Source organism: Anas acuta, chromosome 3 (genome assembly GCF_963932015.1).
Source record: "Anas acuta chromosome 3, bAnaAcu1.1, whole genome shotgun sequence".
Lineage (NCBI taxonomy): Eukaryota > Metazoa > Chordata > Aves > Anseriformes > Anatidae > Anas > Anas acuta.
Window position 1 is genome coordinate 80,652,241 of NC_088981.1, and position 72,089 is coordinate 80,724,329.

Genomic DNA, 72,089 nt, shown 5'->3' on the forward strand with positions numbered 1-72,089 from the left:
GCAGTCAATGAATTTAAGAGCATGACAGAAAATCCTATGTGCAGTAGTGAAGATATCAGCCCTCCTGATCCCTGTCCTGCCTGCCATGGTTATAGTTTGCTATCTCACATTAAACTCTTTGTAGAGCTGGACTTGTCATCCTCTTTTTAATTCTAGACGAGTAGCAAATTGGCTTAAAAATGTAGAAGCTGTCCTAATGTGCATGCATGCTTGCTCCTGCCTTTAGCTTTGAAACATCTGAAGGCATCCATTAGATTAGTTATCGTGTTAATAAGTAGATTTAGGAAATGCAGCATGTTCTCAGCTCGCACTCAGACAGAAACTCAAGTGATTACAGGCTTCTGTCTAGATATATCTGGGAACTGACCTACACCCCTGAAAGTGTAACTCAGAGCTATTTTATCTGCCACAGAGATAGAGGGGAATCATAGTGCCCTTGTGGCAAGCAGATTGGAAGGTACTTGAGAGATGAGAGATGGCTCTGTCTGATACTGAGTTCCCATGCCTGATGAAGAAAGGTGAGGGTGTTTTTTCAGAGAAGCAGAATGCAGAACTAAAAAAAAAAAAAAAAAAAAAAAGCCCTTTCTGGATGCATCGCAAGGTAGCAGAGAATTCCCATCACTCTGACTTTCATACTCCCAGCCCATTTTATGAGCAAGGTTGGCTGCACACCACTTGGAGTCAAAGAGGGCTGTCAGTCCATCATGTATGGGGGGGCCTATTGTGGTGCTACGGGGAGCCCCTGTTAAAAAAAACAGCCATCATGCTGAAGGAGTGGTGATTTCCCTGCTTTGGTGTGGAGTCAGCCCCTCTTTGCATCCTGTTAAATCTCCTCTGCCAGAGATGACTCATCCCCTAGGTTCATAAAAATACTTCTGAAGAGCTCTTTCCCTTTTTCCTTTTTTTTTTTTTTTTTTTACCTTTGAAGTAGACTAACAGCACTGAATACATATTTGCAAAATAATTCTGTGAGGATATTCCTGAATTCTGCCCTTTAATTCCATCATACTTTTAGCAGAAATATAAATATCCCTGTGATAGAGGGGACACCATGCCAGCAATGTGGGGAAAGAACACACTTGGAAAACCTGGAAGCTGCTCTGGTATCTTGCTAGACAGTAGTTTACCTAAGATGCTTGCTCATTGCCAAAGAGAAATCTCAGAGAAAGGTCTCAAGACTGACCAGTTAACCACTGGATCTTGTATTTTGAGATTATACCACGTGAAGAGAGGTCTGCAGCATCGCCTGATGTTTTAGCTCTTGGAATCTTTACTGATTTAAGCAAGGGGGAGATGGTTTAAGTAAAAATAATACCACAAAACACAGCTTCAGTAAGTACTGGTATTTTTCCTCATATGTAGAAATAAGCTTGAAGACGATATTTATAAAGGTTATTAATACTGAGAGGTTTTTGAGACAAAAGAAGCAGAAGGTATGTGTAACATTATTGCAAGAAGTGCTGCATAGTTTGTGGTGCCCATCCACTGCCTTGATTTTCACTGTCATGCTGCAGTGTTAGGAGGATGCTGAAGTCTTCTGGACCTTTTTTTTTTTTTTTTTTTAATTTGGATATGAGATAAGCCAGAGTAGAGACATGGACAGGTGCTGCTGCCATTTCCCAGGCCCTGTGACCCAACCAGCCTGCTGGGCTGCCCTCATTTTCTGCAGACACGAGGATAAGGTGACCAGGTAGCTGATTGCCTATTCAAGCTTCCTGCCTGATCACAGCAACAGAGAAAGTGGGCTCTTGCTTTTTCAGGTTTCTCCTGTGCTCATCTTCAGCTGGGATTGAGCAACAATTTTTATCTCCCTGTGCCCAGGAAAAGGAGGGGGAGAAGGAAGGAAGAAACAGAGAAAAGAAGGGAAAGGGTGAGGAGGAGGGAAAGTTTGTCTGGCTTGACTTTTTTTTGAAAAAGAGACCAACCAGAAGTTTATGTAATGCTGTCACTTCAGTGGAAAAAGGAAAAGTGAGCAGACACAAGGAACAGAGGGGAGGCAGATTGCCATTTTGTGGTGTAAGCATGGAGCTCTTCAGCGCCCTGTGGCAGACGTGACACCCTCCTGACAGACTAAGCTAGCTAGAGACACCTCCCAGGTGCCTTTTTCTTGAGCATCTGAGAAAGCTTTGCAGCCTGGCATGTGGCAGGCAGGGCAGAAGACAGGAGAGAGGCCACTGCTGAGGGGTAAGGTCTACTGAAGGTGGGGAGCATCTTCCCTTTGAGTATGGGGTCTTGTCAGGGGGGCTTTCTCCTGGTGCAGCCCATCTGGGTGGGCACATTCCCTGTGCTTTGGGATCATCTGTCTGTCAGTGACAGAGATGTTGTACATCACGCGTACACCAGGGACCGAGAGGTTTGCTCCCTCGGTGTTTACTGCATTATCCAGTGGGGTTGTGGAACAGGAACTGCCTGAGAGTTTGGAGTCACAGCAGCCTCAGCCTGCTGCAGACGGGGGTACACAAGCAGCCCCCGACCCTAAGGGGCTCTACCTGATGTGCAGGTGATGACCTTAACTGTTTTCTTCCCTGTAAGAAATGAACAGCAGCGAGCCAAGTGGCATCTTAGGAATGAGTCATCTCTGTACCAAGCAGCATTGTTATTTTGGGAATTAAGCAAGGGAGCACGTGTCTGTGTATTGTAAAGGGCATGACAATAAAATCTACACCAAAGCATTCCTTACACACATTAAAACCAAGCTGCACAGGGCTTGGCAGAGGTCAGGCAAACTGGGAAGTTTCTATTTGCAGATGCCTTACTGGTGTTATTCCAGTGGTACTACCATTATATCTTGTACACTCTATCTATCCTTCCTAGCCACACATTTAGGAATTAAATAAGCTCATCAGACACATGTTCCATTTTATGAGAGCAAAGATGCGTACAAGCGCGTGAATGAATATGAATAGCCCATTTTTGGCATTACTCAAGTTTTGGAGCTGATTTGTGTGAGTCAGAAATAAGTACTGTGCGAAAAGGGCTCCCATTGAAATGTGGATGGTGAAAGAAAGGGGGAGAGGAGGAAACTTTTCCTCTCAGAAGATGGCTGCTCCCTGAGACAGCTCCCCAAGACACGTGGCAAGTCTTCATGCAGAGCCTGGTTTGTACAGCAGCTCGTTGGGTTTGCTGACACCTCCCCACCCAGGGAGCCATGTCACTGCTTCGCATCGAACAAATGTCTTCAAAACACAGCAAAAATAGACTCGTCTTTGAAAGGGAAAGAAGATGAAAGAGAGTCTAAAAAATCCTCAGCAACTCAGGGGAAAAAAAAAAAAGTCACACAGAGCTTTAATTTTGCCTGTATTTTTTTGTTGTTGTTGTTTTCTTTTGTTTTCTTTTGTTTTTCTCAGCGCTTTCACACATTTCAAACTCTCAGTTGTAAATAAGAACATGGCTTTGAACACGGCACTTTTCCAGTTGACAATGAAAATTGTTGTACTAGCTAGCAATATATATATGAGCTGGGAATGACCATGCGCCTAACAAGGCTAGGAACAGGCCCGGTATTTAGGACTTTGCCTCGGTCTGGCCTTTTAGAAAGCAGATCTTGCTACTTGTCCTAGTATCTAGTCAACTGTGGAGATCAGCCTGTTTTTGCCTGTGCTTGGAGCCCCCTGAAGAGTGAAGGAATAAGGCAGTCCGTTCGTGACAGAGTGGAGATATTGCTCTGTCAGACAGTGAATGCAAATTTTTTGAGAACACTGTTCAGGCCTGCAAGGCCTAGGTGTTACACCACCAGTTGTACCATTGGTTTATTCTGTCCTTTGTTTACTCAAACTGAGGTATGGGATGTCCCAAAGAGATCTCTGAGCAAGCATGAGATCACAAGTCATTGCCTTTGAATGTCTGCTAGGGGCCTTGCCAGGCCTGTGGCAGAGTAGATCCAAGCGTGCCAATGGAAGGGAGCCTGGAGGAAAGGTAAAACCATCTTTCTCAGGTCCTGCCTGTCAAAATTGGGTTTTCAGAAACTGCCAGCTAAGCAGTTGGTTGGTATTAAGTGGATTCAACCAGAGTCTCCTAGGGGTTTAGAGAGCCTTTGCTCCGTGGAGGAAAATAATTACACAAAGGGACTACAATATCTCTGCGTGACCCTGTGGCCAAAAGGGTAAGACACAGACTGCTGTTTCCCTTAGCAAACAGTATGGATTTGGTGTACTTGTTACAAGCCACTGCTGCCCTTTAAACACAGGATTTATTTAGGAAGTAATTCTCTTTCACACAGGGGTATCTATAGATGCACAGAGGAAAGGCGTTATATATCTTTAGACGTCTGTGTGTGCATGGTAAAACTTTTTTTTGGTGCATGATTTAGGCACACTGGGCTTGAACTAGTATGGCACCAGAGTGGCCACATCTCAGTTTCATCTGGAGCTGTATGATACTGAATCACTTTTGTCTCCCCCCCTACAGCTTCAGGCGCTGGGAGTGCGGGGGTGTACGGAGAATCGTTCCTCGTCATTGCAGTTACAGAAAACCCTGGAAGTGGAACTGTGAGTGCCTCGTCTAGCTTCAGAAATCAGGAACCAAAACAAACAAAAATCTGCGACATTTATTAATAATTTTAATTAAGCTGCCCTGGTTTCATGCCCAATTGCACAATTTCTCATGGGGGGAAGCAGGAGGGAAGTGAATTTATGACTGTTGAATGTTCGAGCCTGTCAGAATTGTATTGGGCACTACCAAAATGGATGGCTGGAAAAAAATTGGGGTGTGAATAAGCTGTTTCCTCCACAGGTCTGTTTTACACTGGCAGGGTGCACTTAATGGTTGACTGGAGAAAAAAATGTGACAGACAGGATGGTTTCTTACATGGTCATCAGGGAATATAAACATGAGCACTGTTCTTCCCTTTAACTCGCCCTCTGGTCACTGGCAAAATAATTTAGATTCAAGTTTCAGGTTTAGAGAAATTGCTGGTAGGAGGGGAAGGGTTAATTTGTTTATTTGGGGGCGTTGTTCTGTTTATATTGTTTTACTTTTTTTTTAAGCCCTGATGTGAATTATCCATTTTGGCAAGTGAATGGGAGCAGTTGCATGTACTTGGTATTTTCTGTCACATGCACTATTATTAGTAAGAAACACATTTCCTTTTGGGGTGAACGCTAAGGACAAAAATAAGGCTGTTCAGATTACCACCCCCCTTATTAATTCTGCTAAAGCAATTGTGCTGGCATTTAAGAGAACTGGCAAATGCGTTTCATCAGCAGCAAATGTGATGCATTCAACGCTCTTTTCACACGAAGAAGAAAACAGGGTCTTTTAAGCACAGGGAATGTAATAGCCAAGCTTTGGTAATGATTTCTAATATTTCCAAGAGAGAAGAGGGGGAACGGATTCCATTCAGTTGTTTCAGTGTGAAGGAGGGGGAATAGCTCTATTATCCAAAATCTCCTCCAAAGCTTTCAGTGCTTCTTGGTGCACATTTTCTCTCCACGTGCAGACAGATTTGCCTTCAGTGACAAATCATTTGGCTATGGTTTAGATTTTGTATCCAATAAGCATGGTATGCCTTAATTCCTGGAATGAATTACCTCATAATCTAGGCACAAAGACAGGACATGCCTCAGTAGCATTAAGTTTTTCCACTTGTAGGGCAGAATACCTTTTCCAAGAATGAGTGGTATCATGGTGCCCAGATGCTGTTGGGCTCTCTTGTTAGCAGTGCTATTATCAGTCATAACAACGTGCTGGTTGAATATCCTTCCTGATTTCCCAGCCAACTCAGATCAGAAAGGGTTTTTTATTTTTTTTTTTTCCTTTCAGGTGTTTTGTGCTCACTGGTATCAGCTTTACATTTGGCCCCAGTTAGGTCGGTTTGCTTATTGCTTGTCTACTTGTCTCCACTTCATGGAGAAAATGGGTGGCTCAAAATCCCAGTAGGGGCTTAATGTTGCCTCTCAGCTTTGAGAGAAATGAAAGGCAGTGGTGGAAAGTGCTGTGGCAACTCATGTAGGATGCTCATTTGTATTTATTTTAAACAAAATGCCCTAGCAGTCTGTATTGATAGAGAGTAAACTGCCTTTTCATGGCTGATGGGGAAAAAAAAAAAGCATACAGACAAGACAAACTGTTAGGGAAGTTTACATTGCTTTTAGCTATGAGGTATTTTTCCTGTGTTTGCTTCAAGGACTTTGGTCTTCATCCATCAGCTTTTATATATATACTAAATAGCGTTTAACAAGTGGCTTTTAAAATAGGGTGAACTTTTGAAAAGGGAGTATTTATAGAAGTAGCTATTTAGTTTGCTAGTAATTTTCAGTATTCATTTTGCTATTGCTGAATATACAGAACAGGATTATTCACCCACATTACCCAGCTGCTTCTGTTTGATAACGCAACAAAGGTTGTGATGCAAGTTTCTTTCCATGGAAATGACTGTGATGTCATGATTCATGTCTATGGGTTTAAAGTGGGATCTGGAAGGAGGAGCTGTTTTTGAGGCAGAAAATCCCAAAATGTAAATGTCTTCCATTATTGGTTAAATGGTTGATTAAAATGCAATCCAATTAAGGAATATGGCAAGAAACTCATTTTCCATGACACACTTGAAAAACACTTCCTGATACTGGAGTTCACTAAGAACACAAGAGTAACTTATTAGGAGAATCTACTTCTGCAAGTGTGCTCTTCCCATAGATGAGACTTGGCAACATCAGAGGTTTACAGGAAGAGGTGCTGTTAGAGTGCTTAGTAAAGAATATTTATGGGGTGGGAGCGTGGATTTTTTATTTACCTCATTGGCAGTTGCCAGCTGAACTGGGTAAGTAACTTCACTTGCATGTTCTCTGTCCTTTTAAGCTGGGATTTGAGAGAAAAACTGTAGAACTATCATGCACTTAAGTAGGATTTTTCTCCTGTTGGGTGTCCCTGGAGCAGCAATGAAACTATGAGAGTGAATACTCAGAAATTTGGGTAATAAGACAGGTAAACAACCACCCTCACTAGATGTTCCAGTGGGTGTTTTGGGTAGAAGTCCTGTTCCAGCTGAGCTGATCTAACCTAAAATGCTTTTGGTTCTTCTCTTTACAAGCCCATTGAACTAATGTACCACGTCTCTCTCAGTCATTTGGCAAATCTCTTGAGCTGGATGTGAGCATCACAGAGCTGGCTCTCAGCTCTGCATTGGATGGTAGGCAAACCTGCTTCTCATTCATTTGCAGCCAAATGGAAGCCTGAGGCTTTTCACTGCTTTGGGACAATGTGCATCAGGACTGCCACCTTGGTTATTTGTTGACCAGCCTCAGTGGGCACATGGGATCTAGAAGAGGATAAAGCCTATGGCAGGACTTGCTGGTGGGCAGCTTACCACCTAGCAGAGCACTGTTTATAGGCATGCTTCCAGGGCATACCTTTCATCATACGACCCAGCATACCCATTGCCAATTTCAAGACTCAATGTTTTGGTGGTTTAAACAGAGGGAAAGCTTGTACCTGAAAGTCTGATTCTTGCTTAGGAAGGCTCCTGTAATGCTTTGAAACTTTTTGGTTCCCTCCAGCCTAGTGGTGTTATCCCATCCCTGTCTGTGCTGGTGACAGAATAAACAGTGCTGTGAGATTTCTGTGTACTACTAATGGGTCACGAGCTAAATGGCCTCAATCTTCTCCATTGACAGTGATGTCTACTTATGGCTTCCTCCGTTAGGTTCAGCAGTGTCTTAGCCCCTACAAAAGAGAGAATGTCACTTCATACTAAGGAAAATAAGCTGTGGGAAATCCATTTAGGGGTTATATATGATATAGCTACTCGTGTCTGTTCTGGTTTTCTATTCCATAAACTCTGGTTGTAGCCAGGCTGAAAGTGTGACTGAAGCTGTAGTCAATGGACAAACATGAAGATATTCTATCCCTTGGATCAAAGAATGTGGACGAAGCACAGATATGTCAGGAGACCTTTAACTGCAAATCTCAGATGCAGCAACACAGGCAGCAGCATTAGACTGATGCAGACAACAGTTCCATAGACTGAGGATCTTCTCCAGGAAGATCTCCATTATCCTGGCCTCCTCCAGAGCTGTGGATCAGCCAGCCTGTTCCACCACAGAGAGCTGACTTCCCTTACTCTGACATAATACTCTGACTGGTGGCTAGCAAACGTGACACATATCTACAAGAAATCCTTATCACAGATCCTCCAGAAGGAGGATCTGTGATAAGACAAGGGGAAATGGCCTCAGGTTTCACCAGGAAAGGTTGAGGTCAGATGTCAGGAGAAATTTCCTTACGAAAGGGCTGTGCGGCCTTGGAGTAGGCTGCCCAGGGAAGTGGTTGAGTTGCTATCCCTGGAGGTCTTCAAGAAATGTGTGGATGTGCATCTTAGAAGCCTGGTTTAGTGGTGGACTTTAGCACGAGGTTAAAGGTTGGACCAGGTGATCTTAGAGGTCTTTTCCAAGCTGAATGATTCTGTGATTCTGTGACTGTAACACCTGAGAGCCAGCCCAGAGGCTGGGACCAGAAAAGTGTGGCTGGTGGTGGCAGCACACCATCAATCTGACCAGCAAATTATCACAAAAGGCAGGAAGGAAAGGTAGCTTTGAGGGAGCCTGCCAAGAGCCAGCTGGAACAAGCTGTGGTGTGTTTCAGAGGTTTGGGCTAACCCCATGCTAGAGCTTGAGATGCCAGAGGATGCCCACCTCTGGCGCACTTGGTGGCTCTGAGTGCCAGACAAGCAGCACTGAGTTTTCCAGGAACCTGGCAAATAACTGAGGAAAGTAAAAAGATAGCTTTAGGTCATCTCTGCAAAGGTAAAATAAGACAGAAGGCAGCTTTATTTTTGACAACAGGTGGTCCTGAGGAACTTGGTATTTTTAATCATCTTGTATCCACCCAGACAGAGGTAGTTATCTATTAAATTGTTGCAGAAAAGCATTGCACTGCCCTTGAAATGAGCGGTATGTTTTTAAACTGATAGCGTAAAGAGAAGGTGAAGACCTATCATAGCCTGTGATTGATCTAAGGTTTCTGAGTCCATCTTTCAATTTCAGAGCTCATGAAACATCAGGCTGATCTGTAACAATAAAAAATCTTTAAATTTCCAAGGCAGTGAGAGTGGGAGATAAAAAAGGGCTGCTGTGAAGCTAATTAACCCTTGACAACAAAATAAAAATTTCTAGGCAGCTGCCTCGCTTGTATTGAACCTTAGGGCATATGCTAGTACTCCCATAATGTTGACTGTAATTATAGAGAATCTGAAATAGCTTCGGGAGCAAGTCTGGAGGCAGAAAAGAAAAAAAGCAAGTCACAAAACTAGAGACCATAAAAACAGATCATGGAGCTGCTTGAAGTATGGAGAAACCACAGGGAATGGCAATAACCAGTGGCTGAGAAGAAATATCCAGATCTACAATGGTTTTCCTGTCTTGCCACAACCTGCAGGCATCAGCAGTCACAACCACAGAAAGAGCCTTCAATGGGATCCCGCTTTGCTCTACCTTTTCCTTACTCCTTGACCTATATGAGGAAAGAGGAGAAGTTTCTGGTGAACATTTTTTTTTTTTTTTGGACCATAGCAGTTGCCTGGGCTGATAGTGCTCTGCCAGACATTGCTCTGGATGTGACAGCCATTGCCGAACGCTGTCACTGCCCAAAAGTCCATGGAAATGATGTCACCAGGGAATGGCATCAGGACCATTTGCTTTGAGGCCTTCCTTTTAAGATTGGTGGACAAAATGGTGAACAAGCTGACTTGAACTAAACAGGGTGTTAGGCATGTCCTAGCCAGCCTGCTGGGAGGAGGAGCACAGGCTGTCAGCGGCGGTGCTGTTGGCACAGAGAGAGGTTTGGAAAAGCACTGTCAGGAAGACGATGTTTTATACCCACTGAGGGATTATTTGAGATAGGCATAACAGTAAGGTATAGATTATAAGCGGTGCGCTGATTATAGTAGTTGGAGGTAAAATGTGTCAAGTATTGAGTACCTTTCAAGAGACAGCATTGCTGGGGGAGCTGGGGATCCAAACTGGTGAGAAGAGTTTGTGGTCTTCTTCCAGGACATGCAGCAACATTTATCCAGCTGCTCATTATTAAATAAAGGGGTGAGAATCCCCTGGAATTCCACTCCTGCAGAAGTTACCTTCACTTTTAGATAATAAAATAATTTTATTATCTTAGCTTGAATAAAAGAGGTCGCTAATTAATGACGTTCTGTTCAGAGACTATAGCAGTAAGCCCAGAAACAAAGTTTTCCATGACCCCTCCAAAGAAAGTGTCTGTGCCAGACTCCTACAACATTATAGTCAAAAAAGTCACTCAAGCACCTGTGCACCCAGGAACAAGGAAGAGCTGGTTATCAATCTCCTCAGGAAAATGCATGCTGATTTCAAATGAAATGTTGCAAGATGCTGGCCAGAAGCACAGGCCAACAACAGCAACAGAAATAAGGAGTTCTCTAGGCGATAGCACACATAAATTGGCTTGCGAATGAAATACATTATCTTCTTGTCTCCAACTATTATTCTCGCTTTCCTGAGACACCTGTTATTATCGTTTATGGTGACTGTACAAATCAAATATATTTTACTGGTAAGCAAGGTTATATGTGATAGTGTGCAGTGAGATAAAGCTTTAGCAATATTGCTTCAGGTTCCTGTTTTCTCCTGTCCAGTGGCTTAGGGGGCAATGAGTAATTTTCTGCTGACTGAAGAACACCGGAGAAAGCTCTAAAAAATATCAGGGATTGTGATCTGTGAATATATGATTGGCATGCAAAAACGCTCATCGTGATTTAGAGCTCCCATCATATGAAGGACAGTCCCGGGCAGGCAATAACCTCACCAAGGACCAGAACCGGAGCTCTCATTGCTGCACTCCTGTGTGTATTTTAGGCTATCATCAGAGAGAAATTAAACAGAAACAAACCAGGATGCTTGTGTAACACCTCTCCCAGGCTGTTTTCTTCACAGCTAGGCTGACCAAAGTCTCTTCTGCCTGCCCTTCCTTCTCAGCCTGTTGTGTCTGTATTCATGGCTGTGCAGCGAATGGTTCAGTACCACAAGAAGGTGTGGGGAGCGTTCCTGCCCAGGGTTTGCAATGGCTTGGTGGTGGGATGCCGGTCTAAGGATGCTGAAGAAGTTGGTTCCAGAACCCTCAGCTCCTGGAGCACCTCCTCAGCCTCACAACCAATGCCTGTCCTCAAAGCCCAGGGCCACAGATACCTACCTGTTTTAGGGGAGCAGTTAAGCTGGACACCTACATTGAGAGAGCAGGAAACTATTAGCAGTCTGAACTCAGGTTCTGCTTCACAGAAATGTCCTCTGTGGCTTAGGGTAGGAGTTATTCTTGGTGTTTGGATTTACTGCAGCATTTCTCTGAAGGAAGAAGAGATGAGCTCTGTCATACGTGCAGCATGACTGATGGCCAAAAGGAGAGTGTAGAAAGTGTGAACATACACATGTGCAGTGGGGTACAGCCATTAGCTATTTCTGTGTGTTTTTCTTTTTTTACAGAAATACCTGGAAAAGAAGCAATTTCTAGTAAAAGGCAGGAACAGAGCTGAAACTGTTTAGAAAAAAGAACAAAACCCTGTTTGTTGCTGTTCTTTCTAAGAAAAGTCTGTTGTTTAAGGACAGCGACTCTAAACATATGACAGAGAAAATAGCATTCAGAAAGCAGTTGTGTGCTTAAAATAACACTGCTTAAAAATGTAACGATTTCATATACTGTTTTGGTTTGGATTGCTTGACAGAGGCATAAAGTTATGTTTTCTGGGTCCTTAAATTGCTTTTATCAATATTTTATTTGCATGTACAATGAGGCACCCAAATATATTCTAAGAATATGCTCATTTGAATTTGGGCTCAGATCTTAAATGCAAGACAGATTTGGAGTAGCATGCGTTGACTTCCTAGGACATGTAGGATGCTGGATTAATCATGAAGTGAGAAGTGCCTGTATTGAGGGACTTTGGTCTTTTTATCTTTTCCACGGTTGTTGCAACATTTTGACATGAGTGGGTCCAAGAATGCAAAAAGAAAGTGGGACATGAAATTAACCTCATCCAGCTTCTTTATCAGTTCAGCACACGTCTCCCAGCAGGCCAGCGTGTGCCTGGTAAGACAATGAAAGGCCAAGAGACTGACCAGGAGACTACAAACCCATTAATTTCCTATCACTTGTGGGAAAATGCTGGAAGCTCTTGCAGGATTTCTTAAGCAAAAGACTTGGCGGAGTCAATTGATTAGGGAGATTTCAGAGAAAGCCTGCGCTTGCTGAGCTGCCAAGGTAGAAGGGGTTATTATGTCCAGGAAATTTAAGTGTCTTGTTGGCACCATGTAAAACAAAATGGGCAGTGCCCTATGAGAAAAGCTGGAAGAGTAAATAATGTTTTCCATCTTTAGGAGACTACAACTATTTGATCTTTCACCAGTGATTAGGGGAATTGTCTCTTTTCCCTATGTTAAATCTCCACAGTGCCCAGCACATACAAGGGATTGAAAAATGCAACTATTGTAATAAATATTAATTAAAAATATTAAAGCAAGAGCAAATCCTTTACAAAAATGGAACTGCCTCTGAAGAGGAGAGAGGCTCAGTCAGCAAGCACACAACTCAGTGTTTATCCATTTCATTTGTCCCTGATCCCTGCAGCAGCTGAGAGCCCGGAATCAGGAGAGAGCCAATGTTCTCTGCAGCCCTCCAAATTAAAAGCCATCCTCAAACACTCCAGGATTTCATAAGGAATGATGATGCATCGCTGAATACGGTGGATTTGTGTCCAAGTCTGTTAAAAATTGAGTGGGGAGAAGGTGTTACAGCAAGAGTTTCTACACAATCAGCAATCAGATGAAAGAAAAATCTGTTATAGATGGCCTCTATTCTACTGCTAATGAGCTGAAGAGACCCAGGTGCCTGGAGAGAAAGAGCTGCTCCACAGCATCTTCCCAGCCTAGGAGCTTTTCAGTGAATGTGTAGGGATGCAGGGACTAACTAAATCCTAGCTCCTGGGCTTCACGGGGCTCTCAGACAGCCAAGGAAAGAAAGTTTGTGTGATGGGGCTGAGGTATTCCCTTCTAGAGGAGGAAAGTCAGGTGCTCTTGAATTTTTTTGACCACCGTAAGCTATATTTATCCTCGAACTGATGACAGCTCTGACAGGGCTGTGCTTCGGTGGTGGTCCTGCATCCTCTCTGCATCCGAACCCATGTGGCACAGGGCCAGGAAAGGGTTGGCAGCCTTGCCAAATTCTCCTGGGAGAATGGGCCAGCACCAGCGACGAGCAGAGCCCGAGCCAGCAGGGATGTCCCGTGGGTACTGCAGTGAAAGAGACCGCTGGCTGAGGGGAGCCATGGGCTGGGTTCAGAGATGTTGTGTGATTTTCCCCACTGCAACTTAAAAGGGAAACCAAGTGAAGGCTTTTTTTTATTTTTTATTTTTTTTATTCGGTTTTAAGAAGTGCCTACATAAAAAGACAGGTTCCAGGGGAAAAAGCAAGAGGTTTCTGACATGCTTGTTCTCTGTCATAAAGCTATGAGAGTAGTATCATGTGGTTGTTTGCTTCTTTGGGATTCTTTCTACCTTTGTTTTGTGCAGTCAAACAGACACGACTGGGCTACAGAAGAAGGATGTTTTGTGTCTCCCCATGTCAGAGAAAAATGAAAACTGTAAGAGCTGGTGCTGTTGTATGTGAGATGAAGGAGAGGAGAGGAACACCTTCATGCCAAAGGTGGCCTGAGAGAGGGGAGATGAAGTTCCCTAGGGATTTCTGGACACAGGCAGGGGTTGAGGGCCCACAGCCTCAAGGAAGGTCACCCATGCAAGGTCCCTGGGGCATATTCTGCTGCCTGTGTGCCAGGCCAGGCCAGCAGAGAAGCAAACCCTGAAATCCCCTGCCCCAGGAAGCTGGACTGGCTCAGCCCATCTACCTACAGGCATGAGCTGCCCCGTGCCCATCAAGACCAAGGGTACCCCAAATACTGCCTGTGCATTGGCATCTCTGAGTGCAACTCATTTAGGTTTCTTTGAGAAATAGCAGCACCACGAGCACGTACTGATTTATCGGAACAGAGGTTGTGCATGTACTAAAAAAGGCTGACTTACATCACGGTTTACTTTCAGGGCTGAGGGGAGGCGGGCCTGGCAGGGATAAAATCTCTACAAAACTTCTTTCGGAAGCAGCCCCTCCTCTCCGTGCCGCCTGCCGTCTTGGCACTGTCCAGATCACGACTCTTGGCGGTATCCCAGGTTTCTCCTAGCTGCACTTATTGAATCTCCTCCCCTCATTTCCCTCAGCGTGCTTGGAAGACAAAGCCACACAACTGAAGGGTTTGGTGAAAGACTTTCATTTTCCACCCTGAGTGCTAGTTCCCAGGGGAAGCCAAACAAATAAATAAATAAAGCCCTTTAATTACAATTAGTTGCTGCCTTTCAGTTTTGATGACCTGGTGCCACTTTCTCCACAGCACACGGTGGTTGGCTGTAACCCATTCTGGCCAGGTCTCCTGGCACGTACATTCCTCAGTGCAGTGTTTCTTTGGAAGATATTTTTTTTTCCTCTTTGCCATTTGTCAGGAGCTGTGGACGTGCTTCCAAGCCTTCTGTTGGCTGAGTGGTGAGAGTGTTTAATGTGACATATGTTTATGTGATTACACTAAATTAATGTATATTTAAAAAAACAACAGTGTAATAAGATTAATAAATTTTAAGATGGAATATCTCGTCTCTGTTGTACGGAGAATGCATTCCTTGGGAATCTGTAGCAGTCTACCCTGCTCAATGAAGTACCTTGAAGGTAAGTAAATGAAATGATTTCTGTATCTTGGACAAGGGAATCTATTTCGAGACCGGATGGTATTACATCCTCTCTGCACATCATTGCTTCTTGGTTCCTGAAGAGAAACTCATCAATCTGTGGTGACAATTATATGGGAAACCTCAATGAAAGCAGATTTAAAAAAAAAAAAAAAGGAAAGGAAAGGAGAGGTATATGGATTAGCGATTTGAGAGGCAGCAAAGCATGGGGGAAGCAGCTAAGATGGATCCTAGAAGAGTGTGAATTATTTATAGATTAGTTAACTGGATCACAGAGGACGAATCCAGGATGGTATTGCTTAGTAAAGGCTACCTGAGTATATCCCACCGGCGTATGTTTGACTCTGGCCAAGGGAAAGCTGTGAATGAGAAGACTTGCCATGCAGATGGCTCAGTGCAGAGCCTTTGTGGAGAGCACAGACAGAGAGACAAGCCATGCTACTAGGCAAAGACAGCTTGTCAAAGCAGATTGCGTTTCCACCTTCATAAGGCCATCATTTCCAGTTGTTCCTGTCAAAATAAATAAATAAATAAACAAATGACAATCAATAAATCCCAGATCCATGTAATCTATTCGTAAAACGCAATGGGACTTTGTAAGTAATGCCTTCTCCTACACTGGCAATTTGCTATCAGCTTGGTCAAGGACAGTCAAATTACTTAATTACACATAACAGTTATTCTGTAAAGACTTGGGAAAACACGGATAAACGTTAACTAATCCCTCTTTATTTATTCCCTGCAAACAAAAGCCTCAGGGCTTCTAAAAAAAAAAAAAAAAAGAAGAAGCTGTGCAATTAACATAATTAGAGATGGATGTCACTCACATCTTCACCACAGCCCACAGACATCCTGGGTGTTTTTGTAATTAAGTCACGACCAGACACAACTTTTCCGAGGATGGTGCGGCCCAAGGCCGGTGTGGTTGCCTCCTCTTGCAATGTTGCCTTCCTGCCACAGGATGGCATCTGCTGCAGGCTCCTGAAGGGCCATCATGATGGCAGGGGGCTGGAGGGGCTCCTTGCATTTGTGGCTGGGCCCTATTCACCTCTGTGGGCGACACCTCCCCACCTCTGCACCTGTGGGGGAGCCTTATGTACAGCACAGGCATGTTTTAATGGGAATTTAGGAGAAGGGACTGAAGTGAGAACTGCTACGAACTCATGCTGGTTATTTGTGGAAGAGGCAGGGAAGGCCCCAGGTGTCCTCCCCTTGCTGCTGGCCACCTCAGATGGGATTCAGCCCATTCCCATAGCTCCGTCCAACTCTAGGTCTGCCTGCTGAAACTGTCCCCAGTGGAGGAGCACCTGTGTGCTGGGATACCTTGAAAACGGCCTCAGAGTCCCCATACCCACAACAAGACGCTGAACAGCCACTGCTTCCTACCTCTGCTGCCACAAGAGCTTCTCTCTACCTGAAAATAAGATATGATTGCAATCAGGAGGGACAGAGCTCCAGATGACTTGGCACTTTTCTTTCCTTGGTGATTACTTTGCTCTGGGTGATGCCTTTACTTTGAAAGAAAGTCATCACAACAGCAATTTGTGGGAGGTAGGATCCGTGCTCTTCACATCAAAACAAGAAGAGCTTTCACTGAACTACTACTGATGAGCATTAAAAGACTGCATCACTGTAGCACAACACAAACCTGGCCTGCGTTTCATCCCGCAGCCTTCCCTGGTCTGCACGTGGAGCTCAGCAGCCTCCCCTGTCCATATGGGACGTGGATGGTGATCCCTGAAGCTACAACAGGTGACGGATGCTCCACATTAAACTTTCTCCTCAGAAGAATGTCTTATGGGCTGTGGGTGGAGAACTTCGCTGCTGTTTGCCATCTGAATGCTGAAAGGGTCTTCAGGTTGAAGGGAGGCTTGTGAAATGTCAAAGAAAGCTTTATCTGTACAGCAGGTGATGGAGGGCTCCCTGCTCAGCCCTCTTTCTACTAAGTGTGGAGGGGCGATGAGGAGCACAGGTAACTCCTCCTTCAGGGACACGCTCTTTTTAAGGACTGCAGCCCTTTTTAAGGACTGCAGAAAGTAGAAAAGCCACCGAATAATTGGACACAGTGAGAGTTCTGGGTGCTAATGTTAGAAAAGTGTTAAGATAATCATGGAAAAAAAATAATAAAAAACAAACAAACAAAACAAACAAACAAAAAAAAAACAAAAACAAGGAAACTCAAGAGAAAGAAAAAAAAAGAAGAAAAAAAAAAGAGAAAAAAAAAAAGAAGAATAAAAAAAAAGAAAAAAAAAGAATCAAAAGAGAGACTATGATAAATTCTGACTAAAAGATAAAAAAAAAATCCCTCCCCAACACACATGCACACAAAAGATGAAGAAAAAGGCAGCCTGATTCTATTAACCAAGTATTAGCACCCCTGGCTAAAGAAACCCTGCAAAAAGGAAGGATTAACATTTTCAATAAAGGGGACCAGATATTGCAGTGCTAATCACCAGTGCTCTCCACTGACAGGAGAATGGAAAATAATGTTCTTAATAGTGTGAAACAGAGCAGGAGGTTCACAAGCAAAGAATCGGGGGTTGCTGCGGGCAAGTGACAAATAACCTGGTTAGAAAAAGGCATCACAGATTAGGGGAAGTCTCTGCAAGAAATAGCAGCGATGCAAATTGTCCCAGCATCCGCGCGTCTGGTTGAACCGCAGCTCTACCAGAGGGCGTCGTGACAGGGGCTTTAGCACTAAATATTGAGGCCACATTTTGCATCACGATTTTCTATTCATCGTTTAGCGAAAAATAGACCCCCGAATGTCTTATGCGTTGCATAATCTTGAGGAGCCTGAGAAAAAACATGTTCATTTTCTGAGCAGCTCCGTAGCATAATGCCTGGTCTTGGTGTGCTGCCTGTCAGTACAGTAGGAGTCTGCCTGTTAGGTTAAGGTGCAGAGGGGAAGGTGGGAAATCACGTCGTGTGATTTAGTGTGCCTGTGAACGAGTCACGGCCTCTTTGCAACTGAGTCTGACTGAATTATTCATCTTCGACCTCTAGAAGCCGAGCAGGACTGGGGCATGGGCCTGTCCCTGCACAGCAGCTTGCCAGGAAGCCTCCCTGCATGGATATTTTTTGGATAATGAGCTATGGGGCTGTGTTTGCCTGTGCTGTGCAGTGGGACAGGGCTGTAGCTTTGGATATCCGGAGCTGTAAATGCACACACATTGACCGTGTTGCTCAGATGCCGTGGATGTGGCTATATGTGTTAGGGTCATTGTCACAGCCGGTGTGATCAGACCTGCTACCCCCTTCCAAAAGGGTAGAGAGCAGCAGTTCTTATACATCCAAAGAGCTTGTGTTCAGATAAAGCAGTCCATCTCCAGCTGCCACGGAACCGGAGCTCTCAGTTAGTTTTTAATCTGTCTCAGTACAGCATAAGATACTGGGGGCAGGGATTTGCTCCTTCCCGGTTTTTATGCAACACCCCAGCACGACAGAGTAGGGTTCTCTCCCACTATATGAAGATAACTCAGAATCCTCTTACTCCTTGCCCCAAAGCACCCTCAGAGGGAATTAGCATTCACACAGTAAGCAGGCACCAATTCACCCATTCGTAAAAGAAAGGTGTTTTTTTTTTTTTTTTTTTTTTTTTTTTTTTTCGAGAAGAGTGCATGTACTGTATTATCTCCCCATGCACCTACAGGCTTGAGGAGAAAAGCTATCCCTTTTCGAGACTTCCAAGGCACTTGAGCAGTCAGGATTTAATTACTGCCAGCATATTAGGATGTTCTCCGAGCTTCTTGGGAGAAGAACGGAGCAGTAGTGGGACCAGGAGCGCAGGCAACCCACACGTTTACTCAGAGGGCTCCTCTCTGAGTTTGCTGAATCATGAACAACTCTGACGCAGGAAATTCTCTCGCTTGTGCACATCTCACACTGCGCCGTGGTAGGGTACAGCTCTGGCTTACGCTGCGTTTTCATTTGGCTCGGGGTGAAAGGTGCTCAAGTTTAAATATCTTTTCCCTGTTAACTCATTTGCACAGAGTCCACTGCATCCACGGTGTCTCAGCCCTGGATCCAGGGAAAGATGCTCGTCTGAGGTTTCTCCGAAGCTTCCTCAGAGGCCCTTCAGTTCACGAGAACACTGTTACCAAGAGATTAAATGAATTAAAAATTGATGGCTGTTCTGTACTGGATGTCTTGCAGTCAAGGATATTTAAACAGATAGCAGGGAGAGTGGGGGGAAGATTGCTTGCCAGGGTATTTTTTCCTGTTTTTAAATAATAGTTTTATGGGGGCAGGGAGAGGGAAAGGCAAGGGTGGAGCCAGAGTAGTGTCTGCTGGTCCTGGGTAAGGAAATTTGTCTTATAGATGCAGCATCAGGAAAAAATGAGAGAGCCACTTTGCCTAAATGGCAGAGTAGCTACCCAGGGAAAAATCAGTGGATTTTGCAGATTGTTTGAACCCAAATGGCCATTTGCTGGGCTTATTGCAGGTCCACATCTGCCTTGGGTTTATGAGGCTGCTGAGGTTCACACGATGCTGGGTTATCAGTTCTTTAAACCAAGGCTGAAGTTTTCAATGATAGCAGTGACTGCGGTTTCTTTGTCTTTTGGTCCCCAGCTGGAGAGCACTTTAAAGGAGCTGGGTTTTACAGCACCTGCTCTGAACTCACTGGGTATCATGAGGTGAGTGCTCCAAGGCACCTCTCTTTTAAAACCGAAACCTGAACTCCATCTGCACCCAGGCAATGTTCTCACCTGAGGGCGATTTGATCTGCCTGGCTTCGTTCTGTTAGCAAACAGGTGTGTAAAATGGTTTCTGTGCACAGCCTTTGTACCTTCGTCCAGCACGAAATGTCACTATTGTCTGGCATCACTCCAGTCTGGAGTGGTGGTGCCTGTCCCCGTCCTGCCCTTACCTGCAAAAACATCAGGGCTCTGAGTGTCGCTGTCAGTGGTTTCGGAGGAACAGAGAGGACTTTTACTGTCTGCAGTGAATTCCCCTGCTTCAGATTGCATTGGTTATGAATATGAAATTGGAGTTCAAGTTCAGAGAAACAGATCCACTGAGCAAACAGGTTCTTGGTACACATCCCTGAGTGTGTGTGGAGGAGGACAGAGCACTGAAGGAAGAGCAGACTCAGCTTCCTGTGTTTTGAAGCAAAGTTCAAGCAAACACCAAAACTTGTGACATCTCGTCTTGGCTGAGGGATGAATAAATGCCTCAGTAGTTCCCTGGAACAAAACAGATTAGATCCTTCCCCATATGGTTGGCTGTATTGGCTAACTAATGAAAATCCGTGGTCTCAGTGACCACCCAAGCTGTATCTTCATTGCTCCTTTAGAAACTACTAATTTCCTCAGAATTAAAATAAAACAAAATAAAAAAATCATTCTGAAGTGGCTATTATACCATCTTGTAAGCTTATATTGCATATGCACCACCTTAGTTATATTAAAAAGACCGTCATTCACATACCGAAACGTAAGTGACCCGGTTACAGAACAACAGTCGTGAATTTATTTTTCATTCTCGTTTTCCTCCCTGAAACGAGCCTGTTTTCTTTGGAGAAGAATGGGGAAGGAAAGTCTCAAATAAATGGATGTAATTGCCTTCATTAAAAGCTGGCTGAGCGGGGTTTATCCTGTGGGGTCTCCTCTCTCTCTCTCTCCGAGGTAACTTCTCATGTATTTTTAATGGGAAACTTATTACCAATCAAACCTGTATTCTTGCCCTGGTACATGAAGGTGGATGTTCGGCACTTTTTCATCATGCTGGGTCTCCCGGGAAGAGCAACTCATTACAGCGTCAACTGTCCCTGCCCTTTGCAAAAAGCCCCACCAAGGTCATATCAAGAGGTGATGGATAAAGCCGAGCTTTAACCCTTGACCTTGGCTTTCCTGGTGCGGAGGGTTAATAAATCTGCATTTAGGGTGGAGGTGCTCTCCCAGCTGCTCTTTGTTTGGGAAAGGGGGTGAAATGCTGACACACAACAGGTTGCATTTCCTAGGGCGCTGCCTTCCCCCTCCCCCCGCAGAGCCCCGCATCCATCGCGGGAGGATGCCTGTGAATATGGCTCAAGCATGTGGCAGTGCTCAATCCACACCGGGAACCATCTGAGGCATTTTACATACACAGGCCCTCCTGTTTTTATAGGGGAACGCTTCCTTGGTACGATGGAGCTTACTGCTGGAGCCTGTGGGTGAGGCCCAAACTACATTTACCCATGTCGTTGTCTTCAGAGTCGTGTTTGAGGTGACCTTCCAGAGGCTAAGACTTTTAAAATGCTTCTGCTCACTGCCACACCCAAGGGGAAGCAGCACTGTTGAGTACGAGCAGCAAACAAGTCCTTTGAGAGGCTTCAGAAACCATAGGGGTGTACTCCCCTTGCCCAGCAGCCTCTTCCCAAGTGGCCAGAAAGCTCGTCCCAAAGTTGTTCAATGTCATTGCTGTGTGTCTGGGATAGAGCAATGCCAGCAAAGGGGACAAAGGGGCTCGTTTTTTCTTTTTTTTTTTTTTTTTTTCCTCCTGCTATTCTCAGCCCATTTTCCTGTGCTATCTTTAGAGAGCAGCCATGGGCTCACTCCATCTTCTGCATCGTTTTTCCTAGGCAGCGTGACGCTGCTGGCTCCCAGGTCGCCCCGTGGTGAAAGGGGCCTTTTGGGGCACACCTCAGCCTAGATTAGAGAACGAGCGAACTAATGTCCTGGGCTGGTGCAGCGTGTTCCCGTGCACTCTGTTTCTTTTCTGATGAAAAGTATTGCCCTAAATCTTCCGGTGCGTGAAGGCTGCCCGTGGTAAGCGAGGTGGAAAAATTAGCTCCAGCACAGAGCTACTCGCAATGGCTCTGGGCATTTCAGTGCTGTCATCTTCCAGGGAAGTTAAATTGCTTTGTTCCCTGTATCCAATTAGCCCTATAATCAACTTAGCAGAATGTGGAGCAGGAGTGTGCTGAGATCGGGTCTAGTCATTTTGTGAGAGGATATGTTCAGATTGATCTCAAATTGGGGCGAGGACCCATGAGGAGATCTCAGAGCAGAGGGCAGAGACTGTACCAAGCCAATCAGACCTGGAGCCTGCACAGCACCGGGGGCTTTCTGTGCACTGCAGGAGGAAAACATCGGTACCAGGAGAAACATCAGAAACGCCAGAACTACCAAACCCAGAAATTAATGTTGCAAACATTTGTTTTTAACGAATTTTATGTAAACGCTCAGGTTTGCTCTCAAAAAAAAGCAGCCAGCAGTATCACTGAGAGGTGAGAGGTGCCAGGGTTAGCAGGTGAGGGCAATTGGCTCTTGGGCTTTCCGTGCAGGAAGGCTTTGCCCTGTGACTCTGCAATTTGTTTCAACTTTTTGCCAGGAACATGTTTAAGCTCCTTCTTCCCTGGTTTCTGATCCTAGATAGGATAAGTAGCTGGAACGAAGCCCTTACACCTTTAGAGGAAGATTTATAACCTCACGGTTTGTGCAGATATATTAGAGGGAGAGTTCACAGCCCTGCGGCGAATCGGCCAGCACTCTGGAAAAACGTGACCTTTTTTCTCAGCTCCTTTGCAGTGGGCAGCAGTCCAGCATTTGCTTTGCATGATTAGCCAAGGTGACAACCGATGCCGGAGCAGTTCAAGGTTTGATGCCAATGGCACAACCAATTCACGTCCCGGGCAGGCTCTCTGAGGCATCCCTGCTCCCTCTTGGGGTAGATATTTCTGACAAATGCCCACTCCTTCAGATCTGCCTCATATTTCATCTTCTCATTTAGGATCGTGTTGTGGGGACTCAAATTTTGGTGCACTGGGTCCCATGGCAGTGCCGGCCTACTGCTGTGTAATGCGTCAGGCTGCCTCCAGATCAGAGGAGCCCCAGCTTGGCGCATCCCCGGTCTCTCTCCTGCTAAGATGGGACATGGAAATGAAAAGCCTGTGGTTCTGCAACTGCACGTAGTACAAGCAGTATCAGCTTAAAAGCACGAGGCAGGAGTCAGTTCAGAGTGTTTCGTGTTCAAAGCATGAGGCTCGATGGATTTCTCTACGTTCAGGAACTCCCTGCTCTGCCCAGCTTCGTCCTGTGTGGGACAGGTTTCCTGCTGACTGCAGGTTGTGTGAGCCCAACAAAAGGGGTGGGGAAGAGATCTTTTGAGTGCCAAAACATGTATCTTTGCCCTCACCCCACATCACTGCCCTTTACGGTTCAAATGTCCTCAGCATGTCCACAGGGGAAGGGTAAACAAGCGCGCTTCTCTCCCCTTGCTGTGCCGAAGCCAAACAAACTCTGCACCTTTTGCAGAGAGGGTTTAATATTTTCCTCCTTGTAGTCTCCAAAGCTGTACGGAAGAAAAGGATGGTGATAAGCCCGAGCAGGAGCCCTCTCTGTCTCCCAGGTCAGGGAAAGGTCAGTGCGCATTAAGGGAATATTGCTGGTGCTTCTGTTGTTACAGCAAGGCCCAAGCAGTTCAAAGCCAGGCTGCATCATCTGTGGCTGAAAATCATCTGCAGTGCTGCTTCCTGAGCAGCAGATTGGCTTCCCATTACACAGGCTAATGAGAAAGTGTCACAAGTGGTCTCAGTAATAGTGTTGTAGCAACCCCCCCCACCCCCCCATCCCCTTTCTCAGCTCACTTGCAGAGATTTTGATTAAATTAAAAAAAAAAGAGAGAGAAAAAAAAATAAAGAAAAATATATATTCTCTCAACTCTTTCTTTTCTATCCTCAGCCTCAAAGTACTGAATCTGGAAATCAAAGCAATGGGATCAAGAGAACTGGAGGCGAGAGGTGCGTGTGCCTATAACACTACCTGACTGCAGTGCCACTGAAGCCCTAAGCACGGCAGAGCAACTGGCTCCCAAAGGCAGTGCGTTGTGTCCCTGGCATCCTCAAGTCAAACAGCAGCATTTTAGGATTTTCCAGACAAAGGTATCAGATTTTTAGACATGCCTTTTTTTGCTCCTCCCTCTCCCCCCACACCTCTCGCTGGCCAGTCTTCCACCTGGCTGCCAACAGCAGAGCAAAGTGGCCTCGAATCCCCCCAACCTCACGCCAGTTTGCAGCAAGGACTCGGGACATGGGTCAGGACACAAATGAAAAGATGCTGGTCGCAAATCAGAGTTCACTGCAGAGCCTCCTTGTCAAGATACAATGAAGGAGGGTATCTGACCTTCTGAATGCAACACCACGGGGGCTCCTACTGGGCTGCTGGGCCTGCAACAGTGCTGAGCTGTTGTTTTATTACAAACTCTTTTTTTTTTTTTTTTCCATGCAGTCTGTCTCTTTTGTGTTTGGAGAGCTGAGGGGGCAATACAATGCCCTCTGCCCCTTTCCTCGCTCTGTTTCCAGTGCAGCTCCGGGGATGGAAACCAGCAGCCTTTGTTATATACTACCACGATGCTGACAGGTCAAAAAGCATCAGGATCATAAACTGCTTCATTCCAGGCTAAGGCCAAGGTTTGCAAGGATCGATTTTCCTGCCTTGCATGCTTCCTGAAGCCCTCACTAATTGCACTCCTTTTCTTATGAACTGTTGCATTAACTCTGGCTTTCTAAAGACCCCCACCAGAAACGTCGCAGACATAAAACCAGAGGAGCACACCACAGCCTTGCGACACAAGTGTTCTTTGTCTCGCTTGTTTGCTACCCACTGCTGTGTACTGTACATTTTGTAACAGAGGTTATTAGAGGGAGAAGCTCTTCCTCTGGGTCAAGCCAAAACCTCAGGAGAGGAGATGAAGGGTGGGCAAGTCCTTTTTCCCTGATAAGAGGTGGCACGGCACAGCCTTCCCAAATGAATGCTGGGGCGGGCAGCAGGCTAAAGGGGCAGCAAGCAAAGCAGGGAGCAGACTGAGAAGCACTTAAGGGAAGAATAAGGCCTGTCTGTGACAGGGGAACTGCCTAAATTGCAAACACTGGCAAGGTCAGTTTGGCTCAGGAAACCATTGAAAGTTGAACAAGGATTAGAGGAATAGGCCTGCCTACCCAGGATCCAATGGATAGAGGGAACACGGTTTACCAGCCTCTCTACTTAATCTGTTTCACCCACTCAACCTGAATTTTGCCTGTTGAAATAACTCACCTACCTTTGAATTACTATTTGTGTATTTCAATAACACCTGATTTGAGAGAGACAAATACTCTGGTGTCTTGTGTGTGATGGATTCAGATGGAATAGAGATGGGATAAGAAGGTCTGCCTCCAGGCTGTGCTCTGTTTTGGGCACACACAACCTGCAGAGTGGGGTCTGTTCCCTAGGAAGGTGTTTGCTGCCATCTGCATCACTTGAATGAAGAGAATACCCACAGGCACTGTGCTCTACTTAGGCTGACGGGGCTCCAGGGCTGCTTCTAGGCGTAGGTCCCAAGGCCCTGAATATCTGGACCACCACTGCATCGCCATCTCAGTGTCTCACCTGAACATCTTTTATGTGCTGTCGTAGTTTGGTGTCTTACTGGTTCCAGCCCAGATGTTTCCCCAGCAAGCAGCCAGAAGTTTACCAGCCAAGACTGAAGGAAGCTCTGTGCCCATGGGTCAATTTTACTTCAACCATGAAACGAGTCACAGTTTCTGAGCCCAGAAAGGTAAACTAGAGCATTCTTTATGTTTAATCCTCACTAGAAGCCACGGTACATCCAGTGTATCCTTTGGTAAATTACAGGCTTCAGATGGAAGAATAAAAGTGGAAAAGACCAAGAGCGTGCATTTTTATCACAGTGTCACCTATTCTTTTCAGCATGTGCCTGATGGGATTTTGACACCCAATCTCATATTTCTTCTAAGTAAAGTAGCTTTTACCCTAAGGCACAGTTTGGGTCAGGCTCTGTTCTCTAGAGGAAGTGATTACTGTTGTAAAGTTGGACCGTCATTAAGGGAGGAAGTGTGAAATCTTTCTTGGTCATTGGTAGAAAGTTTGCCTTAATTGGCAGTGGGCACCATCTCAGAAACAGGCCAGTCTAACAGCGTAAGGCCAGTTAGAGTCACCTCTCCTTTCTGCAAATAGGTACGACATTATGAGAACTATTTAAAGAGAGAGAAGGAGACAGAGAGAGAAGGGACAGGGAAGAAACAAGTCAAATATTCAAAGAGAGACCAGAATGAAGTCAGTGACGTTTGTGACTCTTCTGGTCATCTGAGATTAGAGTGACTGAGGATTTAGAGCACATTAATGCATAGGAATTCTATACACTGGTACACATTCTCCACCTAATCCTAATTAAGGAGGGATGCTATCCCATATCTATTAGACTGCAAAAAGATACAGCCAGACTGTGAGCTCTGTGCTAGACTTCTCCTGGGACTTTTTAAGGCTTGGTTAACCAGGAGTCCTGTGAAATTGGGACCTAGCACTTGGGAGGCGGCCCCTCAGCTACTCTGCTCAGCCCCCAGACTAGAAGTGGCATTGCAACCCGTAATAAAGCCCTGGGACTAACAGTCGGGACAAATCATGGAGAGGAACATCACTGTGGTTTAAGCTGTCAAAACAGTAAATGGGAACAAGAAGAAGAGATGGCTGAAGGGAGGAAAGCTAATAGCTTTCAGGGCACAACAACACTTATGGGTTAATGCATCTCTGTGGTCTTGGCGGCATTTAAAGCTTCCCTGCCTTTGCCATCACATAAGAATGGGGAGGCATAACAGCTCAGAAACAGAAAACATTTCAGCCTGAGTTTTGCTTGCTCTGTGTCATTGCCATTAAATAGAAACTGTCCTTAGCAGGCACCTTCAGGAGAAAACTACTGAGCGGGAGAGAGGGAGCTGAGACCTCAGTGGACTGCCGTCTGCTGCTTCCTCTCTTTCAACAGTGCAGATGTTACTTTCCAGCCGCGTTTGAGAGAGAAGCCCTACTGTTTGAGGATGTTGAGAAGATTAAGGGATTAAACAGAAAGGACTCCACTGCAAGAATTTCTCTTCCAGCTGGTGCTCAGTTGGGGTAGGAAGTTTTCTGAGATAGATGCAGATATGTTGTGCATACAGATATATTTGGCTCCTCTGATTAATTTAATGTTAATACAGTGTCATATTTTTCCTTTGGAGAAAATTAGAGTAAGATAATGCCACATGCTGTCAGTCTTAAAAGGAAAATCAGTAGGGACAGATGAAATCCTAAAATTATTTTTTTCAGGCTTCTAGTTCAAACTTGTGACACCGCACCCTCCCCTTTTTCCATGTAATTTTAACTTTTTTTTTCTTTTAATTTTATCAGAAATGGCACAATTACAAATCCATGGCTGGATAGAGTAGGTGGACTGTGAATTTTCTCTCCATTTTGTTGGGTTAAGCTCTGCCTTTCAAGTTATTTTACACAGAAAGACGTTCAGCTGCCTCTGATCTTCACGAGCTTTCTCTTGGTTTCTTTAGAATACAAAAAAAAAAAAAATGGCTCAAGCAGTCCAAAGCCCATTGAAGTCAATGGTCTGCAGAGATTAGAATGACTTTCTTGCCATGTGTTTTTGGGGCCGAGCATGGCCTTGAAGACTGGGTGTATTGGGGAGGAAGAACTGTACTTGGCCTTTCCTCTGTGTTCAGTGTTAAAGGATTGTTAATGCACTTTAAAGGTGTTTTGAACTTGAAAAACCCACCTAAAATAAAGAAACACATCTTATTTTTTAACATGTTGAACAGGCACCCTATGGAGCTGAGAAGGGTAAAAGAACAGCCCAGGAGCTGGACTGGCCGATCCCTGTTACATGGGCGGATTTGTTTCTCTTTGTACCGTGTTCTGCATTATCTCTACCATGTTCTTTCTTTGGATTTCTCTTTACCCTCCCTTCCACTTTCTTTCTACAGGGAGTGATCAGGGAGACCTGGTAAGGACATCACGCTATTCCCTGGCCTGAGTTTAAACACGGTTAACACTGTGGACACACCATTAACCTAATCAACTTTCGCTCCCTCCTTCCTCCATCAGACTGACGTCCCCCCGTGATTGTTTTACCTCATAAATCTGATTTTCTGGGGTAGGAAACTTCAGAATGGCAAAGTTTGCCTGCAAATGAGACAAAATGAGTTCATATCACCTCTAAGTGCCTTGTAGAGGGACTGTAACGGAGGCTGCAGTCTCTGTTCAATTACTTATATTATTACAGGGGCTGTAGTCAAGAAAAAGAGGAAAAATTTCACATATCCTCTGTACAGGTCGCTCATCTTTCATAGCCATTTACCCCTTATTTTATAATAGAAAAAAAAAATGACCAGAGCAGTCATTCTTTTCTATTTTCCTGGTAGCCACAACAAATTCCTTGCACATCAAAGATACGTGCGTTGCTGCAACTTGAACTGGTCATGGCTTAAACCAAGAGAAAGATGGGAATTCACAGCTCTCCCCCTGCACACTTTTCAGGTCAGGTTTTTGCTTGTTTGTTTGGTTTTGTTTTATGATAATTGCCAGCCCTACACCCTACAGTGCTGTTACCACTTCCTTTGTTGTCATCATCCTTGCTGTTGTGGCCAGCAGCAGCACAAGTTCCTCATGGCCTTGTGGATGTGTTCGTCTCCAACCCCACCCACTTCAGCTGTCAAGGGATAAATAAATGTGGTTCCTCGTGTTAGTTTAGGTCACGGCTGTCTTAGACAACAGGCCTCAGACATGGTGGTGGATCCACGTCCTCAGGGAAGGCCCCTACTGAAAAGGCACCACCCCACCACCAGGGAAGGACGGCGGGGCTGCTGATTTGCCTTGCCTCATGACCTGTATTTTCAAGGGTGCTTTACCAGCATCCTCGTCTCTGTCCGCCCCTATCCTGCTGCTGTGCCACACTGTGCACACCCCGGGGGCTGCAGCAGCCCCCGGCCAGCTGGAGAGGCCCAGCTGGTGCTCGGCCTCCCTGCCGTGCTGGGTGTCTCCACCTGCCCCAGAGCACACGGCCTGTCACACCAGGACGATTGACACGAGCTATTGGTTGTGACGGACGCACACTTGACTAGTTTTGATAGTGGTGTTTTCTTTTGGGCTGATTTTAACAGATCGCCTTTGTTTAGCGCTCACCACACCCTCATCTGTCACACAGTTCTCTCGAAATAATGTGGCTGTACAAAGTTCCCAAATACGTCTGCATTTGAAGCAAGTTCTCTGCTCTCCAGACCTTCACATGCTGCTGTTAAGAGCCCAAACACTTTTATGAAAATAAAATCTGGAAAAAGTTACTTCCTTGCTTGAGTGCAGGTGCACAATAGGATCTTCCTTATTGCTTTCAACTGCCCTTGGCATGTATGGGTATTGAAGCTCAGACAAGAGCTCTGACTGCTCCGTGGCCTTTAAAACAGCTCCTTTTGGGTAAATGAAGATCCTGGAGGGGATGTAACAACCATGAGTAGAGGGCATTATCTATGCAGCCCCCTTTGTAGGGGTCTCTGGAGAACCTTCCAGATTTTCCTCTTGCAATCATGATGGTAGGAGTATTACCCAAACAAACCTCAGAGCCATGGGGCATCAACAGACAGAGCAAAGGGGCTGGAGCCATGTAAAAGTGCAGTCTTACCTACACAGGGCTCAGTACTCAACAGTACACACATATTCAGGACTGAAATACAGATATAAGCCAGCAGTGCTGCTGGAAGCTGAAAGCAGCAGCAGATCAGAGAACTACCTGCCAGTGAGAACAATATATATTTTGTGGTGCCACAGTTCAGGAAAGAAACGACTAGCAACCTTCTTAGGAGCAGAAAAACAAGTTAACATATTGTTGCTGTACTCTGTGTATAGAGGCAATCACCAACTCGCAGGAGTTATATGGATAAATGGAATGGAAACCAACTAAAGGTAGCATAATACTTTTTCATGCGCAGACAGGTAATTATTATCCTCTCACTTTTTATAGAAATAATGCTTTTGAACATGTCAAAGAGCTGGAAATGAAATATGTTTTCAAGATTAAAGGGGACAGATTCCTGGGTGAGTGGAAAATGTTTGTGCAATTTTTCTCTTAAACTCTTTCCACTCCCCCCACCCCAAACAGCCCCAGTTCACTTCATTTCAAGCCCAGAAATATTGCTTTGTCCTACTGCCTGCTCGGGGCCACAGAGAGCAACCTCCTGCTCCAAGCACGAATGTCACCAGCACTAGATTAGACCAGCTGTGGCTTTGTTTAGGTGAGTTAAGAGATGATTTGTGGCTTGGCTATTAACTACCAGATGTCTCTGTGCTGTGCTGGGGAAGGCGTCCCATAGAAGTGGGCTCACTTCTTGCAAACACAGAAAACAGTGTGTTTTGCTGGGGTTTGCTATGCCTGCTCCAGAAGTTTTATGGCTCAATATAATGTATTGCATGTGTACACATCAGCAAAGAACAGCCAATTAAGATATCTCATCACCGTATAAAGCTATTGGACACTAAGAATATTTGTATTTGTGGTCCCGCACAGCACCCGAGAGCGGTACTCCACAGAGTTATCAAAGGAGCTGATTAGTGTAATGAATGTTGATCCCATCCAGAAGCTGTAATAAACCAGTTTGCTGAGCAACTATCACCTGATGGCTGTGCGTCAAGGCGCGTTGTAATTCCTGGTAAAATTAGGGAAGGAGGCAAACTGTTGTTGCAAGAAAATAAACCAATGTGCTGAAATGCATGCTGCACGTGCACAGAAAACCAAGCTTTGCTACAGTGTTCAGCAGGATCATGTAGCGATAAAGTGGGATCGCTGTCATTTCAGAATTGCTGCATGTGTCGTAGCACAGTCTTTAAAATGTCAGAGTCCTGTGGAAGTGATGGACTGGATCCTTAACTGATGCAAATCACCAGAGTTGTCCTGGGTGCACCGTGTGGTACATTCAGGCATGAATTTTGACCACAAACGAAATCATTTTTAGTGGAATTAGGCTTATTAAATAACAACTCTTTCTGTAAAACTTACAGATTTGCTTATCTTAACTTTCAAAAAGATGTCTTTGTCTAGAGAAAGGTTGGACTTTGCTAACTCCCTTTGCACAAAACAGCACAAGCCCCTACATGGCTGTGTGTGATTATTACATTAACACATCTCTATGGTTACACCACAGAAACCTTTAAGTGTGAATGCATTTTTTCCCTTAAGTACCAAGATGTTCCTGATAGAAAAAAAATGACCTCTTCTTGGCTCCTGAGATAGAGTCAGGGATGTGATTAATGCTGACTGCATTCCACTGTTTTTCCCTGAAGACGAGCTATTAATATCTTCCAGTGATGTATGTCCTTTCACTTAGCCACAAATGGGTGGTCAGCAAGGTACCTAAGCCCACATTTTGTCTAAGGGAATAATTTTCACAGTGCCATCCCACTAAGGGCCTTTGACTTGATGACCAAGGACTGTTCTGAGTTTTTCTACTGCTCTGTCAGTACCCAGCACCATTTCAAGAATACATGAACGGAGCACCTCATCCCACCTTATTTTTTACAGTAACCCAACATATAAAGCAGGTCCAATGGCCTGTGAAATGGATGGTATTCCTAGATTCAGCAGATTACCTGGTTAACTCATAATGGCAGCCTACTGAAAAGCTTCACAGATTGCTTCATGCTCTGTCATGTACAGCCTTGCAAAGTCCATTTGATTTGGCTTTATATTTGGTTCCATCATTTGTATCATTAAGTTGGCCCAAGAAATTGTCTAACACTATAAGAAAGATTCACCTTTCATTTGCCTTTAAGTGAGCATGTTAAAAGAGGAGAAAGGTATTTGAGGTCCAAGGCCGTGCATTATTACACAAATTTATATAATAAAATTAAAATGAATAAACAAATAAATAAAATCACAAACCGGAGCAAAACAAACCAAGGTACCGATGTGTGGGACAGATCAAAGAAAAGGCTCGAAAGTTGAGATGGTCCTTGACTGCTTGTAGCTTGGAAGGAGGAATGTCCTCCTCTTGTTGTTTCTCAGGGTGGGTTTCACCTCCCCTGGCAGCCAGGACAAGCTCCCTCCCTGCTGCCACCCACTGTCACAGCCTCCTTAGCATGTCTTGGGCATGCCTAGGCCCCATCCTGACCAGTGCTGTAGAAACACACAATGAGAAAAAACTTGGCATAAAGAGCTTTGTTTGGCACCAAAACAAATGTTTTTTATTGCAATTTACATTTGCTTTTTCTCCTTGTTCCCACTGTTGTTCATTATAGCAACCTGTGTTTCTTTTTAAACGAGATTGCAAGCTGCACAGGTGTGGGGAAACCTGCAGCTGAGCAACACCCTGCACAAAAAGGAGCCAGATGGCCTGGGGATATCCTCACAAAGTCAGCGTGATAAGGGATGATAGGAGCAGCTGTGAGGTAGGTGCTGTGTACAAGTGGTCCTGCAGGAGTGGAACCTGTAGTGTTGGCACAAGCAGGCTTGGGGCTTCAGGAGTTAATGTCTGCCAGGGGATTTTCTGTCTCAGCTTTCACTCTTTATATTTAAGCTCTTACATGACTCCAGAACTGGATTACAGGTTCTCTGGGTGCAGTGCTACATCATTTTGTCTTGTTACTGAACTCCTCTGTTTCCTTTCTGCCCATTAATTTCTCGTTCTATGCCCTGCTGCAAGCAACTGCGGTCTCCAGAATAGTTTTGCAATGCATGTACTTAAGAACGTGATTTTTGTAATTCACACGGGTAAGCGAATACATATACTCAGCACTGCAATGATTGCAATGTCTTCTCACTAATAGGTTTGAATGATGAGATGATCAAGACCATGTTTCTCTATGATTTAGTATCTAGTCCTTTAATACTGTCCCAAACAGTCCAGTTCAGTTCTTTAAAATCATCAATAAGACTAGGCTTGCTGTTTTCCTCCATATAAACAGTGGATAGTGTGTAAAATTCAGTGACCATGCCCACGGTGTCAGGGGGTGCTGGCTGCATCAGGGTTTCCAGAAAGTTTCAAGACCAAAGCTGTAAAGTACCAGAGGCACAGTCATACATACTTTTCCCCTTCAACAGACTTTTTTTTTTTTTTTTTTCTGAAAAGCCAGGACAAAACTGTTGTGCACATCTGTTCTAAAACTGACTCTTGACCGCTCTGTGACAAAAGGCTGTGTTTCTACTTTTGTGTAATTCTGATAGAAGAAAGGGTAAACATTCTTCTCCTTTCTAAAATGCTAACAGCAAGTGTTGTATCTCACTCAGAAAAATTTCTTGAATACGCCTGTCCCCCAAAGGCATATAATGTTCCTGTTGCCAGGAGGCAATTGATATCTTCATGGGGAGGGCTTAATAAATGGAAGCACAGTGGTCAGCTTCCTAGAAAAATGTCAAAGAAGGGTAGGTGTCAGGGAGAAACTATAGTAACATGGGAGGCAGATGCAGAGAACTAGCGATGTATGAGTCCAGACTAATCAATTCCTGCCACAATTTGCCATCCTATAATTGCATGAGAATGAAGGTGAGCTGAAAACCTGAAAGGCTTTTAGAATAAGGAAATGAGTTGTGTCTTTGGAAGGACTATATCATTTAAGGAATATAGGCTGAAGAGATTAGGCCCAAATTTTAATTTACTCGTGGGATGATTTTTTTGTATTGCAAGGCCTGGTAATCATGAAAACGATCTAATTCATTTGTATTTATTTTTGTCTGATTATTTCCTCATGGTGTTTGCAAGCTCTGATTGCATGGTAGTGCACACGAGCTGGGAAAGTGAAAGCAGTTATGGTGAGCAAGTGCTCCTAGACACTGCAATGATATGAATGATCATATAAATCAGACAGCTCAATGACTGATGCGAAATAGTGAAAAATAAACAAGATTTATTTTGAACTTAGCTCACTTGAGGTGGTGTAAATTTGACAAGTTATAAATATTAGCCATGAGGATATTTTTTCCTAAATATTGGCCATATTATGAGATTGATTTTGAAGTGTGACTCCATACTAAAACCAGTGTGTAATTCTGCCGAAAAAATGACTGGTGGTTTGATATAGCAGCACTGTCTATCTGGAATGCCTTTAATCAGGGAACAGGCTCCAAATCAGAGACAGCCTTGAGGGGCAACATTTACATTTGGATTTACAGCTTCAAAGAAACTTAGATTTAGAGTTTTCATCAGTCTCACTATATTTTAGGGGTATTTACAAACTACAGCTTCAGATAGCTGAAGTTGCAGTGGTTGGATTTAGTCCCTTTCAGTTTGGTGTTTGCAATTTTGAACTGGTATGTGAGGAGCTTTTTGGTCTCTCTTAACCTGCAGAGACCCGTTTGAGCTGACTTAATCTCTAATGCCAAAAGCAAGGCAGAGAGGTATGAGACTTCTTCCACTTTCAGAATCAATAATGTCAGCCACGCCAGGAGAAATGCAGATCCTTGAATTTAGATGTCTAGGGTAAAGTATAGCTGTTCCTGCCTGTCTGATTCCTCTGGTTATTTGAAGCATTTTGCAGTGTGGGCACCCTGGAATAATGCTTGCTTCCTAATGTACCTGATGTTAGAGACCCTGTGCTCTCCATGCCGACCAGTGTTAACAATCCTTTGTTAGTGTTTCTGGATAGCACTTGAGTTCCCCTTTAAGCAGGCAAGGCTGGATGTTAGACTACAGATAGTGGATTTCAGCAAGTTTCGTACAAAAATGTTCATCTTTGGGGTTGTTGTATAACATTTTGACTCAGAATGAAAAAGATGATCTATGCTTATTCTTTAGGAAAAACAGAAGGTTGTTGTAGGGTTCAGGGAAAATAAACACAGAGGAGTGGGATATTTACAAGGTGGATTCAAACATACATGGAAATTAGAAGTATATGGGGATGAAGGTGAATAAAGGAGACAATGGGATCAGACATGTCATATCATTATCCAAACAAATCCTCAGTTTGGAGCCGTGTTCATTTGGATTTTCTTTTATACACACAGCCTGATCTTCCAAACTGATGCATGGAGAGATAGCACAACGTGTCTTCATTGTCTTTGGAGGCTGAATTACATTTCTAGAAGCTTTAAACTATGTTAAGTCCCATCTTCAGAATAAACTTTCCTGGGAGAGGAGTTGCAGTAATTGCTACAGGGCTATTTCTGTGATGGTAATGAAGGATAAAGTGACTTGCTGGAAAAAGAGGGAGGATGAGACACTAGAAAGTGTCTTAAGTTATCATTCACTAGCTGAAACATGTGAGCTTGGGAATCCCCCTTCAGAGACTTAGTCCTACCATTCAAGCATTTGGAAGATCCCATTAGTACGGTCAAGTTCTCATTAATAGCTTGTTTCTTAACCCACAGAGATGTCAAGGTGATCAGATCTCAAGCCACCATCTCCATCAGAAGCAGAGCTTCTTTGTTCTGCTTGCTCCTGGCAGAGGTGATGCCAGGCCAGGTAGCTCATGGGGAAGGAAAGCTCTCAGGGCATCCAAACCTCGTGCAAACACAATCCTAATAGCTACAAGGTGTGTTGCAGAATACAAGAAACGGGGCCCATTTCTTCTGCTCACTCAAGTGTTAACTCTTGTCAATGAGAAATTAAAAGAATAGGACCTATGTGAACAAGGGAATACAAGTTGAAATGGGGTTGACCCACTTTCTTTCTTCTCTTACGTGGCACCTCCTAAATCATGCCAGTGAAGATGGATTATACTTTCAGTCATGAGATAAACCTGTAAACTAGTTCTTGTCTGCAGCACTTGTGTATTATAGATCTTGTGTCTCCTGAAAGATGAATAATTACAGTCCCTGGGGAGATACTCTTTCGAAAATGCAGTCATCATGGATTCTGCAGTGTGGGATGGCTGTATGGACAACAATGATAAAACGAAGAGCCTTCTTGTCCCCAACAGGCATGAAAGTGAAATGGGAAGAACAAACAGCTCTCATTAGATTAATGAGCGGAGCTTCCAATTTATGGACAAGTTTCTGTTTCCCTCGCTTTGATGAAATAAATACCATTTGATGAAGACTGCTAAGTACCGTCAGACCAAACCGTGGCATAAAACGATTGCATACGCCTTCATTTAAAGCAGGCCTGCCCCAACACAATGTAGTATGGAAAGAATGGATCCTTCAGAATAAATTGACTGGATTTTCTTTGCCTCTTTTCCTATTTGGCAATCTGTCTTCATTGAAATCTTGGTGAATCAGATAACAAAACCTAATGAGCTGTGCATCATAAATCTGTAACTTATCTCATGGATGAATTCTTCACTGTGCATGCGACATTTACCCTATATTTAGAATTTCAGGCATACTCATTATCCAAGTGATACATGAAGAAGAGTCTGTAAGAATTCTCCTCTAGCATATGCTCTAAATATAACATACAAAAATGCTACGTAGCCTTTTTCTTCCAGGAGCCTTTTTGGTGTAAATATTTGAAGTGTGTTTTGTAAAGAATGTAGTACATAAGGCACAGCTGAGGTTATGAAGCAAATGAGCATTTCAGGTCAAGATATCTTTTGGGATAGATGGAGAGTTCCTTGTTCCCATATACTTTTCTGCGGCAGCTTGCGTGCAAAGATCACTGAGTGAAACATCTCTGTCTGCCTCTGATCAGTGGCACTGAATCAGAGAAGTTACCACAACTGGTACAGTTGTTGCTCTTACTACCACCCTGCATGAACAGTGCCAGGTGTAATTGTTGTGGAGACCCAGGTACCCTCTCACCAAGAGGTGTCACGCACTCAAAAGGGAGCAGAGTGTAGTCAAGCTTCTATTGCCTTTGCCTACCAACAATATTCGCCATCATGCTCCACTCTGCGCACACATCTCTCCTTAAACGCATTGGCCTAGGATTGATCTTGGTAGAACAAAGGAGACAGGATTTAATAACTATGCAAGTCAAAATGACCCTTCCAGAAAGGTGACAACAGCTGTAAGTGCATGGAGACACAGCGCTTGAAATCTTCGTGCAAATGCAAGGAAAGCTCACCGCTTTGCCTCTGGCATTTGGGCTCAAAGTGGGAAAAAGACCGGAGAAGTCTTCAGCTACCTCATTAAGTGAATGCACAGCTACTCTCCCAGGAGCAGGGTAGGGTGTTTGTCACTCTCTGGCTTAAATGATGTATTTCAAAGCCACTGTTGTTAGCTTCCAACAATGCCTCAACCTTGAAAGGAGTTTCTCTGAAGAAAAGCTTGAAAGAGGAAAGCATCTTCTAGCTCTAGGAAGACAAAAGATGATCAGCATTTACAAAGATTAGAGCCCAAACATAATAGGATGCTATTTAGGACAAGTATTTAGATTTTTATTACTGCTTGTACTATTGCTACTACCAGTATTTTTGTTACTATTATGAAGGCAAACACAAAAGCCCTGAGAATATGTTCCTCAATATACAATATCTAATCTCTCCAGAATGACAGCGATTTTACAGAAATGGAAGGCAAAACATCAGTATGAAGTAGTCACAGCATTTAAGCTTCATCAGTCCTTAGGCAGTGTCTCTGTGACCAATCCAAAAAAAACCACAAGATTTATTGATTAGATGTGAGAACATAAAAACCACATACCTGCCAGAGCTTCACACACAGGAACCAAGTAAGGCCTTGTCCAATTTTTATCATGTTATACAATACAAAATTGCCCGGACTAGCATTAATAGACTATATTTGATCTGATCATTGCAAGCTCTCTATCTACACGCAGTGTTTAAAATTCATATCAATATCACATTAGGTCAGAATCAATAACAAAACTCAAAGCTCTTTCATCTTCTCCTAGTATAAAGACTGGAAGCAAAAGTCTAAACCTTTTCATTATATCTCTTAGGACTCAGAATCCTGTTTTAAGACACTGAGACCCCCAAGTCCCAGTGCAGTCATGTTATACCGAGTGCCAGCATTAACTGGAGATGGTTCTTCTTTCAGTGTCTCTGGCCATGGTCCGTTTTTTGGTGGTGAGCTCTCCTATGTTGTTTTAGAAAATAGCATTTAACCATTCAATATTTTTTGCTTGTCAGCATTGTGTCACGGAGCACTGTTCTGTCAAATAGCTTGAAAAGGGCAGTAGCTAGCAGAGTAGATTAAAAAAAATCTACTCTGAGGGGAGGGGGGAACACCAATAAAAGATTAATCCCAAGGGGAAAAGAAAGGGGGGGGGGGGTGGTATTTGCACAATCCCAGAAATTTTGGAGCTTTTGGCTTACTTCTCACACTGAGTCATGATGAAAGAAGTCCAAGAGAGGACAGATCCTGACACCTTCATGTCCTGGCAGGATGCTGCATGCTCATTCTGAAAACAAACAAACAAAAACAAACAAACCAAACAAAAACAAACAAAAAAACACCTTCCCAGATGCAAATGGTTTGGTGTGGCCCACACCCAGAGAGAAGACAACTCCTCCATCCCACCCTCCTTCCCACACCCCCACCACATCCCCAGGTATGGGGTCCAGGGTCAGCACCAGGAATTGTTTTGCGTAGTCTGCGTTGCCATCTTTGAGGGGCATTTCTGCCAAAATGGGAATGATAGCATTAAATGGAGAAAAACTGGCAGCTGGAATAGCGTGCAGAAATCTAGCCCAGTTAGCGCCACCTGAATGTGCCTGGGTTCCTCAGATCACCAGCAATACTTTCCAGCCTTTGGGGTGCAAAGGCCGGAGCCTAGGAGAAAAGGAGAGAAGATTTTGTGTAAGAGCTTCCTGTGAGGTGTGTGAGACGGGAGAAACGGCTTTAGAAATTCCTGTGAGCTGAGAAACTGTGCTCGGTTCTCACCATTAAGGGTACTCTTCCGAGAGCAGAAATAACAAAAGCTGTTAGCAGGGCTGTGGGGGTGAGCCGGAGTGGCCATCAGAGAGGCGAGCAGCAGGAGGAGAGAGGGAGCAGGCAATAGAAATAGGTCACCCCATCAGATCAGATCAGCCTAAATTAGGCCTTGCAACTTGTCAAAAATTAATAATTGCAGACTGAGAGGGAAGGTTACAGCATGATGGGAAAAGTAAGCCAGCCCCCACAGACAACTCTGACATTGTTTGAGCTGCGGTTTTATTTTAACAATTAGGTATTGCTACTCTATCTGGTCAGACTTCTATTTTTTTTCTCCCTTTGATAAGGATATGGCGTATCAGCAATTTGATCCCTGTTTGGAAGAGGGTTTCAGCTCTTTAAACATGAGACAGCGCGCTGCAGTTTTCCTGGATTTTCTGGAAAGATGTTTCCTTAAATCTGGACCATGCCCCTGTGGCTGCCAAGTCCTGGTGGAAGGGATGCAGACACCTGGTTTTAAAGGCTACCACTTGTGCAAGCAATCATCTGTTACCAGTGGAAAATTCAACCCTTGGGATTATGAGGCTTGAGATGAATTGTAACCACTCGCCGGTCAGGAAATGCTATCACCCTGCTCTGGGTATGACAGGTTGACAAAGTCACCAAGGTGCAGGCCAGTCAGGGTGGTTTCACCAGGGCTGTTCCTCCTTATTTGGGGCTTATTTTGGTACAGGAGCTCCCTTCTCTCCCAGGGGAATCCCAAGATCACAGTGTAGTATCTTCAGTATGAACCATGTTGTGCCCTAAGTATTTACTCTCTAGGTTTCACCCGTGCTTGGCCTTGCTTCGCAGGTTCAGTCAGGGTGCAGGTGACTGGGCCTTGCAGGGAGATTTCACCTGTCTCACCACACCTCTTTCATCCTCAGGATTTTTTGGAGAGCTCCTATTCAAGGCGTGGAACAGCTGTGTGATCTAGCCTGCTTTATCAGTACATAAAATACCATCTTGGCATGCAGCGTGCCCTGCGTTGTAGGCAATCAGTTGTTGTAGAGGGAGAAAGGAAGAGAAGAGGTAGATTCAGGAATTTCTGAGGTGTGGAGCAGAGCCCTGGGCTCACCAAAACTGTTCCAGGAAAGAGTGTTCTCACATTTCTAGGTCCCGCTGTTCAGAGAAGGATGTTGTGTTTTGTTTTGTTTTGTTCTCAGCAAAATCCTCTTTTCTGTTCTTGGTGTTGCTGCTGATGAGCTCCATCCTACCCTGCAGGCATTCATTTTTATCTCTGTAACAAACATGTCTGAGTCCACTTGGGTTTGGGATGACACTAGCCTCCTAACATATTTTACCAAAATCAGGTACTAACCTGTGGAAATAAAATAGAAACCCACATACTACTTTTTTTTGCGTATGATCTTGTAAAGAAAGGCCTTTGCCTTGTCGTGCTGCACTTCCTTGCCCCCCCATCCCAGTCTGCAAGGCAGGGAGATGCTTGTGTAGTCTGTAATATTTAAAGAGCTGTCAGAGGTATTATATAGTGCTAGAAGAACCTTACCTACACGCTGCTCTGTGTGTGTGTGTGTGCGTGCATGTGCACCCCTTGCTTTTGCCTCCCAGATGAAATATACATGAGGCCCGCTCAAGTGTTTATCAATTCTTTCCACTGGCTGAGCCTGCGAAAATGCTCTTGTAGATTGCTGGGTAGAGATGTGTCCTTTGGAGGTAAAGGGCATAAATGCTGCGGCTGCATTCTGCATGCATATAGTTACCCTGTGTATAGTTACACCAATTATTTTGCCATCTGAAATCACTCAGCTGAAGAGTTCTCCTATTTGTCTGAGCATCTAGTGGAGGGGACAATTTTTCTTCGACTTGAGTTTGATACAGACCACTAAAGGAGGAGGTTAAGGTGGTAAACGTGCCACAGACCACATTTGGGTGCGGGTCTGCAGAACGGCGTGCAGGAAAACGAGTGAATAACAGCACCCCGGGGAGCTGCAGGGAGCATTAATTCATGTGCTCGCCTGCTGCCTATCGCAGCCCCAGTGGAAATACTCCAGGTCACCGAAGAGGTGAGTCCTTATCACCCCCCCTGAGCACAGCAGTCACTTTGCATCTCCCTGCTCCAGCTGGGGCAAGTCAGGAAAGTCTGGGTAAGGATGTATCTGTCAGGAGCACCAACCTGGTGGCAGCTGAGTTATTACAGGAAAATGGAGTACAAGTCTTGCTAGGAGCCTGGTAAAAGCCAAAGGGGAGCATCATTAAAAGGTGCATTGTTAGGGACGCTTCACAGCTAACAAGAGTGATGCTCCCACGGGGGGAGCAGGGCCCTGTCCAAGGCACTGTCTTGCTTGCCTGAGATGGATCAGCAAGTAGAGATACTCTAGAAAAAGTTAGAGCTGAGATTAATAGCAAAAGTGCAGTTAGCAACTTCACAGGGAACACTCATGAGATGATTTATGACAGTGAAGGAAGGAAGGGTATGGACTGTGGTAAGTGTTTGTGTAAGAGAATGGCAGTTCTGCAAAACAGGCTTATTAATGTGAAAAAAAAAATAGAAAAATGAGATTTTTGCATTTCCATAGTTGAGGAGACTTGAAGGTACTTCTCATTTGTTATTTTTGGTGCTATCTTTCTCCATTAACTCTTTGCAAGTATGTGGTTGCCCCTACAGGAACATCTCTTCTGATTTTTTTGTTGGCTGCTTCGCTAGGGAAAGCCACTCCGAGCTCCGTGGCGTCGGGTTGACACTGAGTGGAGGTGATGGGGAGCCAAAGGTAGCCCTGTGCCGTGGTGCTGCTTCCCTGCTCCTTGGGCTGGTTGGAAGGCAAACTGACATCAAGTCAGGGCACAAAATCATTCACAGACCAGGTCATTAAGAGCAAGGTGCCTTCGTGAAGGTGTATGTGTTGGTAAAATTGCTCATCACTTCTTCATTTGTCAGCGCCTGCTTTTCCTTTGACAGCAGCAAGCTAACCTGGAGCAGCCTGGCAAGTACAAACACTGGGTGTTATGGGTTCGGCCTTCTAGGCTTGCTTGAAAGAAGCCTTGTGGTTTCTGTCAGTGGCTCAGGAGTACTTAGCCCACCTTCACTGGGGCCCAGTGCGGCCTGAGGTGAGCTTCTCCTGCTCGTCGTCCTTCAGCCCTGAAGCAGCCTCCCTTGCCTGCCTGCTGATGCCTGTTCTGAGGGCTGATTCTGAGATAGGGGCCTGAGGTAAGAGACCCATTGCACGTGTCTCTCCCCTGTCACAGCAGGAGGCATATTTCACTGAGGGGACCTCAGGTTTGTCAGACGAATCCCGCCTCAGGAGCACGGGGTCATGCAGGGAAGCGGTGACAGAGTAGAAAATAGGAATCGTGTCTCACGGCCTTCAAGTGGGGGTCATCACCACGGCCCTATCTAGTGGAGGGTACAGGTGCCTTGTCAGTCCCTAAGGATGGGGTGTGATGGCAGGGATTACTGCGTGTGGACGTGGGTTTAGTTTAATAGCAGAGCTGTTAGGAAACTAGCTGGAAGGCTGCACTGCGCCTCCAGATTAGCAAATGGCATGGCAGGGGTCATGACAAGACAGAGAGAGCTGGCAGGTTGCTATTCCCAGAGGCCAGCTGCAAATTTCTTTCGCTAAGGAGGGACATCAAGAGATCCCAAGAAACCTGGACATTTAGAAAGTTTCTTGAAGGAAAGGCTCAGTAAGCTGTCCGGGGACTGCTTGCAGGGAAAGGATAGACAGACTGCCAGTGTCCTGGGGAAGCAGAGCCTGCCTTTGTACTAGGAAGAGGTCAGAGGGGCAGCAAACCCTGTAACTGTGACAAATCCTACATCTCAATCTTTTACACACCAGCTTTCCCATCCCTCTAATCCTCTTTGTCACCTGTCCCCAGGCCCCTGCTATTTTTACCGTCTCTCTTTTCAGATCTGGAATGGCCGGAATGAAACACAGTCCTTCAACTTATATAACGGCACAAAAATAATACTAAAAAATCTCCCCCACGGCGTCTGAGACAATGGCCAGCATGAAATAGCAGAGGTTTCAGTGAGTTGTTGAGCCTTTTTTTTTTTTTTTTTTCTGGATGGCTGCAGTTCATTCAGGACCCAGCAATGCATGCAGGCAGTTCAGATGGTTTCTTTCAGTGTGCATTACCTTGCATTTGTTATTTGCCATTTCATCGCCGACTTTCCTCATTGTTTTTCAGAGGAGGTACCAGTGCAGCCGCTGATGTTTTCCAACCAAGTACAAAGAAGTGGCCATTGTGAGAGCAATGAGGGAGAAGCCCAGAGAAATGTGAGTAAGGGAATCCTAGGAAAGCACTGATCATGTGGTTTTTATTATTATTTTTTTTGGTCTCTCCTCGCCTCCTTTCCTCCACTGATGTTGCAAGGCGTGCTTCTGTGTGTGGTGCCTGCTGTTTGAGGCTGGTGTGCCTGTGCCCCTGGTGCATGCAGGGCTGGCTCCTCCCTGGCAGCAGGGCTCCTGCTGCAAATGATGGTGCTCGAGGGGTTGCATGCAGACATTCGCTTGCTGGGGAGTCTCAGGAAGCATCTGGATCCCAAACACTTCCCTTCTGAACCTGACATTGGGTAACAGCAATAATGAGGGACCCGGGAAAACTGTTTTTCTCCCCCGTCTGTCTCCTTCATCTGTGGTGGTTTCACAGTGACGGGCAGCTGAGCTCCACCACGCTGTTCTCTCACTCCCCCTCCTCAGCAGAACAGGGGGAGAAAATAAGACGGAAAAAAAGGCTCATGGGTTGAGATAAGGACAAGGAGATCACTCACCAATTGCTGTCATGGGCAAAACAGACTCAGCATAGGGAGATTAATTAAATGTATTGCCTATTGCTAACAGACCAGAGCAGTGAGAACCTAAAAGCAACTAAGGACACCTTCCTCCCATCCATCCTCTTCTCCATCCTCCCCCCAAGTGATGCAGGGGAACGGGGAATGGGGGCTGTGGTCAGTCCCTGATGCTTTATCTCTGCTGTTCCTTCACGGTCCCTCTCTGCCCCTGCTCCCAGTGGGGTCCCTCCCACGGGATGCTGTCCTTCCCCAGCTGAGCCTGTGGGGCCTGCCCACAGGCAGCAGCTCCTCAAGCACTGCTCCCACACGGCTCCGTCCCACGGGGTCCATCCCCCAGGAGCAAACTGCTCCAGCACGGGGCCCCCATGGGTGACAGCTGCCCCCAGACCTCTGTCTAAGCCCAGTACCTTGGCCCACCCTCAGACCCCTTCTCTCCGTTTTCAGGCCCGCACTTCATCCTCCGTCCTTCCTCCTAGTGATGTCAGAAGAAAAGAAAAGTGTGTAACAGGCAGAAAAATCAAAACTATCGACATTGCTGCTGATTTCAGCAGTGACTCATCCGCACCCTCACCCGGTGAGAGCTCACTTTCATCGCTCATTATAAAACAATATCTCCTAATGGGGGTGCAGGGGGGTGCAGTGCTCTGTTCTGCCAACAAGAAGACTTTTACCCTGGAAATCTGTGAGTGTAATTTGCCGTCAGGCATGCCCGCCCGCACGCACACGCAGGTAATGATGGTGTTAGCCGCCTGACAAATTGCGGGGCCTTGCACGTTTGACCTCCTCCCCTGCCCTGCCTGCAGTATCGCATCTCCCAAGGGGTTCATCCTGACATCCCACCCCGGAGCGGCTTCCAGACGCTGCCATTTTGGGTATCCTGCTTATTTGTTTCTTTCCAAAGATCCTCCCTGCTCTCACCTCTGGGGTTGCTCTGTCTCGACTGCCACTGCACCCAGGGATCGGTTTTGTGCCAGGCCTTGCTGAAGGATCAAATACCTCATCGTCTGTCTGACTGGAAATGTGAACTTTATATCGACGGTGGAAAGGAGAGCTTCAAAGCATTCTGAAGAGATGTTTAGCTTTCGCCTTTAGCCCTGAATATTCTCCAAATATTGGACTTCAAAGCTGAGGCCTTCTATGTACAGCAAAGTTATTCTGGACATCTTCTGAATACCTCTGGATTGATTAAGTTTAATCTTCCTTTCCATCCTAGCCCTGTACTGTTCACCTTACAGTAGCTAGGGCTTGAGAAGGAGGGAGATCTAAAACCAGCCCCAATAATATTTTTAAAGTGTTCACAAGCCTTGCCGAAATAGTTTTACTGTAAAAAGTGCAGTGTATAAGTCTCTGATTCAGCACATCTTTATCTTCTCCGGGATGTTAGTACAAGTTATGCACTTAACTGCTGAATGGTAATAGATTAAAACACATGTTTAAACACTTCGCTGAATAGTGTCCATACAAAATGCATGATGTTGTGCTGCAAGGTTTGTACTTCACCCACTCAGAGCTGAAAGGACACAAATTCTCTGGTGGCTGTGGTGCTTGTGACTAAAGAAAGCTTCTCCCCTTCAGCCGGGTAAACAGCTTCGCACCGCGTTATCTGATGTCCTCGTGCTCTCTTTCAAGGCTGTTTGTTTATTTGGGCCTCTTTATCGCAGCATTCAGACAAAATACTTAATCAGATATGTTTGTATCCTAGCATGGTAGTAAATGACCTCAAATTACAGTGTTATGTTTTCAAATTTTCTGATGTGAAGATATTCCCATTGCAGGAACACATTAGTAGGAGTCAGTCCTTGACATATATTCTAATTAGTAGATCGTGATTTTAATTGCTAAACTTTAATAAATGTCAGTGTTGGCCCCGCTCCCTCAGATCGTCTGCTTTTGATTTCTGATGATTTGCAAGTTTTTTTCCTACTCCCTTCAGCTTCCTTCGCTTCTGTTTGGTTGAGGAAGAGTTGTTTCACATTTCCCCCTGCTTGCAAAGCCAAGCCTTCCCTTTGCTCTTCTCAACCTGCACGTTGTAATTATAATCAGTAATGAAAAGTCAGCAAATGGCAATTTAAGCAGTTGCTTTTCAGTAAAAATAGATGCTGGATCCTCTTGAGCAGGCGGGGCAGGTGCTGAGCCTGTCAGTCAGGAACTCTCATGCTTGGCAGGGCGATTTACCTGTCTGATGTTCCTTCTCGTTCTCCATCATAAAATAAAAACACTTCACTTGTCAAACATCTTCTTCTTTTTTCAGGATGCGTCTCGCACGCCCACTGCTCGGCCATTTGAAACTCAGCTGCGCCTCTAGCAGTCAATCTGACAGCTCAGCCAGACTCTGTCCTGAAGAGATTTCCCAGGAACCCATTGAAGCATCTTGAAAGCTTGGGGACTGCACAATGGAAACATTTTTATTTATTTATTTATTTATTTTTTACTGCATGATTTTTCTAAGCAGAAAATTAACTCCTTATAGAAACGGAATAGGACTTTTGAGTTCTTTGAAATGGGGGAAAACAACAACAAAATCCTTTCTCTGGTGGAGTACCCTGGCCAAAGTGTAAGCTCTCCCCTGCCAGGAGTGCTTGTGTTGGGCCAGCAGATCTGGAGCTGTGCTAGAGGTGGGTCTGGCCACCCAGGCTCATTGGGTTTGGTCGCTCCTCAGTGACTCCTAAAGTCTTTGGGAGTCACTGAGGAGCCCCCAGTTCTAGCCATGATTCTTCTGGCCGTTCCACATGGCTCTTGATCACAGCCTTCAGCATGGCCACAGTTCCCCACACATACCATCCTTCTCCCTCTCAGGTAGGACGTTTGTTGTCCCCAACACCACGTAGATCCTCCCACCAGTCCCTCCCTGCAGCTGCCCCAGCTGCAGCCCTCAGTGGGAAGCCTGCTTTGCTCAGGGATCTGGAAGCTATTTTAAGATGCGAGGCTCTTGCCATGCAAATAAAGGTAGCGTTGCACATCTTCTGAAAAATCACCACCACTCAACTCATCAGCCCGATATTCATCTCGCATCGTAATTGTGGCGTGCGTGCCACTCACCATCTCTAGGTGCGCTGAGTGAAATGATCTCATATTTAGGAATTTGCCAACAGTGTAACTCGACGAAATTATTCTGACAAAGATTTTCCAACAGGGGATTTTACAACGCAAGTTTTTTCCTGTGTCCTAAAGTGGGGGTACAACCTCGGTAATTTAAAGAACAGTGCATTTCTCCCTGACGTTTATGCCTGGGAAACAGAAGCGCGAGGTAGACGGAGTGATTTTCCGATGTCCACCCAGGAGGACAGTTGCCAAAATGAATTAAAATCCAGAACTCAATCCACTAACTCATCCCCCAGGCCGTATCGCCCACAACAGCTGTACATAAGCTAGGAGGCGAAAGCAAGCACAGAACTGATTTCGGGAGAAGCCAAAATGCTCCTCAGGCTCGGGGCTGGCAGAGGCAGAGCAGGAGGATAAGCTAGCTGACAAGCAAAGTACTAAGATGCTGGAAGAGTGAAAAAGGCCACTGACAGTATGAAGCCACCTCTTCCCTTGGCCAAATGATGCACCAATTAGCGGCTGGTTAATATTTAATATAACATATGTTTTAGCATTAGAGTAATGTGCCAGGACAAAGGGCATCACTATTTTGATAAGTGATTGAACTTTCAGCAGCAGGGAGAGGGAGATTTTTATTTTCAAAGCAAATAAAGGGATTGGCACACGCTATGGCCTAAAAATTTAATTTCCTATCTTTTCCAATTATATTAAAGGCAAACCAAATGACTCTTATGTTGGCTGAAGATCTTAGGGTATTGAATACTCAATTGAAAGCTTTTGCATTATAGCAGCTTAACAAATTACCACCCATCTGGTAAGCCGTCCTATCTGGCCCCATGTGTGCTCTTAGCAATCCTTCTATCATGAGTTAAAGCCCAGCAGCGCCGGTGGGTTGGCCTGTCCCTCAGAGGTGCTAATGCCATTTGTTTGGAAGGGCGACAGCACCCTTTGGCCAGGTGGTAGGAGCTCGCAGCCATCTGCTGAGCTTCTGAAACATGTGGCAGCGAGGGCTGGGAGCTGTCGTCAAACCTCCACCTTCTGCAAGACAGATCCTGCGGGGTAAGGAAATGACAGGAGCTGCAGACGTGGAGCTTTCCGGGATCTAACCCAGTGATACCTCTGGCAGACATCTGCAGCCTCTGCCACCCGTCCCCGCCTGATAAATGACACTGAAGGCACATAATGATGGCCAGCTGTTTGGTTCCTGGGACAGCGAGCACTCTTCTTACCCATTTGAATGGCGTAATTGTTTGGAGAAGGTCTTTAGCTTGCGGATTGTACCTTGAGCTAGCCTGCATGGCTGCAGCCTGATGAGATCAATTACCTGCATTAATGAGAAGGGGCAGTGCCGTGGTGCTCCTGCAGCAGGCACTTTCGGGTTGCACGGCCAACATCAGAGCGTGGCAGGACAAGGGGAGAGAGTGCCACCGAAGACATTGATCTGAGCTAGGCGCCGCTTCCAGAACCACGCGTTGTTGCTGTACACGCAATCAAATATGTCAAACGGCTGCTAAAATGTAAATGTTAGCAGTCAAGGTCACCTTCCGAGGGATGCCGAGCAGCGTGCCCCAGGCAGGCCCCATTAGCGGCGGCACTGACAGCGTTCCCAACACCTTCTCCTCCCCCAGCTCTTTGCTCCGTGCTGAGAAACAGTCCAGAGGCAAAAAGTCTTTCCTATCTGATGCTAAAGAGCCGTTCCCTCCTCCCAGCCGGCCGAGGCTCAAGTTTAATAAAAATCCTCATTAGTTGTCATCTAAATATGCGGGAGGCCCATGCCAAGCGCTGCCGCTGAGTGAGGGAGAGCCAGAGCAGGTTCTAATTAAAGGTGGGGCCAGACCAAAACCTGGGGTCACAAGCTTGTACCTTGTGGAAATATGGATCCAAGCGCTGAACGCTATTGATGAGGACGATCTCTTCACTCGACGCCCTGGGTCCTACCTGACAGGGCTATTGAAGACCCCTCAGAGAAGACCCCTTTGATTCATTTGCCCTGCGTAACATGGTGGAGGTTCACTGGCCGCTTCGTTTTAATTGAGGGATGGGAATTTTTAATTAATACGACATGACAGTGAAAATATAATCAGTGGAGTGGCCCCTGTTGTTTGTTCGCATGTTAATTTTGCATTTTGCATGCTGCTTTTTTTTTTTTTTTTTTTTTTTTCACGCTTGTTTTTTAATTCTGTGCAACTATGCTGGAAAGCCTGTAGCCACGACGAGGTGTTCCTCAAGGAGCCCGGGGGAGCAGGGTGTTAATAAGTGCTGGGTTTGGCACCTGAGGAGCCACGGGAAGTGCTTGGGGGTTATAAAACAAAGTAGCTGGGTTTTTCTGTTAACGTGATCATTAGGGAAAGAGTGAAAAATCAATGGTATTTTGTACTTCTGTCTTCATGTTTCAGGGTCAGCAATGCACAACAAGACACTGATTTCTCATGTGTTCTAGCCCTAGCAAAAGAGAGATTTATTTATTTATTTATTTATTTATTTATTTTAGATCTCTGTTTTGCAGGAAAGAGTGTCATGTGGCTGTGAGGTCTACAGCAAAAAAGAGAAATCCCGAATCGGAAACCGTGCGGCCAATTATGCTCACCTTGTCTTGCATCTGAAGCTTCAGAATTGCTCCCAGTTTAAACTTCTTTTTTCCCGGTCTACTGATATCCAGAAGAAGCTGAGCTCCCCTCCAGCTGAGCAGAGATGCTGTTTTCATCCTTTAGCATTTGCAATGAGATTTTTCCCCTGCAGCTTCATTTCTGTCTAGCAGGGCTCTTGGGTTGCAAAACCATGCCTCTTTGAGCAGCGGAGATGCTGTTGGCAAAAAACAATGCTGGAGCTTGGACACATCATCACATTTCCGGCAAATCCTACAACACGAGCTTATGTCAGCGCTTTGCTATTGACAGGGGCCTCAGCTGGAGGGCAGGTATAAATACGGGCTTTACAGCCACCAGGAACACCGCGTTCTCCTGATAGACCATGACTGGCACAGCTCAGATGTCCTAACCAAATGTGTCTGCATCTGAACTGCATGCCTCCGTTTGCTTTAGGGCTGATGGTGTGGAACAGACATTTCATCTCACCAAAGGGGCTTCAGAAACAAACCTTGAAGTGCCCGTGTGTCTTTCCCGAACACAAATTGTTCCTCCGGCGACTTGCTTGTACACAGAATTCGCGTGGTGGGCACTGAGAGCCAAATAGGATGGATCCCACTTGTCACACACATCATCCATGGAGGCCAGAATCCGTCCTGGACGTTTTTGAGGAGTTTTAGTGAGTGGTATTTAGACTAAAAATCGGTGGATATAGAACTTCACAACTGACACATTTTCCTCAGCTTATTCACCCGTGCTTACAGCTTACAAAACTCCACAAAACATTTTTCTATTGAGCTTAAATTTGGACATATTGAAAGGAATTGCAGTAAACTTGATTAAACGTTCTGCAAACTTAATACCTGGTTCTCAGCTGATTCTGCTTGCACCTAAGAAGCTCTGAGGTGTCCAGGCTGGACTTCCAAGTCATTTTTCTAAATGGCATCTGTGTTACACTGTGAACAACTAATCAAAAAAAACAACAACAACAACAAAAACAAACAAACAAACAAACAAACAAACAAACACCTTACAATATTCCAATGACCTTAAAAATTCAGGGTCTTTTATTTTTCACCAAGCAATACTTCCCATTAATCACCTGGCAACTCAGGGCCACGGAATGAAGAGCAGATGATATTGGATGTGCCCTGAGCCAGAGCTGCAGCTCCTGACCTGGCGTGCCTGCGGATCCAGCCAGCGCTTGCCTGAAACACCATTCCCAGCTGCAGTCGGCCACACGCACACAGAAATGTTAGCTGGTTGCGAGCACTGTTAATTGAAATTGCACGCTGTTGGCAGTGGGCTAGGACTCCAACAACCTTTGGGAAGCATCTGAGAGAAGAAATCAGAGCTGATGGACAAACATTAATATTTCCTTCAGTTGTGCGAGGCTCCTGTGAAGATTTACATAATTAATCTTCAGCAACAAAACATTTATAACGCGGTTTAATATGCTGGGTGATAGACCGGTCATGTTAATTACCACCTCGCTTCCCGGTTTTAAAAGCCATTGTTTCCAGGCTCTCAGCTCAGAAGTGACTGCCTTGTATCAGCTCGAAGACAGAGCAGCAAGTTTGCAGATGATTAATGCCCGAGTGCCTGGCACCAGCTGAGGATCTCTGAGACAGGTCCAAGCCCTTGCCCTGCCACAGGCTTTGCATATGACTAGGAGCGAGTTGTTCTGGTCGCTGTTCTGCATTGCTGATGTCCCAGCAGCTACCTGGTATCCTGATAGCAGGTTCAGTCACATCCTTCCTCCAAAAAAATACAATTTGTGGGGCTTAAATGCAAGTTCCAAATTGTGTATGTAGCTTGCAGTTGTTTTTGTGGGTTCTGTTTGCTTGTTTGTTTGTTTGTTAAAAATACCTCTTTGAAAGATTTGTTAAATCCTTTTGTGCCCTGGTCTGTTGGTGCTGACTTCTTGTAGGAGAAGGGCTAGGGGGGAATGAACAGCTGGAGCGGGACTTTTTGTCAGCACCCAGACCTTGTTGCCAGCTATTGTAAAGGCTTCTGTGGCTCTCCTGTACCAGGTGAGCATAGAGGAAGGATTTCAAAGACAACAGTAAGGTGGATTACACCTCTTTGGAGACATGCTGTTTGCAACTCCAAGGGCTGCCTTTGGGGAGAACATGGTAGGAAAGAAAAGGTGCCTGTTTGGGATTCAAAAGGGACAGCAGTGACTGGGGCAAACAGGAGATGGAAATCACCTCTTCAGTGCTGAAAAGACAATGACAGCACAGGGACAAGCAGGGTCTTCGTGCCAAAGAAAAAGTGGAGGGACTCACTGGAGAGCTGGCACAGTCCGGCTACGAGAAAGGTCTTTGCAGAGGTGCTCTAGAGGAATACTGGCAAGGCAAAGCTGTGCTAGTGCTAAAGGAGAGGATGCTGCAATAACTGAGACCCAAGATACCAAGAGCCTGGTTGAGAGTTGCAGTTGTGAGAGTTTTAGTTGGATAAGCAAGCCTAGATTCTACTGTTATTTAAAGAAAAGGTGAGACTTTAAGATATGGGCTGGAAGTGAGAAGCCAAAGAGAAGCTCACACCCAGGCTGCAAACTCGATGCGAGGTAATGGTGTTACCCAGCTGCTCGAGGGAGCTGTCAGGAAAGGCTGGGCTCTGACAGGAGGAGCTGTGCTGCAGCCTGGCACAGCTGGCTGGCTTCTCCTGGTCAACCAGGTGGGTGTTGTGGCTTGGGCAGGAGGAGACCTCTGCACAAAGAGCAGATCCATCCACCAAGGAAGGGGCCAGCCGGCCGGTGGTGATGGCAGACTAGATTTCCCAAAAGGGAAAACGGCAGAGCCATGGAAGCAGAGAGGAGGAGCAGGTCCGGTGGAAAGCAGGGGTGGCTGCAGTGGAGATGTGTCCACAGCCCGGCTGCCCACAGGGCTGGGAGAAAGCCAAAGAGGCTGGAGATCAGGATGGTTTCCTAAGGTGTGAGCTTTTGAGAAAGGACCCACGGAGATCAAGGAGAAGGTGGCTGTATGACAGGACAGAAGGTATGGAATAAAACAAGGAAATACCACTTTAAATTACTTTATCTTATAAGCTATTAGAGCCGACAATATACTTGCCCTATAATTCTCATCACCTGGTAGTCCTCACTTTTAGGCATCTGTAGCCAAACTTCTCATCACGGTGGCTCAAGAAGTCTCCTGAAGCAGTCACTGTCTCACCAGACTAGGAGATAAAACCTATTTCTAGCAGCGTCCTTTCCTTCCAGGCTGTACAACCAGGGCTTTCAAGGGGGAGAAAAAGGGTAGCTGGGCTTCTGTGAGGCAAAACCTCTTTGGTTTCCTTACCAGAGTAACTCTGTAGAGTGCATATTGTAGGAATGCTTACATGCCTCTGTATCCTTCACTATTTTGCCATTTCTGCATCAGTGCAGAGTCAGAAGAGCAGAATTTCACCCTACAAGAACTGTTATCCTGGCATCAGGCTGAGTATTGTATAATGCTCTTGGGAAAAGGTTTTAGTGCAGTCATTTGAGACTCTGGTGCCTGAAGAGGATGGGGAAAAAAAAAAAAAATCAAATAGGGATCTCGATAAATAGAATTTCAGATCTTGCATAATATCATTCAATGGCAACAGCAGGTGTTTGACAGTACTGTGAACTTCCTCAGAATGGGATCCTGCCAACATGGCTGTGATTCAGTGCAATGATTCAATGACTGCAGGACGGTATCCTGCCAACCAGCCTTCCAGCAGAAAACTGTTCACCCCACTGCAAACACTGCCAGTCCATTAGCATTTCAGATTTTGTCTATCTGCATGTCAGTAGAAGGCATGCATCCCTTTCAGGTAATGGAAGGAGGGAGAAAAATTCCCTCTTCTCGCAGGGAATAAAAGACAAAATCATCAGCTGCAATGTTATCTCTGAGGAGGGGCATGGGCTGTGCTTTCTTTAAAGCTCAGAGTTTGAAAGAAATGGCTTCCTTTTGCTTCCCAGCTCTGCTTTTCCTTCCACCTCCAACCAGGAGCCCTGTTATAATAAGACCAGAGATTCTCATCAGCTTTCACTTGTGCCTTCCAAACTGTGCAGAAATACTACCAACATCCTGAGACACGCAGAGAAACTCAAGGAGCTGTTGTTCACATTCCCTCCGCAGATACTTTTTTCATCTGCTTCCCTGCACCTGTGCTCCCCACGGTCCTCCCCACGCCCCCACACCGAGCCTCCTGCGCTCCTGCCGCACTGATGTGTGCGTATAAGCCCATGGCAAGGACAGTCCCTGCGTGCTGAAACCAGAGGCGGTGACCGTGTGGCTCCTGGAAATGAACCATCTTCCAGGTAAACACGCCATCAGGGGTGCAGTGCTTTGGGAGCAAGTGTGATTTAGCTCCGCTCTCCTCTTGCTCCATTTTCCCATTGTGTAGCAGAAAGAAAACCCGGAGTGGCGCTGAGAAGCAATTCACAGCTCTGCTACTGTAATCTTTGTTACAGCACAATGTTCTCATCCTTGCCCGGCTCTTTTAAACCTGCTGTAATATGAATAATGATCTACTCCACTTATGGCGACTTTGTTAAATACTTTGCCTTTATCGTCGGTGCTGCGTAACCTTGCAGGATCAAAAGGGACTCTTTGAGAGGTGATTAGAGCAGGAGGGAAGGGTTTAGTGGCCTAAGCATCACATTTGCAATAATTAGGCTCCCTGGAGTGATAGGTTCAAATCCTAGCAGGGTTGACTCAGCCCTTTATCCCTCTGAGGTAGATTAAATGAGTTTTCTGTAGTAGGGTCTTTTGGACAAGACCTTAAAAAACACACAGGCACACGGGTTTCTGCTTTTTGCTCTGAAGCGGAATTTGACAAATGTGTAAATCAAAGACACCAGGCATTTCACATAAACCTAGCTGTTTGCCCAAGGACTACTTGCCAAAACCTGTGTTCACCACGGCAGTAATCAGGTAGATCTCCCACCTGCCAACCTTCCCAGAGGGGGTCTTCAGTGGTGATGCATGAAGTGTAGTGACGGCCATGGTTTTGGGTAAAACAACGTAGTGTGAATGCATCCTGTTACTAAATAGAACCAAAAACCTCTAGCTTTTAGATTACTCATTCAAAACGAGCGTTTTCTACTATACATTGATATTCTCTCACTTGAGGTGTCTAGCCACAACCTCCACGTTGGGCCCAGTGGTGAGTCAAACCAGAGCGTGGGCTCACGTAACACCACAGACTGAACAGGAGTTCATTCTGGCTGCTCTGTGCAAATTAAAAAGCTTTTCCAGAAGGATCACGGTTCTTGAGGAGGTAACTTTGCTGTGTGCCTATTCGATTTCTGTAAGAGCCCAAGTTCATTGCCACCAAGGAGCAGTTCATGAGGAGTTTGTCTCCAAGAGCAAGCCTTTGGGAGTCCTCCTTGGAGTAGTGTTTGGAGATGTTTCAACCTTGCGTCCTAGGGCTTTCCTTTGCACATACAAAATCACTAAACCACAGCCCCTCCAAAGAAGATAGTGGAGAAGATAGTGAAGGATCATGCATGAAACACAGTGCAAAGCTTCTCTTGGTAGAAGCAGGGGCAGGCAGGCGAGCAGAGAGGCAGGAAGGTATCCAGGGCCTGTGCAGGGAGCAGCAGGTATCCAAAGGGAAGAACGGGCTGAGGAGAAGGAAATGATGAGTGGTGACACAGAAGACAATCGTGCAGAAGGGGAAATGAAGGCAAGGAAGAGGAACTGGCAGGGAAAAGAGAAACGGAAATGGCTAGAAAAAAGTGCCATTGGAACAAAAATGTAGGGAATGTTTCAGTTACTCCTTTTTGGCTGTGTTTTGCTAGCAGAGGAGGAGTGTGGTGGGGAGGGAGGCAGCAGTGGCCTATGGGATTTTCTAAGTTCCTGTGGAAGGTCCTCTTGCATTTCTCTACAGCCTGAAGATGCAAAGTCCGTAAACCCAGGTTGGTGCTTTATTTGTCCAACCCAAGCGTTGTGTACACAGCTCTTCTCCAACAAAGATCAACTGGGGAAAAGGAGGGGAGCGAGAGGGAGAGATGCAAGTAAGACTGAATAGCAGTCGAGTACAGCTAGCTAATTGCAGCTTCATGTAATCTCTTTCATACCCGTTATCATAACTGTATATATTTCCAGCCCAATTCGTCTATCTTTTCCGGCCTCCTGTCTTTGCAGCTGCCTCCTCTTCTCTCCTTCCTGATGGCTGCAAATCTCTGCTTATCACCCGTTTTCATGCTGTGTTTTGTCTGTCTCTTTGTGTTCATCCCTGTACCGGCTTCTTGGCTGCGTGTGGCAGTTTCTTGTTTCCTGGATGTTGTGAGAGACTTCAGTATGAGCCGCTTGCTTCAGTTAGCATGTGTGACCTTTTGTCTTATTTTGCTTTTCTGGATGATTTAATTTTACACATGTTTACACCAAGGACTAGTTTTGCAAACTGAAGTGGTCAACATGGATGTGCAATTGCTATGTGAGGCAGTAAGAATTAAGACAATTATTTATTTATCATTTTTTTGTATGACTGTATCCATCCACTGCATGAATTTTTCATGCAAACTCATCTTGAAAAAAACATTCCCTCCTCCCGGGAAGGATTTGAACTCTTTAGGGAATTCCCCCAAATTCTCGTCTGTTTTTGTTGTTGTGTTTTTTTTTCTTCCTTTAATTGAACTCTGCCGTGTAAGAAGAGCTCTGTCTACAATATTGATTGCAGAAAAACACGCAGACCTGTCAGTCTCTCTTTTCCCAAGGCAAAACTCTCTTATTGTCCTTTTCTGCCGGGGTATAATCTCCCCAAAGACAGACTTCAAACAGTTAAGCTTCTTCCCATTGTATTGGGACTATATGTAGTGCTCCACTTTACATTCACATTTAACAGGTTTCAAGCTTCAGTGATAAACCAGAAACGTTTTTCCTTCATGACAGCTGTTTGACAGCTTTTGAAAATGGATAAAAAATGGAAAATTACCCTACAGAGGAAACATCGCCTTCTCTTCACTACTCAGGCTGAGACATGGCATGAATGAAATAACACACTTATTACATTCTGGGCACCGTATGCAAAATGCATTGCCTCCCTCTATTCCACTTGATTTGATAATCTAGTACAATTTAGGTCCCTAATAAATTAAATTGTTCGGAAACTTGGTTCACTGCCTAAACTATGTGCAAGGCTGTGCTATTTAATGATGCTTTTCTTTTCTTTTGGTGTTTTATCTTTGGGATAAATAATTCAGCCAAATAAACCCTGTGATCTGTGAGGTTAATTGACACCCACAGTAATTCTCAGCTTGTGTGCAGCACCCACATTTGTGTGTTTTTCACAGAGTCCTGTAGCATTACCTAATCTCCATCTCGCCATGGCTCACTGGCCAGGTTTCCGCATTGCCAGAAGTCCTGGTCATTGCAAACACCACTTCTACTCCTGAATGGGCAGGGGCTTGAGCTCCATGTGCTCCTTTGCTTTCCCCCGGGTGGTTACTTGGTTGATTTCTGGGAAAATCCTAGGGCAATTGCACCTAGATGGAAATTAAAAAAAAAAAAAAAGTTAAAAAAAAGTAGAATGGAAAAAATGTTGTGAAAATCCACAAATATGTTATACGGGAGTTTTGTTTATAGGTGAGGTGCCTGGATGAATACATTCTCATTAATTATTAAATCGCTCAGATGGTCCTCCTCCCCAGACCTGATGTTTATTGAAAAAAAGTAATTGAAAAGGATTTGGCCAGTTCCCCACCTCGTGTTTGAGTGTTATATAACAGATATCTCTACCAGCCCGCTCGCTCCGTCTCCTTCTGCTTTCGGGCTAACACACAGTTTATTGGGTATCAATAAAACATAAGAATTACTCCTGGTATAACAATAGCACCTCCCTGCAACCCTCAGCCTGCTTAGCTCCCAGGAACAGCGTGCTAATGAGGGTGCGCTGCGTTTTGGACAGATGCTAGGATGTTGTGCTGGGCTGATAGCTGCGTCTCCTAGATCAAACGCTGCGCTGGGATGACTCATGCATTTTACTAATTTATAAGAGCAGTCTTCCTTGAAATCCCCATGTAAATACTATCGCCCTGTTCTCCGTGAGTGACTGCAGCCCTGAAGTCAACAGAAGTAATGGGCACTCCGTGTGGAATAACGAGTCATTTGGAGTATTCCTTTTTATCCCCCAGGCGGAATAGTTGAATTTGGGGCTGTTTTGCTTTATTATAAAGTTGTGTTTTTCTCGGGGACTGCAGGAACACAAGGGCTGAGTAGCCCAAAGTGAGCCACAGGACTGCATGCAGAGCAGCACCAAGGCAGTGACTGAAAGGGTGGAGCCTTGCTGTTGTAAACCCAAGAATGAAGACATGACTCACGTCTTCCCTCACTGAAATACCATGCTTTAGCTGAGCACAAGAGCAGATTCCTAAATTACCTGAGCAAAGCCACGTTCATAGTTTAAGTATCTGCCACCTCTGCCTGCGGACTGATGAGTGCTGCTGTCCCCAGCACGACATCCCTACCCAACCCTGGAGTCCTCTGGGATGGGACACGTCACCTTCACGTTTCTCTCCACTGGCTCTGAAGAGAATTGCAGATGTGTGACAGATCTTTAGGCAACTAAAAATAGGTGAGAAGATCCCATCCAAATGTTGCTCTAGCCCAGCCGGAGCGGAGCCAGTGCAAGGTGCTGATGTGCAGCTGAGGTGTAAAGTCTAAAATTTCCACATCCCGTCACTGCCATTAACATCACAAACTGTGACAAATCTGTGTGTGATGCCAGTAGGCAAACCAGAACCTGTGCTTGCCCGGGTCAAGTAAGACAGAGGTTTCACACAGCTCCTCCTCCCCTGGGCACAGCTGGCATCCCTTTGGCCACTGGCTGGACACCAAACAGGCCTCGGTCCCCCATGGCCTGTGCTCAGTGCTCTCTCACTAGAGCAGACAACTCAGGGTTCACCTTGATTTTAATCCTCTTTTTTTTTCTACCACATCCAGAGATGACATGGGGCTGGCACCAGCTCCAGACACCAGGTTGCTAAAGGACTGAAGCAGGTCAGGAAGGACTGACCCAAGGCAAAGGGGAAGAAGAATAAAACTGAGGCCTAAAGCAGCCTCAGGCATCCCAGGACACGACAGCACTTCTCCTTGGTGTGCTCATCTCTGGAGACCTAGACATGAGCTGGAGGGCATTTTTCTAGGAGCTGGCTGGTCCTGAGGAGCCAGCTGTCCTAGTGTGTGCTCTAAAACCTAAGGCAGAAGTCCTCCTATCCTGATAACACCACTAGGGTGAATAACTTCCTTCTGTGCATTGCTTTATAGGAAGTCACAGCTATTCAGATGGAGCTGGCTGGAGCTTTTTGACAAATAGTTTCTATCTACATGCAGACATTAAATGAAATTTGCACAAAAAAAAAATAGGAAAATATTTCCCTGAATAAAAGGTCCATCCAATTCAAAGGTAAAGGTGAACCAACTCGAAGGTTTGGAGGCGGTAATATGAGCATATCTTTATGAAATGTTTCTAAAGCTTCCAATTTGGGAAAGCCTTTCTGTTTTACACAACTATAAACTGTCCTCTTGTAATTACTACCCATCTGCTCATTCTCTCCTAAAATCCCTACCAGCTAGATAACGGGCAGTGGTGCATGTTCTTTTGTTACATATCTGACACGTTGGTATGTCAAAGCTATCACAACTTCCAAAAATCAGGATATTATTCCCTTGGAAAATGCATTTGCTTGTCATCAGGACATATACTGATCAAGATTTCAAATCCACGAGAGGTTCTGTAATTCCCACTAACGACGAGTGGGACTCAGGTGTCCAAATGCACATTGAAAAAACAGACCTAGGGTTGTGAAAAATGCCCTGTTTTTTGGAAGTGCTGTTCGCACACAATCCTCCCTGAAGCTAGTCTGGACTTGCAAATGCTCAGCTCCCCTGAAAATCAGGCTTGGGTACAAACAAGCAGACAGGCAAACCTCGTTAGTTGTAGTTTCTTTCTTCCCAATGTTCCCAATGGGTTAGATGTTTCCAAAAGAACCTCTTAAAAACATGAAAAAGGCATGTTTTTAAGCATTTACAGTAAGTTTTTTAGAATTTGTAATAAATGTTCAAATAGGCAGTCAGTTAAAGAGGGAGAAAAAAGTCAGAAATTGGGTGTTAACTGTGTTCTTGGCATTCCAACCCATCCCCTTTGTGTGTAGACAAGCTAGCAGGACTCCAGTGGAAGGTGACAGTGATGATCAGGGGCTAGAGCACCCAGTGTTCAAGGAGGGGCTGACAGAGGAGGTTTGCTTAGTTCAGAAAAGAAAAAGACAGGGGAGGCCTTTCTACACTGGGGGAAATGATGACTGGGTTAAAGGAAACGTTTTCTTGATGAGGCTGGCAAAGCACTTGTGCAGGCTGCCCAGAGAAATTGTCAAATCCCAGTCCTTGGAGATGCTTTGAAATTTCAGTCCAAAATTTGACTCAGCTACACAAGGCTCTGAGCAGCCTGCTTTAACTCTGAAGCTGCCCCTTCAAGGGTTTGGATCAGATGACATTCAAAGGTCCCTTCCAAAGTAACTCCCCCTTCAATTTTATAAATGGCCTGACCATACTTGGCTAATTATCCATTTGCTAAGAGAAAAGTGGGTTTGCAAGGAATGCTGTAATGCAAATTGAAAAGCCAAAGGCACTGGACAAACTCAGGAAAGGGTGTTTCAGCTGCAGGAGGCAGCACGGGCCAAAAAGTAGGGTACCTGTGCAAGAAGTGGGCAAAGTGGTAAAAAGAAAGCTTTTACTGGAATGGCGGGCAAAGACAATGTAAAAAGGGCGTGGGGCTGATACGTTGGTGCATATGCCATGATGTATGTACTTGCTGGGGGCTTGCTTCACAAAGAAACCCGTTCCCAAAGAAAACAATGGGGTTTTTATGTTTTGAATGGCCAAAGCCTTCATGTAGTTCCAAAGCATGAGAGCAGCATCCTTCCTCAGAAAGACATCAGCAGTCCCAAGTGGCTATTTCTGCTTTGTAGAGAGAGAAAAAATGGTAAGTGAGGGAAAGAGAAAATGAAGTGTCTCTGACAAGAAAACAATGTGCCAGAAGCAACTCCTTTAAATACAGAAAGGCAAGAGGACAGAACTTCATTCATTCTCCACCTTTTTTTTTTTTTTGTGTGTGTGTGTATGTGTTTTTGCCCATCTAATATTTTCCCTTCGATTTATTTCTTTTTCCTCTTGAAATCTTGTGCTTTATACTGAGAAATCATGCAACTGTAGAGGTTAGAGATGCAAGAAGCCTATTAGATCATCTGCTCCACCGCTCTTTGCCAGAGGAGAATTGCTCCCTATGGTACATTTTCTAGTGTTTTGTCCAGCCTTGTTGTAAAAATCCTGAGTGACCAGCTTCCACCAGTCCCCTGGCAGTTTTTCTACAGCTGAATACATCTTGAGAGATTTTCCTGCTCATCAGCCTGCGGTTTCACGTTGCTAATTTCACCCCATTTGGCACTTCTGTGTCTATGTAGCAGTCTAAATTGTTTCCTCCCCTTTGGCATCCATATCTTCTGAGTCTATCTACTTAGCAAGGAGCATAGTGTGGAGTCACAGCAAAACAGGACTGAAAGGACCTTTGCCGTTAATACACACAGAGCTTTTACATCTGATTTTTAAGACAAACAGTCTAGATTCCTGATACTTTTTGTTGTTTCCCACTGCCTTTGTTCCAATTTGTCCATGCACAGCACCTCCCCCGAATGCATTATTCCAAATACATTTGCATTAAAATGATGTAGAAAATAGGTTGCTACTGCCTTTGATTCAAATATCAAGGGAACCGCACCCTAAAATTGCATCAGCATTTTTGCAGCCAAACTGTAATATGCACTTATGTTCAATTGGCCACCCACTCTCATTGCAAAGTGTTTTAGTCTTCCTGCTAGCAGTTTGCCATTGACTACAAGTGTTTTGGAGGATTTTGCCTTAGGTATGTTTTCATGCTTACAAGTGGCAACTCATCTTGTTGTTTTCTCTAGCAGTGTCCCCAGTCTCAGCAGGTCATTTTGTGTTATTTCCATGTCCTGACTTACCCTACAGCTCCTCCAAAGCCAGGGCCATCTGTGAGAGCCCTTTGTGTGCAGCTCACATTCCCTATAGATTATTAATAAGGACACTAAATCACACCATTTCTGACACCAACACCATTTATTTGTACTAGATATCTCTGCTCTGTTGCCTAATGTTTTCTCCCACCCTTCTTCTTTTGTGTTCCAGACTAGATTCCCTTTTCTCCTGGGACTGTGATGTCACCCTTTGCACCTCTTTTTTGTTCTGCTCATTTTGATTGTGGTGTTTGTGGTATTTTTATAGAGGATTTTTTTTTTTTTTGGACTTTCATGTTTTCTTGGCTTATTTACAGCTGTATTTTAGGAAGACAGGATTGGAAGCAATCTTCTGGATCAATGAATCCAGATCCCTATTATTTCAAACAGCTGTGCCATGAAATCCCTTTAAAATATTAATTGAGATCCAGTTTGATGAAACTGTAAAACAAATTAAGTCTTCTGCTCCTGATTTTTTTTTTTTTTTTCTGCAAGAAGGCCACTCTGGAGCTATCCCTCTTGGATGGTTAAAATCCTTCTTCAGATTTCCAGTTCAAATTTGCTCATGGCCAGATTTTACCACTTGTCCAGGTGCCAAGGTAGTCCTTGAGCTTCATTAGCATTTCTTCCTCTCTGTTGATTCTCCATTCCTTCCCTCAGCATATTTATGGATGGCAATCAGATACCTTCTCAGCATTTGCTTTCTGAGGTTGCACATGCCAGACTCTCCCATAAACTGGCTGATAAAGGACAGTGTAAAAACAGCTGGATTAGTTTTTAGCAAGCTAATCCAGGCGTGGGATTTTGCATGGGCTGATTTATGCTGCTTCCGTGCAGGGTAATCTTTTCAGGAAAACACCGTATTTTCATAGAGGTAAGTACCTGAATTTATGGTTCACTACAGCATAAGCATAACTTCTCTCAGGCTTCGCTTGCGTAGTTGTTTCCATTCCTTGGATCATCCTAACAGCCCTTCCTTTGCCTGGTCTAGTTTTAAGTCTCCTCCTGGAAGATGAATGATTACAGTTGCACACAAAAGTCCAGATGAAGTCTCCATAACTGAGTTTGTGCTCTGGTATTAACGCTTTCATGCAATAAATGGAAATAGCTCAGTTGGAATACTTTTTCTATGGTCAGGTCATAGCTATGGTTAAATCAGTCCACCCAGCTCTTTATTCTCTGTCATTTCCAATTAGCAAGCTTAAAATTACAGCTTTTTATTGTAGTGTTTTTTTTTTTTTAATGTTATGTTACGTTATATTTATTTTACATTTTGCTGTTTCATTTCATCCAGCCCATGAGTTAACACAGTCCTTCAGTCAGCCCACTCCTTTGGAAGGCTGTCCTTGTCCTCATCTCCACGGTCATGCCTCCCAACTCCTACTATTCTCTCTCACTGCTCTCGCTTTACTGATTTTCCTGTTTTCCCCAATGTATTTTTTTGTTGTTGTTGTTGTTCTGGAGTTCAATGCCTTTGTGTATCTCCAGTTCAAGACCATCTCAAATTCAAGAAGCTTGTTTACAGTGGATCCCAGCTTCCTTTGTGGCTGTAAGCAACAGTATCTTGGGTCCTCTTATTATTATTATTGGGTCAACTTTTTGGTTCTGTGCACATGGATTGGGAACTCTCTTTTTTTTTTTGCCTCCTAAAGCCTCTGTTCATCACTCTGTTCATCTGTTCATCACTCTATGCAGGTGGCATGTCAGAGGCTGGTAGGATAATGTGTCAGTGTAAATACCTATCATTGCCATAGGACCAAATAGTGTTATGACCCTGTTGCAGAACAGTACAATCTCCTGCAGAATACCTGTTTCTTTTTTTAAATTTAAACTTTTGATTATCTGACAAGGCCAGACTTTATTATTATTATTATTATTATTATTATTAATTTGTCCTACGCCTATGTTTTGCAGCTTTTAGTGGTTTTAAAAAGTTGTATCTGTGAAAAATTCTATTGTAAGCAGCACAACATTTCATTTACGAAAAGCTGCTCTTTTCACTTAAAATTATGTAATTGATCCAGTTATGTTACTTATTTGATAAACAAGAAAAATGTTGATATTGATAAATTAGTTAAAAATTTGTACTCCTTTTAGTACCTGTCCATGAAGGCTGGACAGGAAAACACTAGTGGTACCATGGTACAGAAAATGTTGATTTTGCCATATTTCAGTCTCAACAGCAAAAGTATCTCTGATACCAGACTATCTTGTTTTGACATTTTGGGAATTAAACACTAGTTTTTCTTGTTTTGAAAGTATTGTCTTCCTTTGAATTGTTTAATTTTGCATTCTATTTTATGTTATAATAACTTTCCTGAGAAATAAAATCAAAATGAGGTATCATAGCTGAAATGTATTTTGATCAACCTGAAGTGAAGCTTCAAAAAGTTTTCTTGAAGAATTTTGAAGCATAAGTGTTTCATAGCTAACCACGGTGAAAACTGACATCAAGACCTTGAAAATTTACATTAAACAGAATTTCTATTCTCTGCACAGCTTCAGTCTCAACACAAAAACGCTCAACAATTCAGTGCAACACACCACGGCTAGTCCTGGCATGGTTTTGTTACTCAAGACTTGAAGAACTAGAAAATAATATCGAAGGTTTTTCTGCCTGTCTGTCTGAGCAGATATGTTTTTCTGCCCTAGGATTGGTATAGATTATGCAGCCACACACACCACTCTGAGGGTGGTTTTCTGCAGAGCTGAGATGTTTCTTTTCCCAAGATGAGCTGTCAACATGTTTATCTGTAATAGCCTCAATAACAAGCAAAGAAAGAGGAATGAGTAAAACCGGTCTGATGTCAGGAATACGTGTTGTAAAATCTAATTCCAGGCTACAATTCAAACCTTCCTTTTCAGGAGAAGGTTGCCTTTGGCTTCATTTCCACCTATAGCTCATCAACTCATGTACCAGCTTCTAGAAATCAAAGTTTTTAATTCCCAGCCCCCCAGGTGTTTCCAAAGAGGGAGGCTGTTTGCTGAAGGCCTTGATGATGAAATGAAATTTAGAGCACGACTGATACAAGAGGTCATTGAAAAGGTTTTCAAATGCTGTTTTGGCACACAATAGAACTATGACGGTTTCAGTAAAGAAAAATATATAATGGGATTTAAGTAGTCAATTCTTTTGAGGTCCCACCCATTCTTTGCCTGGAAAACAAGAGAGACAGATTAAGTACATACATAACACATAGCTCTCTTTTAAACAAAAAACAAGAGGACAAGCTTTTCAAGCGTCTTTATTCCCTGTTCTCTTCTCTTTTACTCTCTGCCTCTCTCACATGTGTCCTCATGTGTCACAAAAAGAAAAAAGAAAATAAAAAAGAATGAAAAAAGAGATTCCGGTCCCTTCATCATATTTTATTCTATTTCACATTGACCTGAAGTAACAGTGAACTAATTCGGACATCCTTGTTTAACAGTGACATCTTTAAACATTAAAACCCTAGTATTAGTGTTACTAGGACCCTCTTCTGGCAGAGCAGATTCTTCTCTCTGCATGTGGGTTGCCCACCCTTACCAACCAGCCTGTGCCCACCAGCAGAGCTGGGAGCTGGAGACATCACCCTGGAGACATCACCATGAACCTTTCAGCAGGTCAGTGCCCACCACTGTGGTCAAGGGCAAACTGAAGCAACCCCCCTCACCTTGCTGTGCCTCTGTTTCCCATTCTGCCCCTTTACTGTGTGCTGCAGCCCCATTGCTGCAAGGAGCAGCTTGTTGGGTTTGTTTACAGTTTGCCTGGACTAATGGGCTCACAGACTCTAACTGGCTGCTAGACTCTCTGTCTACTAGACCTTCCCTGCTCCTCTATCCCCTTTTTACCTCTTGATAACTGAGGAAAAAGATCGTGGAAAGGAATGGGCTGAAATCTGAGCTTTGCCTTTCCCCATCCTCCCTGCTGGATAGATATCCCTCTTGGCCAGAGCCAGGCTCTGAGTAATGGGGACCATAGTTCAGATGATTTGTAAATGCCTCGCAGTGACAAGTTTGACTTATATCTCAAGTTTCTCTTGTTCTTCCACCCACCCAGCTGTGCCTGTGGACCAGCACGGCCCCCTGAGCCTAACTTGCAGCACCAAATGAAGCCCATGAGGGCTGTGCAGCCACCCGCAGCCCTGGAATAAGGTCTCTGACGCCCGCCTGACTCAGGTCACCGCACAAAGGCATGCCAGCCTGCCAAGCTCATTTGTTATTTTGGAAATGACCCGCCACGGTTTCTGCACCACTAATTGGCCATGATCCATTTCCTGTTTTATGCATTCATCTCCTGCTTCTGCTGCCTGGTCCGAGGGATGCCAAGTACATCAGTTAGTTTGCAGTGCTTTGAACTCGGACTTAATGCGCTGGGTATTAGGCAGAGATTTTGATTAGATTAGAGATCGGGATCTGTTTGTGATAATCCCTGCAATCGTTCTCACCAAATCATCTTACTGCCCGCAGTGACTACATCTCTGGAGTGAAATGCAGAAAGAAAATATATACGACTCAAGGCAATAGAGTTACATTGGAGATGGCTTTGGCCCAAGGGTTTATGCAAAACAGATTTGTAATGTTGCAAATTTGTATTTTTCCTTTCTGTTTCAAAGAGGAAAAGAGCAGCAACAGTTGACACTGCCATGAAGTTGCAAGCCTGAAACACAGACTGGAAACCTCAATGTCTTTAGCACTATTAATCCCAGCCTGTTGGACCTGTGGACCATTTTTGCAATCAAATGCTTATGAAATGCATTGCAGTGCGCTGAATACTGTAATTCCAACAGAGGAAGTTTGACCCTAAAATCGGTGAGTTTTCTCTATATTAGGGTTATAAAATCGGTTAGCACTTGAAGAAAAACTGTTCTTCTGTAAGGGATATACTCTGTAGCAGCTTCTCTTCTTTGCCTCTATGAGATCGTTGTGGTAGCCAGGTGATGGCATGCTCTGAGTGCAACTACCAACCCGTGGCACATTGTTGTGTCTTTTGTTCTTAAATGACACAACCTTTGAGACAGCTAACAGGTCAGAAAGCAGCCCTTGGATGAGCAAAGCCAGGTCTCAGCTGAACCTAAGCAGCACAGGTGGGAACCACACCAAAGAAATGTGTTCACCCAGGGTGTTTGTTGCAGTGTCACAGAGCCTTGGGGTTGCGTTGGGTCTCATGAAGCTCAGAGAGCTGGGCAGCCCCTGCTTATACAGACACCTTTCTTCCCCTGCTGCCTGCCCAGAGGCTGAGACTCACCAACAGAGCCCCCGTGGGCTCCTGAGGCTGCATGAGTAGGAAGCTGGGTGTGTGCCCAAGCTCAGCCAACACAGCACACAGATCCCCATCAGCTCCCTGCTTGGACCCATTGCTTCACAGTCAACTTCCAGTGATGATTCAGGCTTCCCAGGTGCAAACTCCTGTCTGTAATTTCTGAAGCAATTATGGGTCCAGCTTCAGGTTTTCTCCCAAATAAACTAGATAAAATGCTCAGACGTTTTGTCCCTTACTTCCTTCACCTGTCCAATCACATGGAAATTACTGCTGTGATATTTGCATAGCTGATCCAGAAGCCAAGCACAGCACTAACTCACTCTATTGCTAAAGTAAGGATAGCATCCTCATAAGCCAAACTAACAGCCTGTTACCATTTCAGAGCTATCATTTCCCTGGCCTAACAGGAAAAAAGAGCAGGAGGGTAGGTGATACTCTCATGGGGAAATCAACTACCCCTTGCACAAGAGGCTTTTAAGCCTAAGCACGTGTACTTGACATACTCATTTTCTGAAACTCTGTATGTTCATGTATCTCTCCTCTTATGGCATACTTCTTATGGTATGTTGGAATCAGTTCTGTCTTATCATCATTGCCATGGTTACCTTATCATCATTACAGTGTATATGTGTTGCTATAACACTATTGTGGATGTCATATCAAAATTCCCTAAAGCAAAATGATCCCAGAACTTACTCTGTACTCGTCTCAAACTACTAAGCAGTGATAGCTTTATGATCTGTTTCCTAGCTAAAACAAGGTTGGCTTGTATGTCTCTGCTGACATACAGCTGTTTATCCCTTCTGGTGGAAAGCAAATTATTCGATGTATCTTCTTCACTGTAAGTCACTTCCTTACATCAAATAAAAAAATATAATAAAAATAATAAAAAAAATGCTTGACAGGGCCTCTCAGCAACCTGATTTGTCTTTATTTGCATTGCTGCACTGCTCAAAATCATGAGGGTGTTGATATCTGTAGCAAGGAACACGTCAGCCTCCGAAGTGAGATCACTGTGAGATTACAAACACAAAGATTATAATACCAGGGGCATGTCTCATAGCCCTGGACAGAGCAATAAATGTGCTTAGGACAAAGAAATCTTTGCTGGGTGTATGTGGCTATGGGTTGGTTTTTCAGAGTCGAGTTGGGGTGCCCAGATGTTAACATCTGTTTTTAATCCAAACTCTGTATTACCCCCCAGTGGACACTGGGGGCTATGAATGCAAAAACTCTTACCCTAAATAGACTTCCTTATGTGCAGTCAGGATTTTGATAATGTTACTGGCTCGATATGGAGGATGCACATGCCCCATATGTCATAGGCTGGATCTTGTCCTGTTCTTCCACCCCTCTATGTACAGACTCACTCATGGGACAGACTGTCACTGCTTTTTCATTGCCACGTTCCCACTGCTGTGTTTGGAGGGACTGGGTGTGTATATAACATATACAGCTTACATCTTCAGTGACTGAATTCTCTTTCCTTTGAAAGACTGGAAATGATAATGTATACGTGTGTAACTGTGCATCTGTGTATGTAATCATGTTTTATGTGCGGAGTCTCAAGAAACCATTTCTGGATTGAACTGATACTCTTCTAACACTTCTAACTACCAAATTTCCCCTTGCATTCATCCTTACAATAACAACTCCTTACTACATTCACAAGCAGAGGCTTTGAATATGTTGTGATAATGAATGTCATTATAAGGTTAGAGTACAGTGGTGTGAAGAAAGTGATTCATTACTGGGGAAAAAAAAAAAAAGGAAAGCAAAACAAAACACGGTCTTCATGGATGATGCATTGCCTACATGCACGATTCTGGGTTTAGAAACAAGAGGTTACGTTTCATTCCACAGCTATAACCTAATATTGTCAGACTAGAGGAAACCAAATACACCTAAGATTTCTAGGAGAATTCCTATGATAAGAAGAGTGAAATAAAATAGACACAACTAAATAACAAAATCTTTAATGATAGAGGATGTGACAGTGGTAATTGTAGCTGTGAAACCTCGCTCCTTAAGCTAAAGATGACTGGAAATGTGTGGGCAACTACAAGTGCAGTTAACTGGTCATCTTTGTAAGTGGAAATGTAAACAAGAACATGAGGCCATCATGATATAGCATATACAGAGATAAAAATAGTTTTTAGCTGTAGATGAAGTGAGGTAACACTTCTCTCACCATGCGTTCAAATTACACAGTATGACCCAGAACTGACAGCGACCCCATCATCCCACTGTGCCTGCATTTATGGGACATGGAAAGAATGACAATCATGTGGTAAAATTGTTGTGGCACTTCTTGTTTTCCTCTACAGCATTCAGGAGGTTTTGTCAGGTGGTTATCTGGAATAGACTGGAATAGATGAACGTCTCTGGGAACACTACTGACTTTTACTATTTCATATTTATACCTGTTCGCAACACTCCCCCTAACGTAGCCCAGGATGCTGTCGGTCTTTTTATTTATTTATTTGTTTGTTTATTTATTTATTTATTTATTTATTTATTTTGCCGCAGGCATGCATTGCTGGCTCATGTTCAGCGTGGTGTCCACCAGAAACCCCAGGTCCTTCACTGCGGAGTTGCTTTCCAGTGGGTTGGACCACAGCACGTTCTGGTGTAAGGGGATGTTCCAGGAACTTGCTTTTCCCGTCACTGAAGTTCAGGAGGTTCTCCTCTGCCTATTTCTCCAGTCTCTGCACATCCCTCTGGATGGCAGCACAACCATCTAGCGTATCAGCCACTCCTCCTGGTTCTTATTGTCTGCAGGCTTGCTGAGGGTGCACCCTGTGCCATCACCCAAGTCATTAACATAGATGTAAAAGTACTCACCCCAATACTGACCCTTACAATATACCACTACTCAGTTGCCTATAACTGGCCTGGTCATTCAGCAGGTTTTCAACCCACCTCACCAACCTCACAGAGGTTTTAATTCCTGCTGGTCTCAAAGAGTTGTGTGATGGAGCTCATGCTGCTGGCTGCTGCTCTGCAGGTCTCCCTCCTTTTCCAGCCAGGTCCAGGCAGCCGTGAGATAGACCGGTGACTAACATGCAGGCTAACATGTCCTGGCTGGTTGGAAAATATAGTTTGTAACCTGAATTGAAAAGCTCTGGTGAATCCCATGACATAGTAACTGAGTTAAATGCAAATTGCGTCATCATTTACGGAGTTTCAAAAACGCAAGTGAAATAGAATTAGAAATAAACTGTTTTTTTTCCTGGGGTGCCATTGAACTTTACCAATTGCTGGGTGTCTTGTGCTGTGTAACGGGCTACATATGATTACCTAGTCCCCTGTGGCACAGGGATGGAGAGGAGAGGCAGGTTTCTCGGTGGGGCTGGCAGCAGAGCCAGCCGTGACAGTCCCTCACGGATGGACTCTCAGGGAGATGTGGAGTTCCTACACATCCGAACTATTCCCAATCTACAGAAAACCACCAACAGCATTGTGCCTGAAAGTCACTCAAGAGGGCTCGTTTTTTACTATAACATGCCCTGGGATGTCTCAGTATGGTAGGTAGGAGCTCACCCAATAAAAGTTGACCTTAAAATACTAAAATACTAAGTGGTGAGGCTGGTTCTCTATTCTACCTGTTCTCCAGTCAATAACCCTGGACATGGCTACACAAGACCAACTCAGAACAGCAACATACAACATCAGCATCCACAAGGAGCGGGTCAGTGGAGGTTCACAAGCATTTGACTAAATTGGTGCTTTTGCCTGGGAATTTGCTTTTTAATCACCTTTGGCTTCATAAAATTATTTATGATACTTATTTAGATTATCTGCTTTTGCTTGTTTGAGAAGCATGAGAACTTATTCCATAGAATGGAAGGAACTGAAATTTGCCTGAAATTATACAAAAAAATAGAATTACAGTTTTATTTTTGCAGAAAAAAAAAGCATGGACCTCATTCCTATTCAAAGATACGAGGAGAAAGTCATTTTGTCTAGCCAGGTTTCATTCTAAATAATGACTTTTCAGGGGAGAACAGTTTTGGTCAGCCAGTGTTGATGAGCAATGATCCCAGTGTGCCTGTACTGCTGAGTCCTGCAGCCTCATGCATGTTTAACACATGGTTGCAGCCCACCGAGATCGCTGGCCTTGCCTCAGGATGCTGCACGCAGCAGATCAGCAAGGCAGGTTGGGGCTGTGCTCTGTGCAGGTCCTATTTGCTTATTAAAAATGAAGGTAGCTGTATTTTGCTGTGCTTCAAACAAATCAGTGACCCCGAATTTTCTGGCAAATTCCCAGATGTGGTCTTCTGTGGGAAGAATTTTGGGTCTTTTTTGTGTTCATTAAAAATAAAAGAGGAAAAAAACTTAGCACCTGGCATAATAGCATTTGTCAGTTCCATTTACGGGTTGCTTAGCTCAGCTGAATTAATGGCTGCCAAATGGGCAAACTTGAAAGACACTTTTTCCCTCGTTGCCTTTAAAAAGGCTATATCATTAGACATGCTTAAAAATCACCGGTAAAAAAAGATCATTTTGGCTCTCCACTTTGACCCCTTACATTTACAGAATTCCTTATTATATCATTCCCACCATGATCTTATCTAACATGGTCATACAGATCCAGAGCTTTTGATTCAGACAGACGGGGGCCCGTCTACACTACTGCCTAATTATCCTTATTAACTTGTTCTTGAATATAACTTTCCAGTTTTAGCTTTCACTTTTCTAACTTCCAGCAAATGTTGTTCCTAAAACTATAGATGAAATACACGAACTTTTGGTGAGGAAACTTAATAGCCTGAGGGAGGGGGGAAAAGTGGAGGGCAACTCCTGCCCTGCTTGGTTAAGCAGGACTTCCACCGACTTCCTGAAACAGATGAGGTCCTGATAATAACAGCCATGATTGACTGTGGTGCTATCTGGCTGCATTCTAGCTTTTTAAATGAGTATGAAAACTTGCCAGGCACCTAATCTTTTTCAAAGGAACAGCCAGGAGAGAAAAGAATTATGCTGTGAGGTTTTGAAACTAACAGCCTACAGTAAATGAGACCTTGATCAAGCACAGTGCAATATCCGTGTCATTGCAGGAGGCATTTATATCACCTCCTGTTGCTTAGCCAAAAGCCTTAACTAGTAGCTCACCTTCCTGGCAGGGAGGTATGGAAGATAGGTGGGATGCACTGGGTTCTGGACTGGCCATTGCTGCCTGGTAGCAACAGGAGGTGAACTAGGTTAGAACAAGCACTGTTCTTTTCAGTGGCTAAATGTGGCAGAATTGAATCCCAGCCTTAATTTAATTGTTGTTAATAAATAAATAAGTAAATAAAAGAAAGAACTATAGGATCTGGGTTTGTTTGCTGTTAACAGAAACATACACGTTTTTGGGGTCCTTCTAAATCATTCCTAGAGATCAGTATTATTTTGTGGCAGGGTCAGCATGTAGGGTCAGATACATCTCCCTTTACTTTTAGGATGTCTAATCCAGAGCTGACTGATGTCAACCAAGAGGTTGGGAGTCACTTCAGTGGACCTTGATTCAAGACCAAGATAGTCTGAATCTGCTCAAAGATGGGAAGAATACATTTGTGCAGGGCGTGTATCTGTGGCACCTAAACTCTAAGTAAGTCACATTATATGTCATCTTGGACTTCAAGGATACAGTTTCTGTTCCAGCAAAACACTAAATTCTCCGAGTAAGAAAAATCCTGGCACCAAGTCTTTGCCTCTAAAAGCATTTCTAAAAGGATTCATTTTTAAAACAGAGAGAAACATTATTCCCCACTTCTTATTTTGAAGAAAGTACACGATGTAGATTAAAGTGTTGTTATTGTTTGATCAAACAATGCACTTGAATGTTTGTTGGGAAAAGGTTTTTCAAAATACAGAAAAGTATCCTTTGATAATGCAGTGTCAGACCTTTTGACGAATTACAGTCTATCGCCCAACTCCAATTCCTCCTGCTCAAACAGTGAAATGTGTTTGCGTACATTGTGTAGGCTTAATATTTCTCCTTAACATAAGAGTATGGAAAAAACAAAAACAAAACAAACCACAAAATGAAACAAAACGAGCAAAGAATAAACATCTGTACAGCCAGAGAGGGCAATTAAGACCACATTTATCTAGTGTAATTCTCTTCAGATTCCAATAAATAAAACGTTTTTTTTTTTTTTGGAATAATAATGTTTTGTGTTTGTGAAGACAAAACATG

General features: G+C 44.5%; 1 long non-coding RNA gene across 2 annotated transcripts; it reads left to right on the forward strand.

Annotated features, from left to right (window-relative positions):
- Positions 1 to 6,584: 6,584 nt before the first annotated feature.
- LOC137854501 (uncharacterized) lies at positions 6,585 to 44,901 on the forward strand. 2 transcript variants are annotated; one of them, XR_011095195.1, is made up of 5 exons: positions 6,585 to 6,757; positions 23,402 to 23,601; positions 31,788 to 31,912; positions 42,426 to 42,514; positions 43,474 to 44,901. It is a non-coding gene; the product is annotated as an uncharacterized lncRNA (long non-coding RNA). The 2 variants fall into 2 exon arrangements; XR_011095196.1 differs by lacking the exons at positions 6,585 to 6,757; positions 23,402 to 23,601; positions 31,788 to 31,912 and adding an exon at positions 40,946 to 42,265.
- The last annotated feature ends 27,188 nt before the right edge of the window (positions 44,902 to 72,089 follow it).